General features: G+C 45.4%; 3 protein-coding genes, 3 long non-coding RNA genes and 2 pseudogenes across 7 annotated transcripts in view; 7 read left to right on the top strand and 1 right to left on the bottom strand.

Moving 5' to 3' along the window:
• The first annotated feature begins 22,822 nt into the window (after positions 1 to 22,822).
• Positions 22,823 to 25,656, top strand: LOC123112598 (uncharacterized). Its single transcript, XR_006455597.1, has 2 exons — positions 22,823 to 24,201; positions 25,102 to 25,656. It is a non-coding gene; the product is annotated as an uncharacterized lncRNA (long non-coding RNA).
• A 1,426-nt stretch (positions 25,657 to 27,082) lies between these two features.
• Positions 27,083 to 29,626, top strand: LOC123112597 (olee1-like protein). Its single transcript, XM_044533625.1, has 2 exons — positions 27,083 to 27,346; positions 28,685 to 29,626. Exons 1-2 carry the CDS (start codon positions 27,157 to 27,159, stop codon positions 29,296 to 29,298), a joined length of 804 nt encoding a protein of 267 aa, XP_044389560.1. The 5' UTR covers positions 27,083 to 27,156; the 3' UTR covers positions 29,299 to 29,626.
• A 6,005-nt stretch (positions 29,627 to 35,631) lies between these two features.
• LOC123116510 (auxin-responsive protein SAUR20) lies at positions 35,632 to 38,367 on the top strand. 2 transcript variants are annotated; one of them, XM_044537461.1, is made up of 2 exons: positions 35,632 to 35,867; positions 37,687 to 38,367. In XM_044537461.1, the coding sequence occupies exons 1-2, from the start codon at positions 35,857 to 35,859 to the stop codon at positions 38,042 to 38,044; spliced, it is 369 nt and encodes a 122-aa protein (XP_044393396.1). In that variant the 5' UTR covers positions 35,632 to 35,856; the 3' UTR covers positions 38,045 to 38,367. The 2 variants fall into 2 exon arrangements, with proteins under 2 accessions (XP_044393396.1, XP_044393395.1); XM_044537460.1 differs by lacking the exon at positions 35,632 to 35,867 and having other exon boundaries at positions 36,912 to 38,367.
• An 8,019-nt stretch (positions 38,368 to 46,386) lies between these two features.
• Positions 46,387 to 47,007, top strand: LOC123116509 (auxin-responsive protein SAUR21-like; annotated as a pseudogene).
• Positions 47,008 to 54,119: 7,112 nt separating this feature from the next.
• LOC123112595 (indole-3-acetic acid-induced protein ARG7-like) lies at positions 54,120 to 54,724 on the top strand. Its single transcript, XM_044533624.1, has one exon. The coding sequence runs from the start codon at positions 54,163 to 54,165 to the stop codon at positions 54,553 to 54,555; it is 393 nt and encodes a 130-aa protein (XP_044389559.1). The 5' UTR covers positions 54,120 to 54,162; the 3' UTR covers positions 54,556 to 54,724.
• Positions 54,725 to 56,826: 2,102 nt separating this feature from the next.
• LOC123112594 (uncharacterized) lies at positions 56,827 to 58,043 on the top strand. The gene is made up of 2 exons (XR_006455596.1): positions 56,827 to 57,168; positions 57,382 to 58,043. It is a non-coding gene; the product is annotated as an uncharacterized lncRNA (long non-coding RNA).
• Positions 58,044 to 69,863: 11,820 nt separating this feature from the next.
• On the top strand, positions 69,864 to 70,273 carry LOC123114901 (indole-3-acetic acid-induced protein ARG7-like; annotated as a pseudogene).
• A 690-nt stretch (positions 70,274 to 70,963) lies between these two features.
• The window catches only part of LOC123112593 (uncharacterized), a 6,291-nt gene continuing 5,543 nt past the window's right edge, over positions 70,964 to 71,711 (bottom strand). Inside the window, exon 4 of the long non-coding RNA XR_006455595.1 lies at positions 70,964 to 71,302. This is a non-coding gene — a long non-coding RNA (uncharacterized lncRNA). The remainder of the gene's footprint in view (positions 71,303 to 71,711) is intronic.

Raw genomic sequence — 71,711 nt, 5'->3', positions numbered from 1 at the left:
AGAAGTGTTTCGGGACGTACCGGGAAGGAATCGGGTCACCGGAAGGGGTTCCGAGCACCCCCTCGGCAAGTAATGGGCCTTGTGGGCCAAAGGAGGGGACAGACCAGCCCACAAGGGGGCTGGTGCGCCTCCTCCCTTGTTTGGCCAGCCCTAGGGAAGGAAAAGGGTGAGGGCTAGCCCCTCCTGCCTTTCCCTCTCATGGGAGAAAGGAAAGGGGGGCACCCTCCCCTGCCTTTCCCCTCACTCTAAATAAGGAAAGGGGGCACAGTTTGGGAGGGACCCCAAGTAGGATTCCTCCTACTTAGGCGCCTTCTTTGGCTGCTCCTCCCTTCCTCCCACCTATATATATGCGCCACACAAGAACACAACATTGTCTTAGCCGTGTGCGGCGCCCCCATCCATCGTTTACTCTCTCGGTCATATTTTCGTAGTGCTTAGGCGACGCCCTGCGGAGATCAGATCACCATCACCGTCACCACGCCGTCATGCTGTTGGAACTCATCTACTACCTCTTCGTCTTGCTGGATCAAGAAGGTGGAGGACGTCACCGAGCTAAACGTGTGCAGAACGTGGAGGTGTCGTGCGACGCCCTGCGGAGATCAGATCACCATCACCGTCACCACGCCGTCGTGCTGTTGGAGCGCGAAGAAAGTTCGACTACACCAACCACGTTGTGAAACGCTTCCGCTTACGGTCTACGAGGATACGTAGACATACTCTCCCCCTCATTGCTATGCATCTCCATGGATAAATCATTGTGTGTGCGTAGATTTTTTTTTAATTTCCATGCAACCTTGCCCAACACATACCTAGTTCAATCTCGTTACCAGCAAGTCTCTTTATTCGTTCGTAATACAAGATCCCATGACTAAACTCATTAGTCACATGAAACTTCTTGTGATGTTGTATTACCTTGAGGGCCCAGAGATGTTTCTCCGTCACGCGGAGTGACAAATCGCAGTCTCGATTGTACAACTCAACAGACACCTTCGAAGATTCCTATAGAGAACCTTTATGATCACCCAGTTATAAAGTGACGTTTGATAGCACACAAGCTATTCCTCCGGTGTCTGGGAGTGACACAATCTCATGGTCTAAGGAATATACACTTGACATGAAGAAAGTCGTAGCAAATAACTAAGTGATACGATCTGATGCTAAGCTTGCGGTTGGCTCTGACTAGCACATCATTATTAATGATGTGATCCCGTATGACTAGCACATCATTCTCCTAATGATGTGATACCGTTACCAAATGATAACTCATGTATATGGTTAGGAAACCTTAACCATCTTTGATCAACGAGCAAGTCTAGTAGAGGCCTACTAGGGACACAGTGTTGTTTATGTATTCACACATGTATTTAAGTTTTCGATAAGTACAATTGTAGCATGAATAATAAACATTTATCATGAATAAGGAAATATGAAAATAACCAATTTATTATTACCTCTAGGGTATATTTCCAACAAGTTCAGGATGGACGGTAAGGATATGGGGTGGCTCCACCCGTACCCATACCTTGCGAGTACCATCCTAGATCGATCCCTCATTGTAGCCTCGATGCTAGAGGTGCCTTGATGCGAGATATAGTACTCGCGTGTTACGTGACGGCTTCCCGGTCAGATCCCCAACCCGTTCGGCTTGAAATCGCCTCACTCACGCGTTCAGCACTGACGGGAGCACTACGCCACCTCGAGGCCTTGGATCCTTTCTGTTTTTTTTCCTGTATTTGTTTATCATTTTCCCGTTTCTTCCTTTTATTTATTTTGTGCAGAACATTTCTTCCTTTTACTAAAGTTTAAACATTTTTCTTTAAACGCACGGTTATTTTGAAAATGAGTGAACACTTTATAAATAATATAAGAACAACTTTTCTTCAATTATTTTTTAAAGTATGAAAGAAATTTTGTAATTACAATAACATTGTTAAAATGTGTGATCACTTTTTAGAATTACATACGCATTTTTAAAAACACAGATATTTTTGAAAGCTGCACAATTATTTTGTGGGAATGTATGATTACTTTTAAAGTACATGGTCATTTTTTAGAACATGACTCATTTCTTAAATTAAATGAATACTTTTGGCATGCTTGCGTACTAACATATATAAATTGTCATTTCTATAAAAAAAACAAAATATTTTCTTAAACTGCATAAACTTTCTTACATATGCAAGAATTTTTTGTTTGCAACACGCAAATAAAAATTTCATTTTAGTATATTAAAATGTTTTATTCATAATAAATGAAGTAAACTTATTTTCAAAATTATATATTATTGGAACCATTTACTTTTGGAAAACATTGTGTACAATGGCTGCATCCCTATTGCTATAAGCAATACATAGCACGCTCAACCTAAATAGAGTTACCCACTAAAAAAGGCAATTAGGAGAAGAATAGTTTTGACGGGGTTTCTCCTCAAGTCCTGATGCTCGAGTACCTTTTTTTTTGAGTATCTGATACTCGAGTACCTGGGAGGGGGGATGGTGCACCCCTGTTTTTCGCTCTAAGAGAGCATAGGGGAAGCCTGGCGTCGGGAGAAGCCCTAGATGGGACGGCCCAGCCACGCGGGAGGCCACAACCTGTTTTTTTCTTCTGTTTTGTGTTCTAGTTTTTTGCTTTATTTTTGTATTTTTCTTTATACTTTAAAGTATTCTACATATATAAACAAAAAATGCTCTTCAGAAACACATTTGAAAAATGCTGACCAATTATTTGGAAAATATTGAATAAATATTAAGCAATGGTGAACATGTATTTGAAAATGTTAAATAAGTATTAAAAATGTTGATCAAATATTTGACAAATGTTGAATAAGTATTAAAAATTGTTGAACGAGTATTTTAGAAAGTGTTGAACAAGTATTTTAAATTTTTGAATAAGTATTCTAAAATGTTGAATAAGTATTAAAAAATGTTGAACGAATATTTGAAAAATGTTGAATAAGTATAAAAATGATGAATAATAATGTCAAATAATCGCTGCAGGGGGGGGGGGGGGGGCTGCTTTCTTTGTTCGAGGGATAGATTATGTGGCCCATATAGTAATCGGCAGCCCAATCCAAGAACATCCTCTTCTGCCTACTGCAAGGGCACTTGACAGATTTTTGTGACATTTGTGCATAAAATTGTGGTTTTACTCCCACCTTTTCATTTTACTTCACATATAAGATTTGCCTAAAGTTAGACTTCATAAAGTTGGACCATGTTTATAGGAAAAACTATCAACATTCACAGTGCCAAATGAATATTATTAGATGCATGATGGAATTAATTTTCACATATATAACTTTAATATTGTAGATATTGATTTTTTTTGAAAAATTTGGTCAATATTTATGAAGATTGACTCCAGACAAATCTTATATGTTGAGTAGAAAAACCGGAGGGAGTATTTGCACTCATCAGGCGCATCTAATTAACTACATTTAACCTGGAGGATGGACATCTAAAAAAATACGAGTCGCCTTTTGCTTGTTAGTTTTGCTTTATGAGAACACGATCTGTCAAAAATACACCTTGGAACGTGGTGCACATGTACCCGAACATAGGTTGTACTTGCAATTTTTATCAAGCGATATCAACGCAAAACGTAGGGTTCCATCCAAAGGCGGCGGCTGCTGCGTACATGATGGCGATGCATGCGTGCGTTCCTGGATGGATCCCGCGAGTCGATGCGTGAGGTTCCCCTCGCCTTCACCAGTCCAGATTATCCATCCATCCATCCAGATAATAGGGGCGAGTCCGTGAGTCGTTTTCTCTCGGCGAGTTTTCTCTCCCCGACGGCGATAGCCTAGGGTTTCGACATACTCCGGCGCCGCGGCCGGATCTTACCTTCTTTTCCCCGATCGAACCTGCTGGTGATCCCATGGACTCGGGCTGATCAAGGGAGGCCCCTCGTGACCTTACCCGGCCTTGGTTATAGTGGTTTCTCCGGCAAATCGATCTAGGGTTTTCATTGGCGGCGACTAGACTGCTCGGTTCATGGCGTCGGGATCAAGCTCGAAGGGGCGGCATGGCAAGGAGACGACGGAGGAGCTGCTAGCCAGGTTGAATTTGCAGGAGGAGGAAGATGATGATTTCGTGTGGGAGGAGGAGTTGCCGGATCTGGGGGCGCCGGCGAAGTGGCTAGCCATAGCCAGGGTACACACTACAAGGACTTTCAGCCCTAATGCTCTTTATGGGGACATGCGTGCAGCCTGGAATCCAGCGAAAACGGTGGTCTGGAGGAAGGTGAAGGACAACTTGTTCACAGCGCAGTTTGGTTGTCTAGGGGATTGGAATAAGGCCATGCTAGAGGGGCCATGGCTTTTCAGAGACCAAGCAGTGATTTTGGTGGAGTATGATGGGTTCAAAAACCCTGATAGCATCAAGTTGGATAAGTTGGCAGTTTGGGCGCAAATCCATCGTTTACCTGACAACTTTTTGATCGAGCCTGCAGTCAGGGGGATGGCATCGCGAATTGGCGAGGTGGAAGAAGTGCAGCTCAAGCTACCGGCAGGTTTCTTTGGTGAATTTGTCCGGGTGAGGGTGAAAACGATATCAACGCAAAAATTAAGAGGTTTGTCACTGGAAAGAAGGGGGATGAACGAGTTAGATATCAAGTAAAATACGAGAAATTACCTGTCTTTTGCTTTAACTGTGGTGAATGCGGGCATTGGCACGAGGAGTGTGGTGATGGTGTTCATGATGAGACAAAGTTTGAGTGGGGTGAATTTGTTCTGGCTGACAATATTCGCTTCAGGCAACCTGGCAGAGGTGGTTTTGGTAACCAGAGGGGACGAGGCGGCCCAAGGAATGCAGGAGGAAGAGGTAGGGGGTGAGAGCAGTATAACCCCAATCAAAGTTGGCGCTTCAATGCATATCAGAATGAACCTCGCAGGGAGGCGGGGAGGCAGGATGAAGGAGAGGACAATGCAATGACCACAGAAGTATCGGGGCCAAGCGAGCCCAAGGGTATGATCAAGGAACCGACTGCTGCAACGCTGGGGGTAGTGGTGGCAAGTAACAAGAGGCAATCTTCGGACAAGAACCATCCAGAGACAGTTCAGTCGAGCGACGATGGAGAAGGGGACGTGGTCCCAGTGAGCTCTACAGCTCTTGTAATCTCTGGAAAGCCGGACGGGGTTCCACCGATGCCACCTGTATATGTGTCTCCAAGGAAAGAGGTGAAGCGACGAAAGAAAGATGTTGGCAATAAAGGAGCCCTGTTTAAGGAGCTGTCTGATGCAGGGACACCGAGTATGGTGACAGATGGAGTGGAATGTGGCAAGGACCAGTATGATGGATCGGCGGGCTCCTCCGAGGAGTGCCGCCGAACGCAATGAGTTCATTTTGTTGGAACTGTCGCGGCGCGGGTAAAGCCGCGACAGTTTGTGAGCTTCGCGACTTTGCGAAGAAATTTACCCCTACCGTGTTGTGTATTGTTGAAACTCAAGTAAAGGGTGCACGTGTAGAAGCTTTAGCTAACACTTTGGGCTATGATAATGCCTATGCGATAGATAGTCAAGGAAGAAGTGGAGGAATAGGGATTTTTTGGAATAATACAATAAATGTTGAGATCTTGGGTGATTCTGTTTATCATATTGATGCGAAGGTGGTAGAGGAAGGGAAAGACCCATGGAGGTTGACATGCGTGTATGGCGAGGCCCAGACACAACTGAGACACCAAACATGGGATCTCCTAAAGGGGTTGGCGTCTTTTAGCAACCTCCCTTGGCTGTGTTTGGGCGATTTTAACGAAGTTTTACGTCCGGATGAACATGAGGGAGCTGCTAATCGGAGTAATGCACAAATACAAGGTTTCCGGGATGCGGTTGACATTTGCATGTTGATGGACTTGGGCTATCATGGCAGATTTTGGACCTTTGAGAAAAAAGTGACCGGGGGATCCTACACCCGCGTGAGGCTTGACAGAGCGATGGCCACAGCTGATTGGGCGGCGCTTTTCCCTATGGCCAAGGTTACAAACTTAACTTCGGCGTCCTCGGATCATGGACCAATACTCGTACAGTTTGAAGAGGTTTTACCACGCCCTAAACCGAGCTTCCGGTACGAAGTGATGTGGGAGTCACATGAATCATGGCGTGACACTATCAGCTCAGGATGGAGCAAACTGCAAGCGGATCAAGGAGTTGAGGGGATTCGCAGAAAATTGGAGCTTCTGTCAAAGAACCTCTCGGCATGGGAGGATGCAACTTTTGGAAGTGTTAGGAAGGAGATCAAGAAGGCAAAAGCGGAGCTAGAGAGGCTTCGGAGTGTTCCGTCTAGGACTGCTCCAAATCACCTTGAGCAAAAGTTGAATGAACGACTGGTTGAGCTCTATCATAGGGAGGAGTTAATGTGGAGACAAAGATCGCGCATACAGTGGCTGACTGCGGGTGATCGCAACACAACATTTTTTCACATGAGAGCAAATATGCGGCGTAGGAAGAATATGATTCGAGCTCTACACAATGCGCTGGGTATAAGAGTAGAGGACAAGGCTGAGATGAAACAACTTGTGACAGATTTCTATAAAACCTTGTACACGACGGAAGGTGTACAGGGGGTAGATGATGTATTACAACATGTGCCTCGGAAAGTGACACCAGAGATGAATGCTTCGCTTTGCGCTCCTTACACAAATGAGGAAGTAAAGCAGGCCCTGTTTCAGATGTTTCCTACGAAGGCACCGGGGCCAGATGGTTTTCCTGCACACTTCTATCAGCGCCACTGGGACATTTGTGGGGATGAAGTAACTAAAGTGGTGCTTCGGATCGTCCGTGGAGAGGAGACTGCTGCAAGCATTAATGATACGGTACTCGTGTTGATACCCAAGGTACAAAATCCCACTCTACTTACCCAGTTTAGGCCTATCAGCCTTTGCAATGTGATTTATAAAATAGCTTCTAAAGTGGTGTCGAATAGATTGAAGTTGATATTGCCAGATATTATCTCAAAGGAGCAATCAGCCTTTGTTCCCGGGAGGTTGATCACGGATAATATTATTTGTGCGTATGAATGTTTGCACTTCATGAAGAGAAACAGATCCAAGACAAACAGCTTTTGTGCACTTAAGCTTGATATGATGAAGGCATATGACAGACTAGAGTGGCCTTATCTAAAGGCAATTATGGTTAAGCTTGGCTTTGCACCAGATTGGATCCATACAGTTATGAGTATGATCACTTCTGTTTCATTCTCGGTCTTGTTTAATGGAGAAAGATTAGAGAGCTTCTCACCTTCCAGGGGTATCAGGCAGGGAGATCCTATTTCCCCTTACTTATTCTTGATTGCAGCGGAGGGCCTTTCGTGCCTTTTAAAACACAGTTCTCAGTCATTAGTGCTCGGTGGCATAAAGGTGGCGCCCACGGCTCCGGTAGTGAACCACCTTTTGTTTGCAGATGACAGCCTGCTGCTTTTCAAGTCTAGTGTCCAGGGGGCAAATGAGGTTTCAAACCTACTTGATGCATATTGCTTGGCTTCGGGCCAAAGGGTAAACTATGATAAATCGTCCATATTTTTCAGTAAGGGATGCCCGAAGACCCTTAGGGTGGAGATAAAGAATATACTTAATGTGCAGAATGAGTCTTTGAGTGAAAAGTATTTGGGTCTGCCGACCGATGTTGGACAGTCCAAAAATGGCACCTTCAAATATTTACGAGACAGAGTTTGGGAAAGGATAAAGGGATGGATGGAGAAACTTTTATCAGTGGCAGGAAAGGAGGTTCTCATAAAATCTGTGGCTCAAGCTTTACCAGTTTTTTCGATGTCTTGCTTCAGATTACCTCGAGGCCTTTGTGGAAGCATTACGTCACTCATTCGTCAATTTTGGTGGGGGAGCAAGAGAGGCAAGAGGAAACCATGTTGGGTAGCTTGGGATTTGATGACCCGACCGAAAAGTTTGGGAGGACTTGGCTTTCGAGATATAGAAATCTTCAACTTGGCACTTTTGTCTCGGCAAATTTGGAGATTATTGAATGATCCCTCCTATCTTAGTGCACAAATCCTTAAAGCATCATATTTTCCACAATGTACAGTCCTTGAAGCTCAACTAGGTCCACATCCTTCTCAGGTGTGGCGATCTATACTTGATGGGAGAGATATTATCACCCAAGGAGCTATCCGGCGTATTGGTGATGGAACTACCACGAACATATGGCAACATAGTTGGATCCCAAGGGACGGAATGATGAAGCCGGTGGCCTCCTTAGTTGCTGACCCACCGCAACTGGTTTCTGATCTGATCGACCACACTAGAGCTGCATAGCGAGAGGACTTGCTTAGACAGGTGTTCATACCCATTGATGTGGAGGCGATCTTGCAAATACCGCTCTGTACACGGCGTGTGGACAATTTCTGGGCATGGAATGATGATCCAAGGGGGCGTTTTTCTGTACGGTCAGCTTATAAGATGATTGTCAAGATCAAGATTGGGCGCGAGGCATGGCTGGAGGAAAGGGAGGATCCTTCCAACTCTGAACATGAGATGAGGGGGTGGAACTCGCTATGGAACATGTCAGTGCCACCGAAACTGCGCTTTTTCACTTGGCGATTGGCGCAACACTCACTCCCTACGGGAGATGTCCTAAACCATCGTCATATGGCCACTACGAGTGCTTGCTCCCTATGCGGAGGGCAGGATACCTGGCGGCATTCTTTGCTGGAGTGTAATGTGTCTAGGTGTGTGTGGGCACTTTCAGAAGCCGAGATGGTCGAGCACATGTGGGCAACCTCAGAACCTGACGCACGGCTGTGGCTCTTTGCCATGAATGACTCTCTTCCACCGGAGCAATTTCAGTTGATGATTGTTACTTTATGGGCGATTTGGAGTGCAAGACGGAAAGCTATACATGAGGATATATACCAGACTCCGTTTGCCACTGACAACTTCATCAAAGCTTACTTATCAGACATAGAGTTTTTGAAGAAGAAGAAGGAGGAAGCACATGGGATAGCAGTACCACGACCCCGTACGTGGATTCCACCACCAACAGATTACTACAAACTCAATGTGGACGCGGCCGTGTCACGCCCAGGTACGTTTGGCGCAGTTGGTGTGGTTTGCAGGGATGAGAGATGTTTGTTCATGGGAGCGTCAGCTCTCGTTTTCAGAGGACTGCACAACCCCCAAGTGCTAGAAGCACTAGCTGTTCGGGAGGCATTAGCACTTTCAGAAGATCTCTATATCAACCATTTACTTGTTGCCTCCGATTGCAAGGTGGTGGTAGATGCAATCAGACAGGGAAGCTCAGCAGAATTTGGAGCCATTGTCGAGGAAATCAAGACTAGAGCAACTACCTTTATTTCATGTTCGTTTACTCATGAGTATAGGACCTCCAATACGGAGGCCCATAATCTCGCAAAGCATGCGTTATCTTTAGGGTTTGGCCGACACACTTGGCTAGGACAACCCGGCGATCTTCTTTTTGTACCTATGAACATTATGATTCAGTAATAAAGCTTTGTGAGATTCTCAAAAAAAAACTTGCAATTTTTATCTTTTTTGCCAACAATTTCACATAAGTCATTTTGTCTTAAAACTTGCACGTGAGTAACACAGCTGACAATGCTTGTTCTGTTTTTTTACTGTACTAGGACAATGTCCGTGCGTTGCTACAGGAAAACATAATTTTACGACATCATTTATTGTGTGAATGTGATTTTTTTTGTCAAGAGGTTGGCGACTGTGAAACAAAATTCTCTCTTATGCTCCATTATCATCCATGAGGTTTGTTCTAGTTCAGACGACTCCCTGAAAAAGTCCACGTTGCCTCATGCCGCATATTATCACATCTAGTAGTGCCCAGTTCGGCATTCTAATTCATAATTCGAGTTCAATATGATTCAACAGAAGCTAATTAAAAGAAAATGTCATGTTCAACCCATATGAACTACAAAATACAATTTGGACACAAAATATAGAAACAAATTAATATTGATCTACAAATTGACATATCTTCCCTCCAGGAGGGAATCCCCAGTTGTGATAATAAAGTCATAGAGGCAGCTGATGCGTTCCTATGTGCCAATTTTAGAGCCATAAGCGCCCCTTCTAATAAATGTGAATGAAAGAAAAAATGGTTGATTATTTCTTACCTACGTTGCTACGGATGACAATTCTAGCAGATGAATCAAACAATGATCAAGTGAAATGGATAAAGTTAATGAAACCTTTAAGAGTGAAAACTATGATATAACCCTTGATATTTGTCTTTCCAGGTTGGTGTAGGTCGGACACACATTGTCCAGGAGCACCACGAGGGTGGTTTGCTCGATCAGCAAGTGCGTCAAGAGCTCGCTGTTGTAAAGCTTGAGCATGGCTGTGGAAATCTGCAGTAGGAAATGATTTCAGCAACATGATCTATCTGCAACAGCCGTAACAGTACCTATGATTGTGGTTAGATCTTTAATTTCGTGCCATAGTTACTGATAGTGAGCCATACTTTGTAACCCGTAGAAGTACCACTTGAAGCCGATTGCATAAAATCCAGGACTGGGTGTTGTAAAGTACAACTTTGTCGTTGGCAGAAGCAAAGCCACATGTCAGTATATATGTATTCTTCAGATTCAGATTTCGCAAATACTATCAATCTTTTGAGATTTGATCATGCAAATAGTATCCAGATGCGTACTAAAACTAAAAAAAGATCCTGAAATCATCTGACAAAAATCCCTAAGCATTACATCTTTTCATGATCCGCAATTCAAGATCATCCACTAAACAAACTCTTCTAAAGGATAAGAATTCTATAAAACCAAAACATCATATTTCTCATAGATCTGAAAGAAGAAAAAGAAAAGACCAATAAGTGCAGAATGGAACGAGAGAATAAGCTCACTTGGACATGATGCCATTGAGCGTGTAGTTGCTCATCTCTGGCTCGACCGCCTTTCTTATTATTGTGGTGTGGCGCTCCATCTTCACCGTACCGGTCCTGCTGCGCAAGCCATCCGCGATCCAGCACCACCCCGCCGCCACTGCACGTGCTCCATCAACACCTTGTTCTTCTCATGCAATCTCTTGGTCGCTTGTCATGCAAAAATAGCATCGCGTTCTCCTCGAGCAGCACGCTCAATGGTGGCTTTTCCTGATCATACCCATGATCTATGTCCCTGCTGCCATGTGATCTTCGACGACATTGACACAACTCTAGTGGTCCTCATGGTGCACCGAGCGCGCACGAGGCGACTCGCCAGCACGTCTGTGCGGTAGTCCTGCAAGGTGTCATGTGGATGTCGTGGGCAGAGGTGGCCATGTATGCGTCGAGTCCTGCGGGTCGGCGTTTGGAGAGATGTGGCGGAGGGCGACGTCGGCGGCTCTGGGGCCATGATCCCCGCGCGCCGCGCTTGGCGAGGTTGAGCTGCGCGTGAGGCTGAGTCCTCGAGTGTTGTAAGGGCTGAGGCATTAGACTTTTTGCGAGATTAAAGGGGCGAGGGGATTCCGATCAGATCACGTGAAATGCAAAATCGGCAGGGTTGAGTGGATTGCGAGATTAAAGGGTTGAGAGGACCGCGAGAACAAAGGGGTGAGAGGATTGCGAGATCAATTTTTGGCCTTGGGAGGAAAGTGATCAGTATTTGCTGGGGTTTTTTTTATCGTCATTGATTAGCTTGCCAAATCATGTGAAATAGGAAATCGGGAAGGTGGAACGTATGTAAGGAGGGGTGGAAGAAAAGGTTGGGCGAAAGATTTGACGTAAGAGGGGAGAGGGAACCTTACATTTCTTTTAGATAGTAGAGATTGATTAGCTTGCCAAATCATGTGAAATAGGAAATCGGGAAGGTGGAGCGTACGTAAGGAGGGGTGGAAGAAAAGGTTGGACGAAAGATTTGACATAAGAGGGGAGAGGGAACCTTATGTTTCTTTTAGATAGTAGAGATTTAAATTGTGTTTTTGCCTAACCGGGAGTCCCAGCTTCCCAAAATCCACACCGCATCAGGAGCTTGCTAGTGATGAAGCCTCAAACCATCAGGAGCTTTCTTCAAGCTCTTCTCCGGATGGTACGAGAGCAGTTTGGAATCACATATGGAAAAGCTTGGTGCCCCCAAAAGTTCAGAGCTTCGCATGGAGATTAGCTACTGATTCTTTAGTGAACTGGACCAACAAAGTTGAACGCAAGCTGGAAGTGTCGCCTTTATGCCCAGTGTGCGGCAGGGAAGATGAGGATTCGTTCCATGTCTTCTGCTCCTGCAATCATGCAGTGATCCTATGGAAATTGATGGCAAAGGTGTGGAACCTCCCTTCCAGGACCATGCTAAAACATGTGGGGCCTGAGTGGTTCATCCATATTTTAGCTGAAACAAATGAGGAAGGCAGAGCTTTTGTGATGATGCTGTTTTGGAGGATTTGGTTTGTTCGAAACGAGTTGGTGCACCATAAGGCCTTGTACAATGCAAGGTGCTTAGAAGAGATGCTTGGAGAAATAAACCAAGCTTTCCTTAAGCACCGGTGCTTATTTGTACATGAAAAACGCTTAATTAGGCGTCTCTCCTGTAGAAATAGACACCGGTGCTTCAGAAAAAGCCGGTTTATTTCTCTAAGCACCTCCCTAAGCACCTAGCATTGTACAAGGCCTAAAAGGCCACCACCAATGGAAGTATCTGTTCGTTTCCTGTCCAGTTACCTTTCTTCATTATATGCAATCAATACCAACCCTAGTGACGATCCGATCAAAGGCAAGGCGATACTGGATTCAGTCCTTGAAAAGAGCCATAAAAGACTCCAGATAGATGTGATTGCAGATGCACTATGGGTGAAGCCGGGTTTTGGCCGGGTGAAATTAAATACGGATGCCTCAGTGTTGGGAGAGGAGGCAGGATGTGGAATGATATTGAGGGACCATGAGGGGTCTATAATCTTCAGCTCTTGTAGACATACTAGTTGAATGCCCGTGCGTTGCCACGGGAATACGAAATATGATGTAAAAAGATAACTTGACGTGAATTAACAATATCCATATCTATCAAAGACACATTCTGCAAAAGTGAATTAAATATAGTAGTACCATTTTTTCGGGGAATAGTATCATAATTCATATGCAACATGGAAAATAAAAGGTTAAAAGGACAGACATCTAAGAAATTTGATAGCCCTCACAGACCGTCTAAATACCTTGGTTCTACTCCCTCCGTTTCTAAATACCTCGGTTCAAACATGGACTACATACCGAGCAAAATGAGTGATTCTATAATCTAAATTATGTCTTCATACATCCTTATGTAGTCCTTTATTGAAATCTCTAAAAAAAATATACTTCGTATTGCAGCTGTGACTGTGAGTCTCACCCTCTCCTCACCGCTCTCACTTTCCCCTCACCGCTTAGCCCTTTTCCCTTTCACGCTACGAATACTTTTCACTTTCCAGAAATACCCTCCCACCACCGCTCTCACACACTCGAGCTCACTCATTCGTCCCCCTCTCACCCACCCCTTCTCGCTCTCCTCCAGATCCCCGTCATCGCCGGCCTCTCCTCGCCGCCGTCACCGGCCTCTCCTCGATTCCCTTTCTCTCCACCACCACGCACCCCGTTTCCTCCCACAGCGCACCCCGTACCGTAGGTCAAAAGCTTGATTTTTAGGCGCCGGCGACAAGCTTCTGGGCGGTGGAGGCTGGATCCGCGTGCGTCCACACCGGCTTGGCAGTGGTGCTTGATGTGGAGCGGCGCTGGAGCAGCGGAGCGGGGATTTCTTCCTCACCTCACAGCGCCGTCCTCCTCCACGACCACGCAGCCGCAGCAGCGGAGGAGCCGAATCCCTAGCCAGCGAGCTCAGGGAGCCATGGATCCATGGTACGAATCCCTCCCCCCCCCCCCCCCCCCCCTAACCCACCCCCGTCTCTTCTCCTTCCCTCTCTGACCCCGTCTCCATGACCAGGGCGAGGCCATGGAAGGGCAACCAACTACAGCAGCGAGGAGAGGAGAAAGGGAGTAGCCTGACGGCCGTCTTCCACCTCCGCCTACGCCCTCGCCCTGCACCTCCACCTATGCCCCCGCCGGAAATAGTACAATGGCCAAGGAAATAGGCAGGATGTGCCGCTTCCCGGATGGACATGGACATGCTTCTCCAACTCTGCTTCTTCCTGGGTCGCCATGGAAGGTACTCCATGTTATGCTCTGCTATGCTCCATGGTATGCTTGCTGCAACTTACTGATGCATAATTTAGTCAAGATAAAACTGTAGAAATCTCAAACTTTAGCATGGATTGAATAATGTTTGTGCATAATTCAGTCAAATTCAGTTAAGGATTTTGTTAGGATTGTTACTGGATCATCCATGGACTGAATAATTCAGTCAAATTCAGCTAAGACAATTTAGTCAAATTCAGCTAAGATCATTCATGAAATTGTTCTTGCAATCAATCACGAGCTTCATTCATTCGTTCATTCAGAGGGATAATTGTTTACAACCTGTGCAGGTTGTCCATTTTTTGTTTTGTTAGCATCACTCAGTCATCCACCATTGCTCTTTCCTTGTCCTACCTTTTTGTTGTGAATTCTACAAGTTGTGCTTGCTCTAAATTGCAGTAGGAAGAACTTGCTTTGACAGAATTTGCTTGCAGCAGCAGTAGCTTGCAATTTTGCTTGCTTGCACTGCTTGTAGTGCAGTGCACTTCTTGAGTAGTTCCCCCTACAGACTCTGTAGCAAGTGCAGTAGTGTCCTCTCTCCCTCTCTTCTTTTTCAATACAGTAGGAGCATTCTATTATCTACTTTAACTATAACTTTGACTGAAACATTTTTCTATTAATTAAAATAAATTCAAACATTTTCCTTTAATTAACTTAAACCTTTTAATTTACTCCTCCAGTAGTAATTAACTGAAACCTTTTGTGTTAACTCAAATTAACTAAAACATTTTTTGTTAATAAAAATAAACTGAAGCCTTTTCCTTTAATTAAGTTAAATCTTTTCAGTTAAGGAGTACTCCTCCAGTAGTATTGGTCACTCAGGAGTAGTTATATCTGTCATTCAGGAGTACTGTTAATTAGGGAGGAGTAAAATTAACTTGTGGTTGCAGTATAAGGCTAGCTAGATGAGTAGTATCGGTATACGGTTAGGATTAGGTTGTTTATTTAGTGAGATGAGGATTAAACCTTTCCTGATCCATCTGCCAATCCTGACCAAATTTTGAATTGTACACACCCACAATGCATTTCAACAAAGCAAAACACAATGGCAGAATCATACAGATTTATGCAAGGTAACCTGACATAAAAGTCAGTACTCTACAATGGTGACACTCATACTGATGTACCATTTGTAAAAATCGAATGCAAAGCTTGGCCTGAATCTTTTTGCAAATAGCTTAAGGTTGATGTTTCTAATCCTGTACATGGTACTTTGGAATCACCTTCTGTATTGAATTTTGAGGCCTGAAATTGATGTTTAAGAACGTGTTAGAAATTAAGGACAGCTGCATGCTAAATCTTATCACAGAGGTGCAGAAAAAAGCAGATCAACAGATTATGTTCCTTTTCTTCATATCGAAGTATCTGTCGCCTAGAAAAACTCATCCTTTAATAGTTGAGATAGTAGAGATATTAGAAGATCACTGATGGCTTCACTCAGCTTGGGTTCTTCATTAATTATCAGATACATAGTTCCTTATCCATGTATTTCTAACAAGAGATTCTATGCAATTGAAGTTTAAGTCAGTTTTTATATTGCTATATATGATATTAGATCCCGCAGGTTATTACCATATTAAAAAACATATGCATTAGAAAGAAATACGACACCTTAGTATTTTTGTTCTTTTTTAGCAAGTCACTGTATAAACATCTTCCTCCTGCATCTGTTTGAAATTTCACGCTATCTCTTGTTATTTCGAGCTTAAACAGGTATAGGACGGGCAGATGTCGCGAAAGGAATACTCATGGTTTCTGAAGACTGACTATGCTCCCCTGAGTACTACACAACAACAAACTCAGGTTAGTGTGCATTAAGATCTACAATAGTTATGTGGTTGTAATGCAGAAATGAACATACTTTACCTTGACTTGCTATAATTTGATCCGGCGACTTCATGTGCTAAGGACTTCCTTGTACACTATGTTCTTCATGGTCGTTAATAAGGGCTCAGATCTTGTTCGCTTCTTTGAATTCTTGCTTTCTTCCTTACCCTTGCCCTTACCCTTGCCATTGTCCTTGATGGCGAGAATCTTAATGTTCCTCTTCACTGTGGCTCTAGACAATGCGACGTAGAGCTGACAGTGAGAGAAAACCGGGTCCGGTAGGTACACCCCGACAATTGGGATGGTCTGCCCTTGCGCCTTGTTGATTGTCATGGCAAAGCTGAGCCTAATAGGGAACTGCTTCCTCTTGAACTTGAAAGGGAATATATCGTCATCGGATGGGCAGAGAGGTATCCGAGGAAGGAACACCCTCCTACCAGCATGTTGTCCTAGCACGATTTCTGCATCAATGGCGTTCCTCTGAAAACCCCGGACCACAAGCCTTGTGCCGTTACACAACCCATTAGCTGGATCAATGTTTCTCAATAGTATAACGGGGCAATTTATCTTTAGTTTGAGTGCATGCGGAGGCAGCCCGTTGGGAGTCAGGTTATTAAGGAATTCGGGGGCATAGTAGCCGTGTGGATCATCCTCTACACTATCAAAACTGTGGTAGATCTTATCTTCGCCCTGGAAGCGCTCTATCATGCTCGTATTTATATTATCAACGTTGTCGTTCTTGGTGGAGAGGATCGCTCGAGATGTCATGTAATTTGGATCAACCATGTTGTCGTCCAGTGCAGGAAATACATGGTCGATTAGCTTCTCTAGGTCAGCGCCGTCTCCTGTTGGCGGCACACAAATATCTTCGGGGAGCCTTATGTTGCCTTCCTCGTCAATTTCCTCAGTCCCATTACCTACCCGTAGCAAGTAATCTGCGAACCACGGGTCGTTATGCGCCCTCATGTTGGTGACGAGCCTTAGCTGGCGCATTCCCTTCCAAAGGTACGAACTCCGCAGGGTCGCATCGATTATCTAACCCCGTGACCCCTTCCTGACGACCGGAAGCACCTTCCTGAAGTCCCCACCGAACACGACTGTCTTTCCCCCGAATGGTCGGTCCCGTCGTCCCATGATGTCCCGCATGCTATTGTCTAGTGCCTCAACCGCTTGCCGCTTCGTCATGGTGGCCTCGTCCCATAGGATGAGTGAAGCCATGTGCAGGAGCTTGGCTGTTCCACTTTGCTTGGTGAAGCTGCACGACCCCCCATCTTCAATGCTGAGTGGGATCTTGAACCTCGAGTGGGCTGTCCTTCCTCCAGGCATGATGGAAGCCGCGACGCCTGACGTCGCCGTAGCCACCGCGATCTTGCCCTCGCCTCGAACCTTTGTGAGTAGTGCCTTGTATAGGAAGGTCTTCCCGGTGCCTCCTGGGCCATCGACAAAGAATACACCCCCATCACCAGCATCAACTGCTGCCAGTATCTCGTCGTATGCAAGCCTCTGCTCAGGGTTTAGCGAGGACGCCAAATCAGTGTCGTTTGCATCAACCTCGATGGCGAACTCCTCAGTGACTTCTCTGGCCTCACCTCGAGTAGTTTCATAGGTCTCGTCGATGTCCGGAAGAGGGAACAACGCTATGTCTTTGCCCATGGACTGTAGCATGCCCCTGATGTCAAGCAACACCATCTGCTCCACTTCCTTTGAGCACGCGTGTGTTCTATGGTAGTCATCAGACATCGCGTCTAGGTGCCTATCCCATAGACCGCACATGTCACCTGGCTCGCAGAATACCAAGATAGTTGCAAAGAGCCTCCTGAGTGAGGCTGGCATCACGAACTGTGTTGACTTTGTAAGACACTTGTCAAGCGTGTTGTCAGCCTCAATGAGGCCCAATCTCTCGGCAGCCTCACGGAAGCTATCACATAGCACTCCGTCCACGGTCCGCAGGTCCTCGAAGGATGTCTTGCCTGGTACGTGGTTAAACAGCACTCGCAGAAAGTACCGCTCCCCTCGGCTGGATGGGCTGACACGATTCGACCTACTTGCTGCTGCTTTTCTCTCGGCCTCCAGTGTTTCTGTCTCTGCCATGTGAAACTTCCCGGAAAGTCCTTGTACAAGATATCCCGAGCCCACACATGCTGCTGATTAGCGAGGAAATACTCGGTCAGCATTGATTTAGATGCATTATCACGGGCAACGACATCGATCAGGTCCTCTCCTGCTTTGAACGTGACACTATTCATATTAGGGAGATGAAGCGGCAACTGTAGGACCGACGGGAAACTCTCAGAAAGGTTGAAGCCGAATATCCTCCACATCGCCTCTGGTGGAGTAACCCATCTTGCATCAACGTACCTTTTAATCTCGTCTACAACCCCGTTGCTGTCAGGCTGGTCAATGCTGAATGAAGCTCGATCGTGACCCTTGTATACGTATTTGTAAAGGTACTTGACGGCCTTGATGCTGGAGCACACCTCGACATTTATGTGGCAGTTGAACATCCGCAACAGATAAGGGTTATAAGGCACGACCCATCTGTTATCCAGCATTTGACGGCGTACCTTAGCCTGACGACCATCGTCCCGCCGTCGATAAACCGGGTATGAATCCTTCCCCTGTAAGGTGTTCTGGTTGAACGGTCGTGGGTACTTGCTCTTGCACTTCAAGTCTTGCATGCACACATTTTTGGGATTAAGATTGCCACATGGTCCGTGCATCATATGCTTCACGACCATGGCATAGAGCTCTGGATACTTATGCCTGTCCGGGAGCTCTGCCGATATGAGGCGATCATACTGCTCTGGCACCACGAGTTTATAATTTGAATTCATGATCAGCAGGAAGTGTGCATGGGGGAGGCCTCTCTTCTGGAACTCAACGACATACACATACGCTACCACAACACCAAGGATGTGTTTTTGAACAACATTTGTTTCATGGTCTCTAGCTTGGCCTTGAACACGCGTGCGACAAGATCTGGTCGGTCCTGGGGTGTCTGGCCAGGAAGCAGCTCATTCAGTATCTCCTCCCAGCTAGGATTGCATGTCATAGTCAAAAAGATGTCAGGCTTCCCATATGTCTGCACCAGTGCCATGGCGTCCATATGCCTCCGCTTCATGTCTCGGTTGCTTCCTTGATGCGTCCCTGGTAACACAATCCTCTTCCCAACAGCGCTCGCTCGCATCTCCCCAACCGCGATGCTATCCACAAGGCCTTGGTATAGATCGGCACGTATCTCTGTCTGGTGGTCCCTGATCCACTTCAGCCTACATCCCTCAATCTTGATGAACATGTCGACACCCCACTGCTGAAACAGGCGTGCTCCGTGCAGTATGGGGTTGAATATCGCAGGGCGCGTCTGTAGCCGGTAACAGTAGTAGTCCCTGACAGAGACACACAACCGGCTGTTCCCCTCTGTGGAAAGACGTGAAATAAGAAGGTTAGGTACCATATGGAAGGATAGAGAACTTTTTGTGGCATATAAGCATACCAACCAGGCGCACCTGAATCGTTATCACGGTTTCTTCTTGGTTGTTGTGCAACCTCCCAAGGGACATTGTGCTTAGGGATATTTGGATGCCAACCAAGCTCCCCCCTTGGGAAAAAGAGGGGATACGAAAGCGGGTCATAACAGCCATCTGTGGCATGTATACTATACTTCTCGTTGTTGTCCCCATAGAGTGTAATGCTGCGGTTGAACCTGTTTGCTAGATCGCTTCCCTCGACCCAAATCGCAGCCACCTCGGATGACACGGGTCTGTTATATCTTCGTTGGTCTAGCTTCTGGTCAATGTTGAGGTCTATCCGGTACTCCTCGAGATTTTCCTTATGGGCACCCAAACTCCTAAACTGCTGGGAGTAGGGGTTTTCCCTGAGGACGTCCACTAACTTGCTGACAACGTGCTGGTCCAATTGCTTGGTGGCCTCCTTGCGATGGTTTAAGCTGGGATCGTCGTCGTAGAAGTACAACTGCAAATGTTCAGGGCGAGATCTTGGACCGAACGAGTGCACCTTGTGGTACATAGTGCCATGTGCTCGAAACGTGTACACCCCGGACTTCATGTTTGTGTAGTTGTTGTCTAGGCTGACGCCAAGGGTAGTGAAGGCGAAGTGCCCGTTGAAGAACCGAATGCTCTCTCGGAAATGCCGAGAGTCTGCATCCGCGCTTGACCATAACCTCATCAGCTCTGGGATAGGCTCGCGTTCAGCTAGCTCAATCTCCCCGTTCCGACAGCAGAAGCCGTTAGTCTCGTACTGGAACTTCTTGGCCTTGCAATGGTCGCAGTTTGCCGCGTGCTTCAGGATGTGCGTGCTGTCTGGGATGTTCGAGTAGACATAGTCGAAAGGATCTAGGTCGATAGATCCCGTGTTGGAGGATTCTACGGGCTCATCGAGGTCCGTGCTATCAGTGTCGGATGCTGCAAGCATTGTGGAGATATAACAAGTCACGATGGGATGCACATCATAAACCAATAATATAGAGGGACGGGCAGCGAAGGACGCCTGGGAGTACCTTGACCGCCAAATAGGTAGTACTCATCATCCATGAGGTCACCGGAAAGTCCATTCTCGTCCATGATGCCGCTAAGGAAGGCTTCCATGTCAGCTGCAACATTGTTGAGCCGGTAAGTAATGGTTTAGTGTGAGTGGTCACCGGGAGGGGAGTAAAGGTGAGAGGGTTACCATCGGTCCCGATGGTGTAAGACGGCGTGCTCGACGAAGGGGAGGAAGCCGGTGAAGCAGCTCCTGTGGGCGGTGTTTCTGAGCTTGTTGCTGCTCTGTTCACATGCAAGGTACTTGGGTGTGGAGACCTCCGCTTAGCTGCAAAGCTTGCATTACGACGATCTAGCAACGCTGACCTCTCACCTTCTACTATGCTTTTCCTGTGCACTCTTCGTTTTCCGGCACTCCCTTGAATGTTCTTTACCGCCATAGCTCGTTTGTGAGCTCGCTCGTGAGCCCTACGTTGTGCTCTGGTCTCCTGGCTCTGCTCATGGGCTTGATTCTGGTTTTCATGTATTCGCTGATCATTGGTTTGCTGCGAGGCATTTATGAGTTCGTCGGCGGCCTCATTATTGTCCAGGGTACGACTAATGTACTCGCCTGCACGGTTGAGGAGCTGGTAAATACTGGTCCAACTCACATGGACATAACAAGTAGAGTAGAGATGGGAGGATTACCGTCTGATTCGAAGCTGTAACCAGCCTTACTCGCTAACTGGGGGGAAGGAGCTGAAGCGGCGGGGTCTCTGGCATGAGTAGTCGACATCAGGTTGGGCGTAGCTAAGGTAGCTGCATCTGGGCGCGGCATTGCGATGGATTCAGCGCAAGGGATGTTGCGCCTAGCCGTGAGTATTGCATTGCGCTGAGCTAGCATCTTTTGTTTCTCCTTGGGTGGTATGTTCTGCACACGTGCTCTTCGGCGGGCGTTTGTCTCCTGCTTCTCCTCGTCTGTCATATTTTGGTATGCCACCCTTCTGCAGTAATTCCTCTCTTGATTCTCCTCGACCGGCATATTTTGGTAGGACGCCCTTCTGCAGCTGTTTCTCTCTTGCTTGTCCTCGACCATCATATTTTGGTAGGCCGCCCTTCTAAGGGTGTTACTTTGTTGCTTCTCCTCTGCTGTCATCCGTTGCCTGGCTTCTCTCTGACGGGCATTCCTCTCCTCGTCTGTTTTCTTCTTCCTAGCTGCTCTGCGGTGTGCATTGATTTTCTCCTTCTCTTCAGGTGTTAGTCTATCCCGCCGTGCTCTGTATTGTTCTCGCCTTTTCTGTTTTTTGTCAGATGTAATGATTGCATTTGAAGCAATGTGTTCAAGACCAGTGTGTGAGGTGTTGAGTCCAACCGCTATATCTGAGCCAATATTATGCTCGATGCTGCTTTGTGTTCCTTGAAGTGATACACGGTGATCATAGTAAGTGGCTTCACGAGAGTGATTTCCTGAAAAACCATTGTGTGGACCACTTAGGTTAACAAATGTATAAATGCAAGCTGAAATTTTTTATGCGTAAGGTCGATACCGATTGGCGTTTGAACATGTTGTACTGGCTGAAAGGCTGTGAGATTGCCGGCTATGGGAACCATCATAGCCACATGTGTGTGCACATTGTCATCATCATCGGAAGACGAAACACTGTAGTCAGTGGTGTCCGTTTGTTCTCGTATGAAGAAACCAGATGGTGGCCGGGGTGTATTGGTGGGTTGTGATCTTGGTGTCCTCTCATAATCAAAAACTGATAAAATTAAGCTAGGCTAAGTTCTGAAAGCTTATTGAAGACCTTATGTTGAGACATGTGAGTGGCATACACATACCTCTTTTCCCTTTATCATACAGATGCCCTCTGTCCTGTGACATCTCTATGTCTTATAGCTTTATGTTCTTATTACCTGCATTCTTTTGCATTACAAAAATGATTAGATGGTTACTGTAATTATGACGATATTAGCAATACAGATTGGGGGAATAAGTGCCATTCTGAAACGTTCTGCAGTTGCTGTGATTTCTTTGCATTGGGTGTACTTGCTGGAAAGCAGTGTTGGTTTTGTAAAGGATCTATATGTTTTCATGCATGAATTTCACTTCAGTTCATAAGAAGACGGTGTTGTTCTAACTTTTACTTTTAACATATCAGGATAACTCAGTCGAGAACTTTAAAAGAGCAAACAAGATTCTGGCTTCGGAGTCTGAGCCGGTAATTTCTGATTATTTTCGCTTGAATGTGTAAAGTTTTGTGTTTCTTTTCTTCGATCACATGTCTATTTATATTTAGGTTCAAATATGGGATTTCTCTGCGCGAACAACCTTCATATGGATGAATGAATGGAACCGTATGCCCCAAGATCCTCGTAGATCCTCGCTTCTGACCAGGAGGTCATATCTTCTCGATCTAATTTGCCATTCTATTGCCTATGCTTAATTTCTTGCATAAGATTGTTATAAATTAATTGTACAGTTGTGTTGGTCATAGTCTTTTATCTCCTAGCTACTTCTTAAGGCTTTTGTACTGCATTACTACTAATTAGCCAAATTAATCCCCATTACTGTTATTTCCTCCTGCAACATCGTAATTCAATTTGAATGCGGAGCACTGGAATGCGGAGTACAATTCTATTACTCAAGTCCAGAGGATCTCGTCAGCTTACACTGAACCTGTATATTTCTTTGGTAAAAAAAAGAGGATGTCCTGCTTTTCTTTGGACAGTACAATTCTATTACTCAAGTCCAGAGGATGATGTATCTGGACAGTGGGTGCGTAATACAGTGCCAAATCTGTTTGCTTTGCCTGATATAATAAACCTTATTTTCAGTCTTCAGATTATCCACCTGGTATTCTATTTAGCTATATGGTTGTTGCAAGAGTCTTTCAAGAGTCTGGCCTTGCCGGCTTTACGCACCACACAATTTTACCACGGTCCTGTTAAGTCCCGTGACTTCAGATTATCCACACAATTCTGTTTGTTTCCCCTTGTGTGATGAAAACACAAGAGGCGGCTTATGCTATCATAAGTTCAGAACAGGCAACTCTAATCTATTACTAATACTGCTACTAATGCACTCATAATATTCAGTGGAAGGACAGGCAAAGAGTTTGTTTGCATTCTTTTTGCTTGATCTCTTGGATTACATATTACGCATATAATAACATGCTTGTGTAAGTTCTTCTGTTTTTGCAATTTATTTCAGCTTTCTATTTGTGAAAGTGCTCATTTGCATATGCCAAAAGAACCAGAATGTGCTTGCTCACGTAGTCACATCAGTCATCTGATCGATGGCATGCTTGCAATCAGCAGAAAATGCTTACTTTACCCGCAAAAAAATGCTTACTTACTTAGGACCTTGTTGACTGCGAGCTCAACAACCATGGTGGATATGCTGTATGTATGTAGCAGAGATGCAGAACTATAGGTACAAGCAGACACCACATACTGAAATTCAAAACTGTGTAATGCTCAGTGTAAACAATCCGGTTATGTAGAGTTTTGATTTAAGTTTTTCTTTGTCCGTTGAGAAGACTTATCTACCGACTGATGTAGCTGGCACTATAATCTCTCGCTCAAAAGATGTTGAGAAAATGCAAAAACAGTTATGATGGCTGAAATACATCTAATGGGATCATTCAACATCCAATTTACCGAATATTTGACATAGAAAGGACATCGTATGTCACTATGCATGTGCCAATTTTCGTGTCGTTTGTGCAGTTGAAGACAAGGGCTACCAATGGAGAAAGAGTGCACATGGTGGCCGAGAGGGAGGTAATGAAAGAAAATGTTTATGTTTATAGCTAATTGGTGAAAAACTAAACATATGTTATGTTTGGAATAAGTGATGCACACATACTGAGGTTATTGGGCATCAAGGGAGAAGATATTGTAAGCTTGGTGGTTGTTAAGTTGCAGTTGGAAATTTAATGTGGGCAGTAGCATTGCTAATCTATCTATATATCACAATGGGGTCATTGTTAAACACTAATAGCAAGTGTGACACGATGGCACAACAACAAAAAAAATGCACTTGGGAGGCTAGGAGGATCCGGACCTGGGAGAGAAAGTAAATGGGAGCGAGACCGCAATGTTCTGGGATGGTGTGAGTGCTCCAGGTGACCGAGCAATATGACATCCGCGGTAGGTGTTGCTATAGAAGATCGGGTAGGAAGGCGCGACAGAGAAGGCTAAATATGGAAAAATAGGCGAGAGCTCACCATTATTTTCTTTTCTTTGTACTTTTTACCACATGATGCAACTTCTATAGGGCTCAGATGCTTTCCTTCTCAGAGAAATCCACTTGCATTTTACAAATCTGTATACTGTCCTGCCCAGAACTTGCATGACATTACAGTTTTGCTATTTGATCGTTTTTTTTGCGTGGTTTGATCGTTGTTTGTTAGCATCCACATAGAGCCATATAGAGGTCTTCATACATAGCTTTTGGATATATCACTTTATTGCTACCTATCTGCATTTTTCCCGATAGTTTCAGTAATTTTAGATGAACACCAAGTTCTAAGTTATAACTTATATATGCAACTATAGTCAGACTCCAGATCCTTTATGGTTTTGCTTGTCTCCTCTGCTATATGGATTACCTTCTTAGAGAAGGGAGAACACACTGGTTTGGAATTCTTTCTGTCATAAACTTCTATTTGAAAATTGCAGTTACTGTCAGACCATGGTGAGGATGGTGGCAGGAGGATGGTGGCAGGAGGATGTACCTGCGGCGTGAGGAGATGGGTGCAGGAACAGCCGGCGCGCGGAGGTGGCTGGTTCCGATGGCCCTGGTGAGCAACACCATGAGACGGGAGCAGAGGCTGCACCATGAGAAGGGAGCAGAGGTTGCTGGTTCCGGCGGCAGCAGAGGCCGCAGCTGGCCGCAGCTCACCCACCTGGCGTGAGAACGACGTGGCCGGACTGGTTCCGTTCCGGCGGATGTGGCCGGAGGGAGAGTATGGGTCCAGCGAGAGGAAATTCTGGCTTCCTGGCAACGTGGCCGGACTGGTTCCGTTCCGGCGGATGTGGCCGGAGGGCGAGTATGGGTCCAGCGAGAGAAAAACTGGCGTTCCTGGCGACGAACTGGCGTTCCTAGCGACGTGCGATGGAGCTGTCGCACTTGTTTCTTTGTTTGGTTTGGCTCGGGCGTGTCTTTTTTTTTGGTTTGGCATGGACGTGGTTTTTTTTGGTCAATGCATGGAGTGGACGTCGTTCGTGGATTGAGTCGTAACTGTTTTTCTTCGGCCGGTTCGTGATCGTGGGCTGAGTTGGTGGCGATGTATCTCGTTCATGGGCTGTGTTAGCAACAGGATGCGATCGAGGGTGGGGCTGCGGTCGAACCATCACGACGACGACTGCAGATCCTCCTTTAATAGTAGAGATATATGGGTGTAATGATGTTCTTGAAGCTGAACTGCTGGCTCTGAGAGAGGGGATATCTCTGGCAATTCAATGGAGCATGCTGCCTCTAGATATAGAATCATATTGTCTACAAGCAGTCCAGATGATAGTTGGAGGCTCTAGCAACAAGTCCAAGTATGTGTTCATCGTGAAGGAGATCATCAGTACTATGGAAGAAAGAAGCTCTTGCATTACTCATTCTCGTTGATGCTGTAATTTGGCTAGTCATTCCTTGGCTAATTTTGGAAGAACACAACACCGAACGGTGGTTTGGCTTGGCTCTGGTCCGGAAGTAGTGTGAGATATTGTAGAACGAGAATGTAATCCTGTAAACTGTGCTGAGTAATGCAAGTTCTTTTGTTCCGCAAAAAAAAAATCCACACCGCATGATCCGTTACCTATATGTTTTCTCCAATCATCAAGGTTGGGGAAAATTTGGTGCACCGGTGCTTGTGGTGCTACCAGTGCACCGGACCTCCGTAACACATTTTAAGATGTTTTAAAAAGTGTGAAAAAATGAGCTCATTCATGTGTCATCAATGTTTGTTGTCAAGGACATAGTGGTGTTTCCTTGCAGACCGGGGTTCAACTCCCGCCGGGAGCGAGTTTCCGTGGTCTCACCCGGGTGGGCTTTTTCTATAAAAATATATCCTGGGCGCTAGTGCCCACGGATCTCATTTTGTTGTTGAAAAATTTTAAACATTGCACGAGGTACAAAGATAACAAATTTAACACCGTATAGTATGCATCATAAGTTGGGCTTTAGATTTGACCCATTATCACACTAATGTCAGATTTATCATTTTTGTATCTCAAATAATATTTGATTTAAAATTTTGCGACAACAAACATTAATATTTTGTGAATGTGCTCAATTTTTTATGTATATTTTTTGGAACATTTCGAAATGTGCCCACAAGCACTGGTGCACTGGATACGATCCGAGGTCGATCTACCGGGTCAGCAGGCACAGACGAGATGTACTCAACTCCAGCGATTATCTTGCACCGGAACATATGACGACTCTAATCGCATACACCTGGTCCCATAGACCCAATCACGTGCATGCATGCAGAGCGTGCATGGCTGCATCCGTCCCAATCTCCGGTGAGCAAAAAAGAGAAAAAGGCAAACAAAAAAAGTAGGAAGAGATCACAGCACCACAAGCGCAGTAGCAGCAGTAGCAGCTAGTGCTTGACGGGCTTCTCCATGTCTCCGCGCCAGTCCAAGCCGGTTCACATGCATTTGTTCTCTTCCATTGTAGCCCCCCAACCTCATCCCCATTGCTTGCTAGCCAGCAAGCTACCTGATCTCGTGGCGGCAATGGCGAGGAACTGCAGAGCTCCCGCCGCAGCGTTCATGGCGCCGCTGCTGGTGGCGGCGGCGGTGGTGGTGTCGTTCTTGGGCGGCGGGGCGGAGGCCAGGAAGTCGAGCAACATCACGGTGGTCGGCTCCGTCTACTGCGACGCCTGCTCCAACAACACCTTCTCCAAGCACAGCTTCTTCCTCAAAGGTGAGAGTGAAACACACGGCATGCTCTTTCCGGTTACCATTCCTTTTCAACGCCGTCTTGATCTGCATTGCACATTTGCACTCCGTGGTGTAGTTTGCTCTGGAACGCAGTGTGCTTGTTGCTTAATCAGGCGTGCACTTCTACATTGACTGGCTCCTGCTTTGCTGCATTTCTTCTGCAGCAGATTTGTCAATCACAAGGGGTGCGAATCTCTTGCTCAATGCAGAGAGCTACGTTGCCTATTTGTTGTACCCTTTTATTGGTTTTTATTAATTTGCTGGGAATTGATAAGTAGGCGCAACAAGTTGCTTTGGCGTAAAAGTGCATTTTTCACTCAAGTCTGAACTCACTGAGGAGACTCGGCTAAAGAGCAAAAGAAAGATATGAACTGAGTAGATATTGAGCACACTTTTAACCTGCATTGTACTTACACGTTTACTGGAGGAAGTAGTTCTTGGCTGCATGTTGTTAACAGATTTGTTAATTACAAGGGTTGCGAATCAAGTGGCACATGCATGTCACCAAAAATGTTCATAGGTCCCCATTGTATTTCGGGATAAATTTTGACCATAGATTGAACTAACAAAATATTCATACATGTCACCAAAAATTATATTATTGAAAAGTATGTTCAAATACGAATCCAACGACATGCATTAACATTTTGTTAGTTAAATTTTTGGTCAAATTTTGACACAAACTATAAGGGGACCTATAAACCAGGACGGAGGTAGTACTATCTTAAAAGAAGTACTAGCTCTGTAAGCTTTTATAAGACGGTTTAGATTTGTGATCTAAAATCGGAAACGTATTATAAAAGTTTACAGAGGGAGCAGTAACTATTTTGTACTCTCACCTCTTTCTTAGAGTTTTACTGAGCAGTTCTTAAGAAAAATAATACTACTGAACATGCCCGGTTGCTTCAGAGTTTTAGTAGTCCTCTGCCTGCGGTGTCGTTCTACTCTCAACTCTGACCATGTATTGGCACTAGAATGTTACGAGTGATATGAATCCAAGAGGCATTAGGCATACTGTTTTGACTGGACAGAATAACAATCCAGAGCTCAAAAACGATGATCAGCACAGGCATTTGCATGCCTGTGGTCTGAACAATGTTGCCCCTGCTCATGCTCTTGCTCTGCCACTCTGAGTTGCTACCTAAACTTTTACTGTAGGTGGGTTCAATCGTTTGCAATGAGCTCTGAACCAGATTAACCGTGTGAATTGCAGTGTTTTCTGTTTTCTGTTTTTCTCGTCAACAGAAGAGCTCAGGCTCTGAATTTATCCAGCACTAACAGTAGCAGGTGCTGTACGTGGTCTGATGTCAATGTGATGCAGGGGCTCGGGTGCTGATCCAGTGCAACTTCAAGGTGAACTCCAGCGCGGCGCCGGAGGAGATCTCGCTGGAGGCGGAGCGCACCACGGACCAGCACGGCGTGTACAAGTTGGACGTGCCCCCCGTGGACGGCTTCGAGTGCCGGGAGGGCCACGAGCTCCGGTCGGCGTGCCGCGCCACGCTCGTCCGGAGCTCATCGGCCGCCTGCAACGTCCCGGGCCTCCGCGGCTCCACGCAGCACATCGCGCTCCGGGGCCCCCGCGGCGCCGCCGCCTGCTTCCTCAACCTCAACGCGCTCAACTTCCGCCCCGCCAAGCGGGACCGTAAGCTCTGCCACGGCGGCGGCAGCAATGCGTTCGGGTCGTCGCTCTTCTTCTGGCCGTTCCTGCCGCTCTTCTGGCCGCCGCCGCTCGGGCTCCCGTCGCCCGCCGCGCCGGGAGCCGCCGGAGGGACGGTGTCGTTCCCGTGGCCGTTCCACGTGCCGGAGTGGCTGGTGCCGTTCCTGCGCCCGCCCTTCCTGCCTTTCCCGCTCTACCAGCCGGCGCCGGTGTCATCAACGGCGCCGCCCCCGTTCGAACGTTTCCCGCCACCACAACGAACGGCTGCTCGGCCGTAAACCCGCCGGCCGGTTCCAGAACCTCAGGACAAGCGTGACAAGACACGGGATTTCAGCCTTCTTGGGAAGATCAATGTTAGATTTTTCATTTCTTGCTTGACTGCTTGTCATGCATGCTAGGTGTTCGTTGCCATTGTCCATTGGCATGCTGTTCGTTGACCTGATGAATGAATTCATGTGGTACTAATTCGTAGTCATGGTCACTATTAGCCTTCTCGATTTTCTTTTCAGTTGCCCAATTTGCATGTGGCACGATGGGATACGTGCACACATGTCTGTAACCGATTGCTGGAGATAGAGCTGATCAGAATCGCTGCTTTGTCGCTTCTGTCGGCTCCTAGCAACACAGCCGCTAGTAGGATTTTGTCAAGCACGCTGCAAGCTCAAACTTTTTCTTCTGCAAACAAAGGCCAGCTTTGCGTGTATCTTTTAGCATGATCCAAGTAGATATTTTTCAGATGAAAACTGAATCTGTGGATACTCCTACTCCCTCCGTCCGAAAATACTTGTCATCAAAATGGATAAAAAGGGATGTATCTAGAACTAAAATACGTCTAGATACATCTTCTTTTATTCATTTTGATGACAAGTATATCTGGACGGAGGGAGTACAAAGGAAGACAGCACGAAGAGACGACTTGGGGTCAGTCAGTTTCATGTCGACATTAGCTCCCTGAATATCTCCTCGTTGGCCAAGAAAATTCATTCTCTAAGATCACTCCCATGTAATCTTTTGTGATGTGTTTGTTGGTATCCGATGAATTGTGGGTTTATGATCAGATTATCTATTGAATTTATATGAGTTTCTTGAGCCTTCTTTGCTGCGTAATTTTATAGTTTTGTATTTTTTTCGATCTATCCGTCTACTTTGGCCAAGTTAGATTGATTTTTCTTCATGGGAGTAGTGCTTTGTGGTAGATTCAATTTTGCGGTGATCCTGTCCAGCGCAGAAAGGATAAGGGCACGTATTGTATTGTTGCTATTAAAATTAAAACGATGGGGTTCTGTCATATTGATTGATCTTATTCTGTGTACATTGTGTCATCTTGCGTAATGTGTTACTCTTTTTGTATGAACTTGATACTTTGAGATGCATGCTGGATAGCGGTCTTGGGTGGAGTAATAGTAGTAGGTGCAGTTGAATAAACAGTTTATTTGTCACAGACGTAATGCATGTGTATTGATTATGCCATGGATGATCATCATAAATATGCGCAACTCTGTCAATTGGCCAATAGTAATTTGTTTACCCATCGCTACATTGCTTTCGAGAGAGATGCCACTAGTGAACCTATGGCCTTCGTGTCCATTCTCAATTAATTTGCAAGCTTTTACCTTTGACACTTATTTGCTATCATTATCGCTATTTTCTTTTAACCTTGTAACTAACAAGAACAAGGGTAGTGACGACCCCCTTGCCTTTGTTGGGTGCAAGCAATTATTTTGTTTGTTTGCAGGTGCTGCTAAAGTTGTTTGTGTGTTGTCTTCTACTGGTTCGCTAAATCTTGATTCTTAACTAAGAGAAATACTATATGCTATTATATTGCATCACCCTTCTTCTTCTTCGGGGAAATCCAACAACTCCAGCACGAATAGCAATTACCCTTAAAGAAGAAATAGAATAAAATTAAAGATAAAAATTTTAAAATAAGGAAGTTTTATAAGGAAGAATGATTCAGTGGCATACCCTAAAAAGAAAGAAAATGAAAAAAAAGGTTATAAGAAAGATTGAATTAGTAACATTGGCACTACACTTGAAAAAGAAAAAGAAAAAGAAAAATAAACTAAACAAAATAAAAGCAGGACAATGTATGCCCACGGTGCAATGCACGGACAATTAGATAGTAAGTATATAATAGTGCAATTTTCACAAAAAGATGTTCCCTAAAAGGGACTTAATTAGTGACATTTGTATTATGAATAAAGAAGAAAGACAATGAAATAAAATAACAATTCAATATACTAAAGTTTTCTAAGAAAAATGAATTAGTGACTTTGGTATTAACCTTTAAGCATAAAGAAAATGAAATAAAAACAATATTTTAAAAAAATATGAGGTTTTATAAGGAAAAATGAATTAGTGGAATTGATATTAACCTTTGTTAAAAAAATAATATGAAATAATTACTAAAATAAAATAAAATATGAGATTTTCTATGAAAAGATGAATTAGTGGCATTGGTATTACCTTTTAAAGAAGAAAGAAAATGAATTAAAACTAAAATATCCAAATAATAAAGTTTTTCTAAGAAAGAATGAACTTGAGCTTTGGTATTACCCTTGAAGAAGAAACAAAAAAACAAAAAGTTTAGAATAATGAAGTTTTCAAAGAAAGAAAGAATTAGTGAAATTTGGTACTACTCTCTGAAAATAAAGAAAATAAAAAAATAAAATAAATAATGACAAAATTTGCACACAATTTTACTAATAATTGCGCTTTTTATAATATGAAAGAATAACAAATATAATAGTGAAATTTCAGAACAAAGAAATTTACTAAAAAAGAGTGACCAAGTGGCATTGGTATTAAAGAAAATACAAAATGAAATATAAAATTAATCAAGATCAATAGAATGAAGTTTTCTAAGAAAGAAACACTGAATTAGTGGCTTTGGTATTAATCTTTAAGAAGAAAATAAAATAAAATAAATACTAAAACAAAACAAAATAATGAAGTTTTCTAACGAAGAATGAATTAATGGCACTAGTATTACCCTTTAAGAAGAAAGAAAATAAAAAAACTAAATCAAATAATGGAACAATTTGCACCGAGTATACAAAAAAATTGTGCTTTTCTCAAATATGCAGAAGTAAACATATAATAGTGAAATTTACGCAAAACTAATTTCCTAATAATGAATGAATTTGAGGCATCAGTATTACCCTTAAAATAGAATAAAATAATAACTAAAATAAAATCAAAATAATGAAGTTTTATAGAAAAGAGGTAATATCATTGGGAGTCATAGAACTTGTGTTGCATGTTGAGTTTGGTGCTAGAACTTTAAAAATACGGTTTTGTGGTCACTTAACTTGACTCAAGCGTGCACATACGGTCACATCACGCCTATGCGAGCGTATTCATGTGCATGGCCCCACTTGTCAGTGAGTGGTTGCAACGGCGCAACGTTTTTTTTACACAAAACACAAAACCCCGAGCACATTTATGCAAACTGTTTTTACAGTTGGTAGTCTAGTCTTAGCCAATACGACCTTCAGGACCTGATGCCTAATACGGGTAAGAAACATGTACGTACAAAATGAGTTCTCACGTGGAGTTTGAATGGCTGTGGGTATTGCGGTCCATTTTGCGTGCCTACTTCTTTTAAGATATTTGTAAAACATATGGAATAAATTTAGGTTCAAATATTTCTGTGTTAAAAAATTATGCATTCAAATGATGATCAGTAAATAAAAACAAGTAAATATAAACCTGTGTATTATATATATAATATATAGTAAAACATAATTAATAAAATATTTAAGATATTTGTGAAGCTTAAGTAATAAAATTATATTCAAATATTTATGTGTTAAAAATACTCTCTCTGTCCCAGAATAAGTGTCTCAACTTTATACTAACTTTAGTGCAAAGTTGTACTAAAGTTGAGACACTTATTTTGAGATGGAGGGAGTACTATACATAAAAACAATCATTAGTAAACAAAACCATTTAAATATAAACCTGTGTATTATATAAAATATATTCAGTTAACAGACACTGAAAATGTTTATTAAAAAATATATTTAATGAATCTAAAAACTATATAGACTTGCGGCTTATATTTAAATTATATGAAATGATGAGTACAGACATGAACTAAATATTTATGAACTTCACATGTGTATAATTTTTACTCATGACTTACATTCAAAAAGATTATATAATTTAAATATTAGCCATGATTAAATATTCATATTTTAAATTAGATAAACATCGAACTATAAAAATGTGCATATAAAAAATAATAATTTTAAATTATATATTTAAAGCCAAATATGTAATATGCACATCTACGAAACACACATGTTTATATTATACTTAGGTGTATAAAATATTTACTAAATATTTAATATATAATACACAGGTTTGTATTTAAGAGTTTTTATTATTAATCATTGTGTATATGTATGATATTTTTAACACACAAAAATTTGAACATAATTATTACCTAACAAAATTTGAACATATTTAAATATTTTTTTATAATACATTGGTTTATATTTAAATATTTTTATTTACTAATCATTGTATGTACAAATATTTGAACATAACTTTATTACTTAGTTTTACGAATATATAAAAAAAATAGTTCATGCGAAATGGGCCGCATTATCCGCAGCTCCACATGCATCCTAGTTTAGTACATATTGATTTTTGATGTTAATTTTTGCACATATGTGCAGTAGTGTGGTCGGGTTTTCTGTAAACAAAATAATAGTAGGCGGTTTTGTGCAAAAATGTCGTGGTTGTTAACTTTTTCTACGAACAAAAAAGTAGGAGAGTGTTTTGTATAAAAACAAATATGACACACCCAGCGCCACTTACTGGCTAATGGGCCATACACATGGATGCACCCGCATACGCGTATTGTGACCGTATCTGCACGCTTTAGTCAAGTTAGGTTACCCCAAATCCATATTTTTGATGTTCTAGCACCAAACCTAGCATGTGATGCAAGTTCTGTGACTCCCGGTGGTATTACCTCTATAAGAAACAATGAATCAGTGGCATTATTCTTACCCTTTAAGAAAAAAGATAAGAAAATAAATTATAAAAAAGCTTGCACAAAACTTTACACCAAAATTGCACCTTTTCACGATATGCAAAGAGTACTCACATAATAGTGCAAATTTTGCAAATATTTTATAGTATATGTGTGTATACATTTATAATCATCCAACATCTCAAAAAATACCTACAAAATAAAAAAACTGACTAGTAAAGAAAAACAAAAGCAAAAACAAATAAAAATAGTAAAATAGAAAGAACAAAGGGAGAGAGGTGAGGTCTAGATCGCACAAATAATGGCTTCAACCCATTAAGGAATTGACTGAGCCAAATATGTGGTGAGTCGAAAACCCTTAGCCCAAAACAACTCACAGAACAGAACATGAAAAAAAAACACGAAACTCAAAGTAAAAATCAAGGGCCAAAAAAAATTGATTGACCAACAATCAATTGTTAGGCGACTTACATACAGTTAAAGTGATGCCAAAAATACCTATACCGTGAACTGAGCGCAACTCAGATGGTTAGGTTCCTTGTGGTGGAACCAGCCCACCAATGTCCTAGGCTTGGCACTTACCAACGATGTTCATTCGGTGGAAGGAGAGATTCCAGTGTGCGTGTGTGCCTTCATAGGGTGATTGTATGTGCGTGTATGCGGACATCTGCGATTTTACCACGTTTGAAGAAAATAGTTGTACCAAAAATACCCATAAAAGAAAACCGACTAAAATATATAAAAAAGGAAAAAAAAGCAAAAACACTAGAAAAAAAGCAATATGCAATGGGTTTCAAATCCAATAGAAAAATCGACTTACTCCAAACCGGGGCAAGTAAAATTTCAGCCTAAGAAAAAAAAAACAAATACCCCAGACAGGGCAAGTAAAAGATCCAGCCTAAGAAAAAATCGACTAGAAGTCAAAAATCAACCTAAGAAGCCATATAACAGCACAAGAAAAATAAACGATTTAACCAAATTTAAAAATCCGTTGAGGAACTTGTGAGGTTTGTGGCCTCCTTCTCAGTCTCGACAAAGTTGGGATTATCTTGTGTGGCCCTTTTCGGTGACGGCTTCTCTGAGATGGTGATATATCCAGTTTGCAGTTGTCGATGTCTTCCTAACTGTTGCTTCTATAAGCTTCTGTGTTTCAAAAGATTGCTCTGGTAAGACAAGGTCCGGTTTTATTTATTACTCCCTCTGGCTTAAAATGTAGTGTCAAAAAATGTCTTACATTTTGGTTCATCTGCCTTTCACCGTTCCGCAAAAGGAAATAAAAAAGTAGGGAGAGCCAGCTGGGCATATAATGCTCAAGTAGAGGTTTGCTTCATCTGCTCGTACATGAACAACGGAAGGTCTGAAGGACCAGTTGCCCAATTTGCATATGGCACCCAGGGCCGTCCAGGGGGCTGTGCGGACTGTGCGACCGCACAGGGCCCCCACATATCAAGGGCCCCCAGTTCTGGGCCAAACTTATATTTTTCTATAAAGCTATTTCTTCTGATTCGACGGTTTTGGGCCTGCCGGCCTGCTCTGACCGCTCGAGCTTCGTCCCGATCGATAGCACGACCCGAGCCTCTCCTAAAATCACTCTCGATCAGTTATATCGCTGATTCGTTTCCAGTCTTGCAAAATCCCATGCCCCCCTAGATCAAATCTGCTTGGATGTGCGGCAGAATTCCCACCACGAATTCGAGCAGAAACCAGCCAAGCAGATTCGTGGACAATAGGGGACAACACCGCCAATCAAAGCAGAACGCAACCGCTGGCCAAGCGGAAGGCTAAGGCCAGATCGATCGGGAGCTTTAATTTAGGCATCAGTGAGCAGTCCATGTACATCAGGTGCGCCAAGCCAAAGCAGATTTATGTTAGGTTATTTTCTTTCCAATATGACTAATGGGCACACGATACATGTGCACTGGTTCTCCGGTTATTTAACAGACCGGCACACGATAATTGTTCAGCGGTTGAATTGTGTGTGGGGAGATAGTTGGTATATTTGCTATTTTGTGAACATCGTGCTAGCTCTATAACTTAATATAAGACGTCTTTTGACACTACGACAATGTCAAAAAGATCTTAGATTAGGTTGTGGAGGGAGTATAAAATGATATATAATGTATGCTAAAGTATGATTTAGTTATAAGAAAATTTCAGATTTTAAAGCCCCATTTGCATTTCGCACCAGGCCCCGAATTTCTAGAGACGGCCCTGATGGCACCAAGAAATAGGCACTCACATGTCTGTAACCGATTGCTGGAGATAGAGCTGATGAGAATCGCCGCCTTGTCGCTTCTGTCGGATCCTAGCAAGGCAACAGCTAGTAGGATTTTTGTCACGCACGCTGCAAGCTCAATGTTTTTCTTTTGCAAACAAAGGACAGCTTAGCGTGTAGTATGCTTAGCATGATCCAAACTAGATATTTTTCAGATGGAGACTGAATCTGTGGATACTAAATTACTAATACTCCCTCCGTCCGAAAAAGCTTGTCTCTCAAATAGGCGCATCTAGCAGAAAGTTAGTGCTAGATACATTCATTTAAGGAACAAGCTTGAGACAAATTTTTTCGGACGGAGGAAGTACAAAGGAAGACAGTACGAAGATACGACATGGCATGGGGTCAGTCAGGTTCATGCCTGTCGACATTCGCTCCCTGAATATCCCTTCGTCGGCACTTGGCAAAGACAATTCAAGTCCAGCAGGGCTCAAGCAAATCAGCTCGAGACACCACGCACACGTCTTGCACCCTTAATCAAATCTACACAAACCCTATCCACTAATACACAAACACTATCTACTAGCACAAGTGTGTGTATACAAGTGGTGCATTATTAGACCCAGGTGTCAAATCCCAAAACCGCCGATGACAGAGGCGCCCGCCCAATTGCAAGCACAGACACCCCATCAAACAAAGCCTCCACGGTTTGGAGCGTTGCATGCGCCGTTGCCAATGCTGACCTAAACAACGCCGCTTGTGGTTGGGGAGTTTGACACCTCAAAAACTAGCCCCAATCATGCAGCAAGCGGGAGGTCAGTCAGGGATGGATTAACTAATCCGCGGCTAAATCTAATGCATTATTAGCCATGACGCCACGCCATTGGCCCCCTCCTTCCTCCAGCTCCTACCCCTTCCAAGTCGACCATGATGGAATGATGTCACACACGCTTCCACAATCCACAGTCGCAGCTAGCTAGCTCCTCCCCTAGATTAACCTTCCGAGGCAGCCTAATCCTACTCTGAATCTCTGACTGTAAGCGTATTATAATGGAGATGCTGATAAAGCAACAAGGTGCATCCTTCCAAAGATTCAACGAGAAAGACGCAAGGATTGGTTCTATATGCACAATAATTGTCCAACTAGTCTCCATCTGTTTTCATTGCTCTTCTTTTTTTGATGGAATGGTGATCAAAGTCTTCTGCGTATTCGCTAAAACAAAGCCTTCACGTTGCTCTCACCGGCTTCGGATTTCAAATACAGCCTTTCGATGGACAGACGACCACGTCTTGGTCGACCCCTCCCTCCTATATAAACCATTCCACCCCTTTCTTCCCAACCTCCCAATTCCAAGCTTGCTACACCTTCTTTGCAAATTTGCAACTAGCTATAGCCTGCGAGGTTCTGTGCACCATGGGCATGGCTGAGAAGATTTCTGTGGCCAGGAAGGCCGGGCTGATCACGAAGACGTTGGACCGGTGCCGGAGCACGACAACGAGGAACAAGCCAGCAGAGGGCTGCTTCTCGGTGTACGTCGGCGCGGATAGACAACGGTACGTGGTGCGGATGGAGTGCCTGAACCACCCGTTGTTCCAGGCGCTGCTGGAGGAGGCCGAGGAGGCGTTTGGGTACGCAGATGCAGGGCCCCTCGAGTTGCCCTGCAACACCGAGGCATTTGCCAAGGTGCTAGAGAAGATCGGGGAGGAGAAGCAGATGGCGGCCCGGAGGAGGCATGTCCTCCCTAGGGTGAGCTCCTATCGGTCGCTTGGCACTGGCTGGCCTATGATTGTTGGCCGGTCGTAACATTTGCATTTGGATTGGATGATACCGACTACCGAGTTGATGAGCTCTGAGTTTCTGTTGAGCTTGCACCACTCATACTATCATGTACACAGTTGGAAGCAAACTTAGCTCCCAAGTATGGTATTGTCAACAACATCACCATATACTTGGCAATGTTAGATATTTTTCGTTCTTATTCTATTTTCTGTTTTTGTGAGAAGGCACTGTTAGATGTTAATGTGTGTTCTCCCCCTAAGTTGTAGTAACTGTCTGCGTAAGTGTTATACAGATAGAATTTGTAACTTTTCTGCCGACTATATATGGCGTAATACCATAATTCCGAAGTAGAATAGCGCACTTCTATTCTTCTCACATTGATTGCAAGTTGGAGCGTCTGTGTTTCTACTGTGTTTTTTCAGAGAAATGTGATTTAGATGAAACTATGCTAACATTGATCAGCCATATTGTTTCTCTGAAGTTCATCTGCTACACAAAATATCTACTGATTTGATATCCAATCAAATCCATTTACACACAGGATTACATAGCCTCAACTCACATGGCTAATTTTCAAATCTCCAAGGATGAATAGAAAGTTTGTCGAGTAGACACATGTAACACCAAAGGCAAAACTCGCTTATAGTTGTATTTTTCGACAAAGGAGCTTTTTATCGACACATAATATTACATCAAAAGAATACGAGCACAACGAGTACATGTCCGACTTCTGAATGACTAGAATGCACACACTCAATAAAGAAAAGAAGATCGGACCAACCTATGGTTGGATGGTTAGGAGGACAGTGATATCCTCACCCCACCAGAGTTCAAGTCATAGACTTGACATTGGTGCTCGCATTATTCCTAGATTTATTAGGCTTCTGGCGATGTTCGTTCAGTGGGAGGTGCTCATAGGTGTTAGAATAAATCCAAGGCATACCGTCGATTATCCGAGGACCAAGCAATCACACGAACACGACATCGAGATTTGTTAACGAGGTTCACCGATATGGCTACATCTCCGGGGCCTGACTACGGGCGCTCCTCCCCGTGACACCATCACAATACCGCATCCGGTCGCCCTGGAAACCAGCACATGCCGCCGGCTTCCCCTGCGTTCCGATGCTATTATGTTGGCATATGTTACATCGTGTGTCTACCCCCACTATATATGGGAGGCCTAGGATACAAGTGTCCTATTAGGACATGACTCCATATCCTATGTAAACGCAATACAACTACAAGTCCAACTGTAACCTATCTTGTACACAATATTCGACACAACTCTAATAAACTTCACCTTGGCGAATATTCTCCACCACCTTGAATTTGTCCATGCATCAAACTTCCATGTACATTGAACTTGAGTTTATCCCATGAGCACCGCTGCTACTCCAAAGACTCCATATGACTCCACCTACAACTTGTAGTCCCTCCTTTTCTTGATCATAGTTAACACTCGAGCAAAATTAAGTTCTTATTACTCTAGTTTGTGCTCCCACCGACCACTGACCTGCGTAAAAGTGAACAACTCACATATTGGATGTCACACATAAGAGTTACCTGAACTCAACATCACCACTCCTTTCTTAACCGCATGTCTGAAACTTGAAGAATTTTCACTGTTGCTTGTAGTCATCCCGAGTCAAATTCGCAGTTGTCTCACTACATGTATGACCACCAGAGCCCTGGCCCGTCTCCATGTCCTGTGCATACCGCACGCCTCGCCGCTATTACCGCGTCGAGCCTCCGCTGTCTTGGTCGAGTCTCAAGGGTCGCGAACCCACACCTACTCAACCCCCACTGCAGAGTACCGCCGATCATCACCGACCGATGACGAGTTTCACGCTTCCATCAGACCACTGGACTCCAGTCCGAATTGCGCGTCACTCGCTTTTTTCCCCTTTGCTGAATAGGCTTCGACTTCCTATCGACTTACGCCGTAGCCCCTCAATCAGCACTGAGTGAAGTCTTCCAGACTCCAGCTCCACCTTCAACATGACTACATGGTAGATGATCAATCCACCCATGCGCCTCATCGACTTTAAGTTCCGTGTATACACCACCTTGAATCAATCCCGCACCATAGTCTTGTCGAAGCCACACAAGCCCTCGGGCCTGCGCCACGTATTTCCACGCCCAGAAGTCGGTCACCATCAGCATCATGCTCCTATGTCGTCGCCGCCGATCCCAGCACCGTCTTCTGTACCAACCGACTCGCGTCGATCCATCAGACTATCTAGTCCGACCCAGCCGAACTCGTTCGACTGTATGACACGCTCGAGGTTCTCAAATCGTCTGCCACGAATTTCCATCCATCAAATAATAATTCCATCTTAGCTGGCATGACTTCCCGCAACACCTTCAAGCATTCATGTTGTGCCAACAAATCTTTCATCTGTGTCTGCCATAACCCAAGGTTTTCAGTTCCGTGAACTTCTCCACCTCAAACCCGATGCCCAATGGCGTCATGATTCTTCGTACAGCTGACCTTGTGAAAAAAAATCAAGCTTCCAAACACATGCTCAAGTACACAAGATGCACCAGTAGAAGTTCGTACCAAAAATCATCCTTGTACTCACGTGTATTAGGTCCTAGGCACAACTTCCAATGCTAGTAATTGCTTTGCCAAAACCTCCTGCTACCCGATGGATATTTTCTGCTGCCTTGTGCTGTCATAACGAGTCCAAAACAAATCTCAGTCCGACTGCACGCACCTGCAACAACGCTAGCCCTGCCTGGGTCTCGTTGCCTTTTTTTTTGAGACAACCTCGCGAGACTTTTTATTTCAAACCGTCACAACGTTTACATGGACGAACGGAATCCCCACGGGATGGCCAAACCAAACATGGCGGCCAGGTCCCAAAGATAAAGCATGTCTCGCTAGGTTGTGAGCCTCAACATTTGAGCTCCTAAATTCATGAATAAAGAAACAAGAACTAAAAGTAGATTGTTGTTGCTTGATCTCCTTAATGATCGCCCCATAAGTAGCGGCACTTCCACTCTGAATTTCTTCTATCACTCCCTTGCAGTCTGATGCGAGTTGTATCTGCTGAATCTGTAGGTCTGCCGCCAAGTCCAGACCCTCCCGAATGGCCATCGCCTCCAAAGTAGCTGGATCACCATTGTTGTACACTATAGCAGACGCTCCAAGGAATAGGCCAGCTTGGTCACGGCAGATAGCTCCCACCGCTCCAACATGACCCTGACGATGTACTGAAGCATCTACATTAAGCTTCGAGTAGTTTTTCAGTGGTGCAATCCAGCCTGATGGCCGCACCCGCGTGCTTCTTGTGCTTCTGCTCTCTGGCCGCAACAATCTTGTTTCATCCAAATATGAATTGATGAAACTATGGATGGCATACGGACTTTTATGAATATCTTCGTAGATAGCTTTTGGTCGGGCTCCCCAGATGGCCCAAAGGGTGACTCCCAATCTGATAAATGCCTCATCAGATAGAGCCTCTTGCGCTTCAAATAGCCACTTCTTTGCACACTCCGTCTTGTTTGAACTAAGGTAATCCAAGATCACTTCCGATGATAAAGCCCAGGTGCTCTGTGACGAGGGGCAATTGAAAAGTGCATGTCTCCACGAATCACAAACTCCACATAGATTACACGAGGGACGAGGTAGCCATGTTTCGTCGGTGCAGAAGATCCATTGATGGCATGGAATGCCGAGCCAGGCACCATAGGAACACTTTCACTTTGGACGGGATCTGAAGCTTCCACAAAGCTTTCCATTCTTTTCCTTCGGCATGTGTACTTGAGGACCCCCTCACTCCTCGAGCCATCCTTCTCTGTTAAACTTGGTCCGAACTAGCATATGGTATGCCGAACCAACTGTGAAGTTTCCCCTCGGCTCCTCACCCCATGCCCAAAAATCATCAACTCTTCGTGTGCACACCGGGATTTTCAGTATAGCTTCTGCATCGAAAGGAGTAAATACCGAACGTATGAACTGAGCTCTCCATGAAGCAGTTGATGGTTGAATAAGTTCGGAGACTGTCTGGGGCAGGGAGGGTACAAGTGAGGTGATCGGCCGTTTGTAGTTTTCTCTAGGGATCCAATTATGTCTCCAAATATTGGTGGTCTCACTGTGGCCAATCCCCTGAGCCAAAATATCTCTGCCATCGACCAGTGCTCTCCAAATCTGTGACAGATGTGACCCTAGTTCAGCTTCTAACAAAGAGCAGTTTGGATAATATATAGCCTTCAAGATTCGTGCACTCAATGACTCTGGTTCGGTCATTACTCTCCAAGCCTGCCTGGCTAGAAGCGCCAAATTAAAAAGCTCTAGATCACGGAAGCCCATACCTCCCATATACTTTGGTTGTATCATTACATCCCATGATACCCAAGCGGGCTTTCGTTTTCCTCTCTTAGAGCCCCACCAGAACTGTCTGATAATTGATGACACACTTTCACATAGGCCCCTTGATAGAGGGAAGCAAGACATGGAGTACACCTGGGTCTCGTTGCCTGGCTTCGTACGCTCCATCCAGCTGGCCCATCTGCTCCATGACGCCCACACGTGGGCCTTGGCCTGCACAAGGCCAGCCTCCTAGCTGCCAGACGATCCCACGAGCACGTACCTGTGCCCCCTGATGCTTGCCCGATCGACCACGATCCATCCGATCGATCGCCGCACATCCCGCGTGCGCACGCGTTCCGCTGCCACGCCCCGCAGCCACGGCCACATGTATACTCGCCTGTTGTTGATCGCCGCAACTCGCCAAGATCAGTCACGTAACTCTTCTGATTGCCTTTTTCCGATCACACTGAGAACCACGTCGATGGCCGGCTGCATCTTAGATTCGATCCTTCCTCTAAATCAACAATCTGTAATCTTCGAACAACCTAGCTCATGATACCACTTGTTAGAATAAATTCAAGGCATACCGTCGATCATCCGAGGACCAAGCAATCACACGAGCACGACACCGAGATTTGTTAACGAGGTTCACCGATATGGCTACATCCCCGGGGCCTGACTACGGGCGCTCCTCCCCGTGACACCGTCACAATACCGCACCCGGTCGCCCTGGACACCGGCACATGCCGCCGGCTTCCCCTGTGTTCCGGTGCTATTATGTTGGCATAGGTTACATCGTGTGTCTACCCCCACTGTATATGGGAGGCCTAGGATACAAGTCTCCTATTAGGACACGGCTCCATATCCTATGTAAACGCAATACAACTACAAGTCCAACTGTAACCTACCTTGTATACAATATTCGACACAACTCTAATAATAGGGGTAGGGTGTAGGTATGTGTATTTATGGGGTTGAGTGTATGCTCGTGTATGTGAGCGACTTTGATTGTACCGTGTTAAAAAAACTAAAGAAAAGACGAGAAAACGAAAGGATCAACGCAAGACGAACGACCCCCTACAGTAACCGATCAACAACTACCACCACCGCCATTGACAAGCTTCCGTACTACGAGATGGTTCCTTAACAGCATCATCTTCGGAAAGGAAATAATGCATGAACATGATTGTTGCCGGATCCAACCACATAGGCTGAATCATGAGTTTTCACCCCGGGGGAGGAAGTCAAAACAAACTCGAGATTTCAACAAGAGAGCATAAACGACTACTGCTAGGTACAACTAGCTAGTGAAGGTTAGACCTAGGGTTTTCACCCAGAATTCAAGGAGCACCACCAAAGATGAAGTCTCTTGTGTTGCCGCCATGAACTTGCCAGAGAAGAAATCTTGCTCCAATACCTCGATCAACATGAAATCATGTATCAAGATGAACTGCACACATTGGGCATTTGTTGAGATGCTAGCTTTGCCATCGAAGACATCGAGCGCGCTAACATCTGCACCGATGTGGGGCGCATTCTGACCATCACTAGAGCACGATGGATACATGTTAAAGAGTATCTTTGGCCAAAATCAATTGCTAGAATTTTTTCTTCATTGTCTGACTCCTTGTCATGCATGCTAGGTGTTGCCGCGATTGGTCTGGTGGTCATTGACCTGATGAATGTATACACGTGGTACGGTCGAATTCGTAGTCATGATCATTGTTAGCCTTCTAGATTTCTTTTCTCTTCTGAGGGATTATCGATTCTTTTAACATAATAGCACTAGAACGCAATGTCTGAAGGATCAGTTCAGTTGCATGCCCAATTTGCACGTGGCGCAAAGAGATAGGTGCACACATTTCTGTAACCAATTGCTAGAAATAGAGCTGATCAAAATCGCTGCCTTGTCACTTCTATCGGATCCCTAGCAACACAGCAGCTAGTAGGATTTTGTCAAGCACGCTGCAAGCTCAATGTTTTTCTTCTGCAAGCAACGGCCAGCTTTTCCTTGCATACAATATTTTATTATTTCAGCATGATCTAACTACTCCCTGGAGAACAGGGAGTAGATTTTCTCAGATAGACACTAGGAAGAGAGCACAGAGATACAACATGGGGTCAGTCAGTTTCATGTCGACATTCGCTCGCTGAATATCTCTTCATTGACAAAGACAATTCAGAATCCAACAGGCCTCAAGCAAATCAGTTCGAGACACCACACACACGTCTTGCACCCTTGACCAAATCTACACAAAACACTATCCACTAATACACAAAACACTATCCACCAACAAGTATATACTTGGTGCATTATTAGACCCAGGTGTGAAATCCCCAAACTGGTAATGACAGACACAGGCGAGGTGCCCAATTGCAAGCACGGAGACCCCATCAAACAAAGCCTCCACGGTTTGGAGCGTTGCATGCGCCGTTGCTAATGCTGACCTAAACAACGCCGAGTAAATTGCAGAAAACCACCACTTTGAGGGTAAGGTTTTCAGAAAACACTAGGTTACAGTTTCTTGACAAATTGCACCATGTCTTGTGTAATCTTTTTGCAAAAACCACTGATTGGCGAATCTGGCTCGGTTAAGTGCGTTTATGACAGATGAGGCCCCTATTTTGCTGATGTGGCATAGCGTTTTACCAAAGACAGCATTAGGTGGGTAAAAAAGCGAAAACACCCCCAACAATTTTGCCAAAAAGCGAAAACACCCTCCCGATTCAGATCGGGATCTGCCTCTCCTGCTCCATCGCCGACCTGCCTCGCCTCGTTTTCTTGCGACCCTGCCTCCCGCCGACGAGCAGCACGCCGGAGCCGTTGCCCCGTCGCCGCTCCATTCCCCGCCGTCCCTGCGCATTCCGTCGCTTCGAGCCGCCGCTGGCGACTTCCTCTGCTTCGCCCCCTCTGCTTCGAGGGCAAGTCGTGCCACCGCCGCCAGGCCGTCCTCACCTTCCTCCGCCGGATGCTAGCCGCGCCACCGCCGCCTGCTCCGCCTGCGCCCGCCGCTCTACCAGGTGGACGTTGTTGCCGCCGTTCTTCTGGATGCAGGCGACATGAAGAACTCGGCCTTGGCCCGGAACTGCTTGAGCGTGTGAGCATAGTCACCATCGCCGCCGCCGGCGAGGAGCACCTTGGAGAGCAGCACCTGGACGCCAGCATACTTGTTGTCCCAGGAGAACTCGCGCACGGCCCAGCCGGTCCTGCCGAAGCCCACGGCGTCCCGGGATACGTAGTCGAGGTAGTCCTCGTCGCCGGTGGCCTCGTAGAGCCAGGCGGCGCCCCAGAGCAGCTCGTCCTGGTAGCCGAGGCGGAGGGGTAGAACTTCTTGGCGCACTGCAGGGAGTCGTCGTAGCGGCCCCGGAAGGATGTTGCCGCCGCCGTCGCGCCCCTGCTCCGGTGCGGGAATATGAGGAAGGAGATGGGAAGAAGGGGAGGCGTCGTGGAGCTGATTCCTTTTTTTCTTTTTGATTTAGGGGTGTCTGTGTAAAATCTATGGAGTAGTTTGTAAATTTAGACTATAATTGATCTAGCACGAAATGTTACGCCACGTGAGCGAAAAAGGGGCCCATATGTCATAAACGCACTTAAACGAGCCAGATCCGCCGATCAGTGATTTTTGCAAGACCATTACGCGAGATGTGTTGTTTTCTGCAGCAAAAATGTATCCTAATGTTTTTCGCAAACCTAGCCCTCAAAGTGGTGGTTTTATGCAATTTACTCAAACAACGCCCCTCTTGTGGATGGGGAGTTTGACACCTCAAAACTAGCCCCAATCATGCAGCGGAGGTCAGTCAGAGTGGGATTAACTACTCCGTGGCTAAATCTAATGCATTATTTGCCATGACGCCACGCCATTGGCCCCTCCCCCAGCTCCTACCCCCTCCAAGTCGACCATGAGGGAATGAGGTCACAGACGCTTCCACAATCCACAGTCGCAGCTAGCTAGCTCCTCCCCTAGATTAACCTTCCGGGGCTGCCAAATCCAACTAATCTCCATCTGTTTCCATTTCTTCTTGTTAATGGAATGGTGAGCAATGTCTTTTGCGTATTCGCGAAAACAAAGCCTCCAGGTCGCTCTCACCGGCTTCGGATTTCAAATACGGCCTTTCGATCAACAGACCACGTCTTGCCGATCTTGGTCGACCCCTCACCCCCTATATAAACCATTCCACCCCTTTCCTCCCAACCTCCCAATTTCAAGCTTGCTACACATTCTCTGCAAATTTGCAACTAGCCATAGGTGAGAAGGGGTTTTGTGCACCATGGGCATGGCTGAGAAGAGTTCGGTGGCCAGGAAGGCCGGGCTGATCACCAAGACGTTGGACCGGTGCCGGAGCACGACAACGAGGAACAAGCCAGCAGAGGGCTGCTTCTCGGTGTACATCGGCGCGAATAGACAACGGTACATGGTGCGGATGGAGTGCTTGAGCCACCCGTTATTCCAGGCACTGCTGGAGGAGGCCGAGGAAGCGTTTGGGTAGACGCAGGGCCCCTCGAGTTGCCCTGCAACACCGAGGCGTTCGCCAAGGTGCTAGAGAAGATCGGGGAGGAGAAGCAGATGGCGGCCCGGAGGAGGCATGTCCTCCCTAGGGTGAACTCCTATCGGTCGCTTGGCATTGGCTGGCCTATGATTGTTGGCCGGTCGTAACATTTGCATTTGGATTGGATGATGCCGACCGCCGAGTTGATGAGCTCTGAGTTTCTGTTGAGCTTGCACCACTCATACTATCATGTACACAGTTGGAAGCAAACTTAGCTCCCAAGTATGGTATTGTAAACAACATCACCATATACTTGGCAATGTTAGATATTTTTCGTTCTTATTCTATTTTCTGTTTTTGTGAGAAGGCACTGTCAGATATTAATGTGTGTTCTCCTCCTAAGTTATAGTAACTGTCTGCGAAAGTGTTATACAGATGCACGATAGAATTTGCAAGTTTTCTGCCGACTACATATGGCGTAATACCCATAATTCCAAAGTAGAATAACGCACTTCTATTCATCTCACACTAATTGCAAGTTGGAGCGCCTGTGTTTCTACTGTGTTTTTTCAGAGAAAAGTGATTTAGATGAAACTATGCTAACGTTGATCAGCCATATTGTTTTTCTTTAGTTCATCTGCTACACAAGTATGTTTAAAAAAAAAGGAGGATTGTCCCCGGCATCTGCATCCGAAAGATGCATGCAACCATATTATTAAAGCAGTTGCAACAAATAACAAGGTCTGGTATCCGAGTACAACTCGCAAAAGGAGCAAAGATAAATAAAAGCTAGCAAAGTAAATCATAGCCACAAACGGCTGGACAATAGGACATAGTGGCTAAACACCTATTCTATTATGCGACCGCCACCCAAACCGGTTGAAGATAGCCCGTGCTATCATCTCCCATCGGTTGCACCCAGTAACCAAATGCTCCCTAGAGTCCATAGAAGTGAGTAACAAGTAATAACCACGTATGTATCCATGTTGTAGCTCTGAAAATAACCTGCAAGAAGTTTAAAATATTTTGTCTGTTAAAAATCATATCGTTCTTGCAGTTCCATATAGCCCAAAGTAGTGCGCATATTTCAATCCGAATACATGACGCAATAGCAGGTTGCACTCCAGTTAGCCACGTCCCAAATAACGCATCTATGCTAGCTGGAAGAGTAATGTTAAAGGCTATATGAATGGTTCGCCAAACTAACTCCGCGAGAGGGCAATCTATGAAGAGGTGTTGTATTGTTTCGTCTTGATCACAAAAACAACATTGTGCACTACCTACACATCTTCGCTTTAGTAAATTATCTTTGGTAAGGATCACTTGCTTGTGGATAAACTACATGAAAATTTTGATTTACAAGGAAACCTTAATTTCCAAATATGTATCGTTTTTGGGGTTGGACCATAATTAATGAGATCCAAGTACATAAATTTAACCAAAAACACTCCATTGCCCGTTAATTTCCAGTGAAAGGAGTCTGGTTGGTCTGAGAGTTGAACATCCATCAACCTCCACACCAAGTGTAGCCAGGAATTCCATCGTTTCCCTACTAAAGACCTCCTGAACTGGATATTCAAAGGCACCGTTTATAATATTATTGCCATGTAATCCTTCTTACGTTGCACAATATTATACAAAGAGGGATACTGAAGGGCTAGAGGCATTTTTCCTAACCATGTATCCTCCCAAAACCTTGTTGTCGTTCCGTCCCCAACAACGAATTTTGCCATATGAAAAAAGATATTTTTTATTCTCATGAGCCCGTTCCAAAACGGCGATAATTAGGTTTTACGGTAACCTAAGCCAGAGTTTTAGAGTGTAAGTATTTGTTCCTTAAAATTTGTGCCCACGTGCCATCCAATTCTATGGATAACCTATATAGCCATTTGCTTAGCAGGCATTTATCTTTAATCTCGAGATTCTCAATCCAAAGACCCCCTTGGTTTTTGGATCGACAAGTAATTCCCATCTTGCCAAGTGATATTTTGTCTTAACCTCATCTGACTGCCAGAAAAAACGAGATCGATAGAAGTCTAGTGTCTTATGTATCCCTTTAGGTACCTCAAAGAAAGATAGAAGGAACATCGGCATACTATTTAGTACTGAATTGATCAGCACCTACCAACCTCCATAAGACATAAGCTTACCCTTCCAACAACCTATTTTTTTTCAAATCGATCTTCGATGCATTTCCATTCTTTATTAGTTAATTTTCGATCATGAATTAGAATACCCGGATAGCTGGACGGTAGGGGTTGCAGTTCACAGCCGAATAATTATCGATAAGTGTCTTGTTCCTCTTTGGCCCTACCAAAGCAAAACAATTCACTCTTGTGAAAGTTAATCTTAAGTTCCGACAATTGTTCAAAGAGGCACAACACTAGTTTCATATTCCTAGCTTTTGCAAGGTCATGTTCCATAAAAATAATAGTGTCATCGGCATATTGTAGGATAGTAACTCCCCCATCCACCAAATGGGGAACAAGACCCAAAAAATCCATTTACATACAGGATTACATAGCCTCAACTCACATGGCTAATTTCTAGATCTCGAAGGATGAATAGAAACATGTTTGTCGAGTAGACACATGTCACACCAAAGGCAAAACTCGCTTATAGTTGTATTTTTCGACAAAGGAGCTTTTTATCGACACATAATATCACACCAAGAGAATACAAGCATAACGAGTACATGCCCGGCCTCTGCATGACTAGAAGAAAAGAAGAGCAAACCAACCTGTAGTTGGATGGTTAGGAGGACAATGGTATCCCCAAGCTCATCAGAGTTCTAGTCCTAAACTTGACATTGGTGCTCACATTATTCCTGGATTTATTTCAGGCTTCCGGCGATGTTCATTTAGTGGAGGAGACGTTCACATCGACACTAGGGGCTTGTGGTGACTTTGTAAAATCTTAAGATTCTATGTGACCCAGTATCTCAGAGGTGCTCGGGTGGGGTGTGGGTGTGTGTGTTCTTAGGGGTGAGTGTATTCTTGTATATGTGAGTGACTTGGATTGTACTAAGAAAAATAAAGAAAAGAGGAGAAAAAGAAAGGATCAATGCAAGACGAACGAAACGCTACAGTAATCGATCAACAACTACCACTGCCGTTGACAAGCTTCCGTACGAGATGGTTCCCAATAGCATCACCTTCAGAAAGGAAATAATGCATGAACACCATTGTTGCCGGATCCAACCATATAGGCTGAATCATGGGTTTTCACCCCGGGAGAGGAAGTCTAAGCAAACTTGAGACAATATCTTCAACAAGAGAGCATAGACGACTACTGCCAGGTACAACTAGTGAAGGTTGGACCTAGGGTTTTCACCAAGAACTCAAGGAGCATCACCAAAGATGAAGTCTCTTGTGTTGCCGCCATGAACTTGCCAGAGAAGAAATCTTGCTCCAATACCTCGATCAACATGAAATCATGGATCAAGATAAACTGCACACATTGGGCATTTGTTGAGATGCTAGCTTTGCCATCGAAGACATCGAGCGTGCTAACACCTGCACCGATATGGGGCACATTCCGACCATCAGTAGAGCACGATGGATACCCGTTGGAGAGTATCTTTGGCCAAGATCAATTGCTAGAATTTTTTCTTCATTGCTTGATTGCTTGTCATGCATGCTAGGTGTTGCCGCGATTGGTCTGGGTTGATCACCAAGACGCTGGACCGGTGCCGGAGCACGGCGATGAGGGGCAAGCCAGCAGAGGGCCGCTTCTCGGTGTACGTCGGTGTAGATAGACAACGGTACGTGGTGCGGACAGAGTGCCTGAACCACCCATTGTTCCAGGCACTGCTGGAGGAGGCCGAGGAGGCGTTTGGGTACGCAGATGCAGGGCCCCTTGAGTTGCCCTGCAACACCGAGGCGTTCGCCAAGGTGCTAGAGAAGATCGGGGAGGATAAGCAGATGGTGGCCCGGAGGAGGCATGTTCTCCCTAGGGCAAACTCCTATCAGTCGCTTGGCACTGGCTGGCCTATGATTGTTGGCTGGTCGTAACATTTGTGTTTGGATTGGATGATGCCGAGTTGATGAGCTCTGAGTTTCTGTTGAGCTCACATTCTCATATTATCATGTACGCAGTTGAAAGCAACCTTAGCTCCCAAGTATGGTAAAGAACATCACCATAGACCCGGCAATGTTAGATATTTTTCCTCTTTATTCCTTTTTCAACTTCTGTGAGAAGGCAATGTTAGATGTTAATGTGTGTTCTCCTCCTATGTTGTAGTAATTGTATGTGAAAGTGGTATACAGATACACAAATAGAATTTGTAAGTTTTCTGATGATTATATATGGCGTAATATTATAATTCCAAAGTATGTACATGCAGTCCTTCTGCATGGTTCAAAAGAATAAATTCCAAAGTATGTACATGCAGTACTCCTGCATGGTTCAAAAGAATAAATTCCAAAGTAAAATCGCACACTTCAATTCATCTCGCACAGAATGCAAGTTGGAGTGTCAGTGTTTTTACCGTGTTTTGGGAAAAAGTGATTTAGGTGAAACTATGCTAACATTAATCAACCATAGTGTTTTTCTGTACTTGATCCGTTCACGAGTATGTACTAATTTTCTATCCAAATTTGTTTCAAATCCATTTACTCGCAGGCTCAACTCATATGGTCAATTTTTATCGAGAAAACGCTAAAAGACTTGTGTCTCAGCGCATTGCTAAAAAAGAGTTTGTACAAGCCAGAAAAGATGGGTGACACCCAAAATTACAACACGACCCCACTAAACGGTAGGCATTGTCCCCGTTCGTAGCCGTTGGCCATTGCCTAGAGCTTCTTGCTTGATAGTGTCAAGGAGACGGTCTAAGCAGAGTAGAGTGTTGTCCAAAATGACCGCTTTTGCTTCCAGATGCACCATGCCACCAACATGATGATCGAGGGCATGCCCTTCGTAGCAGCGTTCTGGATGGAGTGACTTGCTTGTTGCCACTAGTCCACATGTCAATCGAATCCAAGAGAGCACCTCTTTCCACACTATGCGCGAGAAGGAACAACCGGCGAAGGTCGTCTCCCCCGACTAGTCCAAGCATGCACATAACTAGCTGCATTTTGTAGGTTGTGTCTCATCGATCTCTAGGTGGTCCAACATCGTCCTTGACAGGCAAGCAACATGAAGAACTTGATCCTGTGGCAAGAGCGACAAAACTTCCTATTCAACTTCAAGGAGCTCGAGTTGACCACTCCTTGAAAGTGGGCATCGTAGAAGCTCTTTGATGTGTATTGATCGTTCGGTTTCCAACGCCAATGGAGGCACCATCGGCCTAACTTGGATGTACTGCCATAGGGCCACAGGGCTTAGGCCCCCCTGATGTCCGAGGTCCAATGATGGGCAGTCAAGGCCTCTCTGATGGTCTGCCATTTCAGTGCACAGTGAGACCATAAGAAGAAGCTCACGTAAAAATTTAGAAATGTCATGACTGTCCAACCAATGATCCTCCCAGGATAAGGCATATGCTCTATCACCAATCACCATCTTGGTGGATGCAGGGAATACCTCATGCTCACTATGGGAGAATTGAAGGTCTAGACCCCTCCATGGACCGAGGGGTCCGTGCGCATCCTCCACAACCAACAGACCATGAGGCTAGTCGTCGCTCTACTAAGGTCCGGGATACCCAATCCGCCAAGCCTCCCAAGCAGAGTGACCTCCACACCTTAAACCATTTGATGTGGGAGCGGCTGCCTTGCATGGCCACTCTGCGAGCTAGAGAAAAACCCCTCAGGATTTTTAGATCTCAAAGCAACGCCGCAGAGCCTCCAAATATGGAGGCTTGCGGGCTTGATTTGGAGCAACTTCCATAAATTATGACTATCCAGGGTGGGATGACGAGTACACTATAGCAGCATTTTCATCCAAAATCGTCAAACGGCTGGTTATTATGGCGAGCAAGCACATATGAAGACTCTGCTAGAGTTGCTCTTAAGCCAGTTGACATGACTGCCTTTTGTGACCGCTCTGCTAACCAGAGGAAACCCCTCAGGACAGGATTTTTAATCTCAAAGCAGGAATAGAAACATGTTTGCTGATTACATCCATGGCAGTATATGGCACATCAATGAAGGTTTGGCATATTAAGTGATCTAATATCAACACAAATTGACAACAGACGATGACCAAAAAATGGAAACTCGATTATATCTGTATGGCTTAAAGAGATGCAAAGAACAAACGAACAGTTGTTTAGTAGATGTTGTGTCCGAGAGGATATACTGCAACCGGCCATGGTTGTTCCATGGATTGATTGAATAAAAGGAATAATGACTGATATATCACAAGCAACCAAAGGGGCTCACATCAAGCTTCAAATCTAATTTATGCTCACTGTTACAAGGGAAGAGAACACAAAGATACGACATGGGGGTCAGTTTTCATGTAACCTGATGTGTCCACAAGACATTCGCTCCCTGAATGTCTCTAGGAAATGGCAACTCAAAGATCAGCAGACTCAAGCAACAAGCTCAAGACACAGCACACACTCACCTATAGTACTCCTAATTAAATCTATCCAAACAAGTAGGTGTCAAATTTCAGAGTGCTGATGACGTAAAGTCTCAAGTCTGAACCCATCAAACAAAGCCTCCCTGGGCACTGTCGGTTTGGAGCGTTGCATGCGCCGTTGCTACTGCTAACCTAAACAACTCCGCTTATGGTTGGGGAGTTTGACACCTCAAAACTAACCCCAAGCATGTAGCAAGCGCTGGGCAGAGAGGATTAACTAATCCGCGGCTAAATCAAATGCATTATTTGCCATGACGCCACGCCATTGGCCCCCTCCCTCCTCCAGCTCCTAGCTACCTCCAAGTCGACCATGATGGAATGATGTCACACACGCTTCCACAATCCACAGTCGCAGCTGGCTAGCTCCTCCCCTAGCTTAACCTTCCGAGGCAGCCAAATCGTACTCTGAATCTCTGATTAACATATCATTAAGCATGATTACCCCTGTACGCGTGTATCATGAAAGCGTATTATAACGCAAATGCTGCTAAAGCAACAGGCTGTATCCTTCCAAAGATTCAACGACTAAGGTGCAAGGATTGATTCTATATGTGCAATAATTGTCCAACTAATTCCATTTCTTTTTTGAACGGAATGGTGAGCAAAGTCTTATGTATTCGCGAAAAAAGAAAGCCTTTGGGTCGATCTCACCAGCTTCAGATTTCAAATACGGCCTTTCGATCGAGTGACCACATCCTGCTTGACCCGCCTATATATATATATACCTTGCATCCCCGCCTCCCAATTCCAAGCTTGCTACACCTTCTTTGCAAATTTGCAACTAGCAATAGCCTGCGAGGTTTTGTGCACCATGGGCATGGCTGAGAAGGGGTCGGCAGCAAGGAAGGCCGGGCTGATCACCAAGACGCTGGACCGGTGCCTGAGCACGACGGCGAGGAACAACAAGCCGGCGGAGGGCTGCTTCTCGGTGTACGTCGGTGCGGGCAAGCAGCGGTTCGTAGTGCGGACGGAGTGCTTGAACCACCCGCTGTTCCGGGCACTGCTTGAGGAGGCCGAGGAGGCGTTTGGGTACGCTGACGCGGGGCCCCTCGAGCTGCCCTGCAACACCGAGGCCTTTACCAAGGTGCTGGAGAAGATCGAGGAGGAGAAGCGGATGACGGCCGGGAGGAGGCATGGCCTCGCCAGGGGGAACTCCTACCGGCTGCTCAGCACCGGCCAGCCTGCCATCATTGGCCGGTCGTAGCATGTCCATTTGTATTGGATAGGATGATGGCGAGTTGATGAGCTCTGAGTTTCTGTTGAGCTCATGTTTTCAGACTATCATGTACATATTTGGAAGCAACTTTAGCAATTCCAAGTATGGTAAACAACATCACGGTATACTAGGCAATATTAGATATTTTTCTTTCTTATACTCTTTTTTCTACTTTTGTGGGAAGGCACTGTTAGATGTTAGTGTGTGTTCTCATCCTAAGTTGTAGTAACTGCCGGTGAAAGTGTTATACAGATAGTCAGATACACAATGGAATTTGTAAGTTTTGTTATGACTATGTATGACATACTGCCATAATTCCACAATAGAATCACACACTTCAATTCATCTCACACTGATTGCAAGCTGGAGCGTCTCCGTACTATGTTTCTCAGAAAAAAAGTGATTTAGACGGAACTATGCTAACATTAATAAACCATACTATCTTTCAGAAGTTCATCTGTTATGCAAGTATCACAGAGCCTCCACTCGACAACTCGTTATGTCCAATTTTTAAATCTCAAAGCATGAATAGAAACTTGTTTGCCGACTAGACACATGGCACATCAATGAGTTTGGCGTCAATTAATTAACTGATCTAATATCAACAAAAACTAACAGCGGACTAGGACCAAAAAGGGGAAACTCGGTTATAGTCGTGTGGCTTAAAGAAATGCAAAGAACAAATGAACACTTTTTTTTTGAACGAAAGGGGGTCACACCCCCCCTGCCCCATTTTATTGAAGCAGAGCACGGAACCAGTTCAGAGATTACACGACCAGGACGACGATCATCCAGAGCATCAAGCTCAAAGTAAAAAGCAAAAACAGCTAGAAAAGACTAAGAACCAAGTTCAGGAGCAAACAACGGAAGTTTTTGGCTAAGTTGAACGGAGGGGAACCAACACAAACACAGGACAACAAAAGTAGAACCTCCCCCTCCGATGTCCCTGATTTCAGTTGGTCTCCCCAAGCCTCATCTCCAGGCGATCCGGAGGAGTTCCCCACGTTGCTTGTCCAGCAGCAAGATGCATCGTTGTAGTAGGCCTGCCTACCCATCGTCGCAGAGAACTTTCCACTGGTGCAAAAAGCAGCTTAGTTTTGCAAGAATGCAATTCACATTCCTCCACTTGCGCCCCTGAAAACAAAATTCATTCCTTAGTCTCCACAAGCTCCATAAGGTAGCAGATGTTACCATGTTCAGAACAGCTTTAATTTTATGCATATGCTAGAAGGTCACAACTTCATCAAAACAAGATATGTTTTCAATTTTGAAGAAATCTGCAACAGAACCCCAAACATGTTGGGCCACCACACAATCAAACATCAGATGTTGAACCGTTTCAGGTTCAGAACAGAACAGACAGGAAGGATCATCCACTTCCCTTCTTTTAGCCAGATTATCAGAACCTTGTTGTGAATACAAAGCCACAAGAAAATATGAATGTTCTGTGGACAAGGGATTTTCCACATATTAGTACTAACACTAGGAATCACACCCCCAAAGTTGATCTGTTTGTAAAAAGATTTAACTGAAAAGGCCCCACTAGTTTCTAGCCCCCAAATGGGGGTGTCCAGATCATCTAGTAGAGGGTATTGTTTAACCAAACAGACAAGCTGGTTCCACAGAATTATCCCAGATCCGTCAACACATCTCCTAAATGTTAGCTTCAACTCATCACCAACCCACACTTGAGCTACAGTACAATCCACTTGATTACAGATTTTGAACAAGTCCCAAAATTGCACTTTAAGGGAACACTCCCCCACCCACACATTATGCCAAAAACTAATGAGTTTACCATCACCCAACTTCCATCTATAGAAAGTTTTAGCAGCAGCCAGAGCCCAAGTAATGCTCTTTTAAAAGGTAGAGCCCCCTTCACTTTTAGCCCAGAGGAGATTTGGAGAATAACTAGAATACTAGGCCTGTAAGGCTTCCTTTTTTCTGGGGTTTTTGGATTTTTTTTACCGGCCTTGTCAATTTGACGCGTGTGACTGAGGGGCTATTCCCGCGTGGGCTTTTTTTACTCGTGAATAGTTTTGCATGTTCTGGTCGTCTCGCCGCTTTGACTGAGCTTTCTGGTCTCATCTGTTCGCTTCTTGTTCCTTCTACGCTAGCCACGATGCTTCTTGTTAGGCGGTTGCCGCTTTTGCCGTATCTTCTAGATCGATCAGGTTGTCTCTCTAGGGAAAAAGATCTGACTGCCTCTTCCTATATATAGTTGATGCTACCCTTTTTTGTGAACAAACAAAGCTGCACCCCGCCGTCTCCTTCCGCCGCAATCCCGTCCCCGGCCACCTCCTCTCTCACAAACAACGCTGCACCCCGCCGTCTCCTTCCGCCGCAATCCCATCCCCGGCCACCTCCCCTCTCCTTCACCTGTGCTAGGTCACAGGGGGTGATGGGGCATGCAGGAGTGCGGAGGCTATTTCTGTCGGATGTGGAACTTGGGCTGCAGCGGCATGCCCGCCCCGTCCTTGCCTCGAGGTCGCAGCCGCCGCGTTGTCCACGTCCCATCATCTGGGGTCGGTCAGCACGCAAGCCCTCGCAAGGAGTCGCTGAATCTTCCTGTCGATCCGCCTCGACATGAACTGCATGACGGTGAGCGGACAACGGCTGTGTCTTCTCACTCTTTTGGTCGTGAGTCCTCCTACCCCTTGCTTCCTGCTTGCTCGGGTTGTTGATTCGTCACGTGCTTGCACGGCTTATGTGATGTTGCCTGTGGTGTGTGGGCTAGATGTGTGTGTACTAGCTAGGTGATAGTCTTACACTGGATGGTGTTATCCAATTGATAAATCTTCCTGATTTCTTTAGTGCCCCTCTGATGTGCGTATACTAGCTAGCGGCAACGTGACACCTAACGAGGATGCGCGCTCGGCCATGAAGACAAGACCAGGACGGCGCGATTGGAGGGACGACAACGCCTCAGAGTGCTGCGGCCAGCTGCTACCCTGTAGTCGCCGCCGGCCATGGGATCGACACGCCCCGTGGCTCCACTATGAGGTTGTGTTAACCTGGAGCTGTTGCGCGTGCGCGCACATCATGCAGTTTGAGCGGGCAAAGCTCCGGCAGTCCACCTTCTTCTCGCCAGCCCGTGAGACGCAAGTCTGCCTCTTCTCTCTGATTTCCCTCTTTTCCTGATGTGCTTCTTTGGTTCGTGATTGTACTTCCTTCTTTTTTCATGCTCGGTAGTTGTTTGTGTTAATGCCTATAAGGGGAAATCAAATTCCTGGTCATTTTCTTAGCTACAGTGAGTTTTCCAATTTGTCACTCATGGTTTTAGTTTTCTAGAAACAAAATTTGGTTCTGCACAACGTATATGTATATCTTTTGATGTGCTCTCAAATCACGTTTTCTTGGGAGAAGTTTACATTTATCATGGAGAGATCAGGCTTTCTGTGAAGTGTGAACCAATAATTCATGGTTTCTGAATATTTTACCATCATGGGAGACCAATCAACCAAATTATTGCGAGATGGTATTGTCTTTTACCCTATCCCCACATTACTGAACCATTATATGTACTTATGTACCAACCAATGTATTCATAATTTGTATCAACCAAACCCTGACTACATAAGTAATGCATTCAGGTGCACTTGAGTCTGTTCTCTTCATCAGGAAATTACATTTCTCAGGTTTGGTTTTCCCAGCAGCTATGGGCAGTAGTGGATGTGTGTGACCATTGGTGGATTGGTGAGAGATAAAAAAAACCACAGGACATCAATACCATAAATTGAAAGGGCAAGAGGCTACTTTCTTGCTGCGTAGCAGAAGACAATTGCAATGGCAACGACAATGTAAACAATACCCAATTTATTTTTCAGATTCAGATTCACAAACGTCTGCCTTTTCGAAGATAAAGAATAAAAAGCGTTGTAAAATAGTGTTGTGTCTGCTTCAGTGCAAAAATGTTGGAAATATAAAAATTAATGAAACATGATCATAGTTTGAGGTTCTAACTATTTATATCAATCAACTGTTTAATGTTTCCTCTGCGGCAAACCAACCTACATAGTTTCTTTCGCTTTTTGGGACAGGCTAATTGACTATTCATCTATGTAGTATTGCAGATCAGTGTTAACATGAAAAGCACTAAAAAAATCCACCAAGCAAGCCATGCAGAATGCTTGCCATTCAACATGGTCATTTTTCTTGAGGGATAGGCGAGGCTACCCTTTCCTTGTATGGACTACTTTGCAACAAATCAAATCTTGCGATGACTTATCAAAAATTACAAAAATAACAAATAGCTTACCAATTCATGTGGCGTGGCGTGCCGCCGCGCACTACCTGCTAGTTAACTCTATATTTGTAGAGAAGAAGTTTAGCCCAATCAGATTCAGGGTTGGTAAAAAATCTTTTACCCTAAGAAGCCAATAGAGCCATATTATATTCTCTGATATTGGGAATCCCTAAACCTCCAAATTCCTTTTTCCTGGTAATCAAACCCCATTTAGCCAAGTGGTACTTATGTTGCTCACCCATATCCCCCCAGAAGAAATGAGCCATTTGAGAATTAATGGCATTAATAGCCCATTTAGGGAATTTGATCACAGACATTAGGTAGGCAGGAATGCTGATAATGCAAGCACAAAGCAGTATAATTTTTCCTTTGTAAGTAAGATATCTCCCCAGCCAGTCAGAAATCCCTTTAATGATCCTGTCAATAACAGGTTGGAGGTTTTCTTTTTTCAATTTGTCCTAGTGCAAAGGCACTCCCAAATACTTAATAGGGAAAGAACCTTTTTTACAGCAAAAGATTTGAGAAAATTCATTAGCAATTGTGTCATCTATATTTATAGTCATAAGATCACTCTTATGAAAGTTAATTTTCATACCAGATAGGTTTTCAAAGCATGACAGAAGCCACTTAAAATTTCTAGTTTTTTACAGCAAAAGATTTGAGAAAATTCATTAGCAATTGTGTCATCTATATTTATAGTCATAAGATCACTCTTATGAAAGTTAATTTTCATACCAGATAGGTTTTCAAAGCATGACAGAAGCCACTTAAAATTTCTAGCTTTCTGAGTGGATCTTTCCAGGAAGAGTATGGCGTCATCTGCATATTGCAGACTAATCACACCTCCTGGGATTACATAGGGCAAAAGCCCAGAAATCAAATTTTGAGAAGCAGCTTTCTTGAGCATCTTTGTAAAAACATCAGCAACAAGATTAAAAAGCAGAGGTGAGTGTGGATCCCCCTGTTTGAGACCTTTACCCCCTACAAGGTATGGGCCAGTAGTGTCATTAATCCTCACACTGAAAGTGCTATTGATAAGCGTGCTCTTAATCCAAGAAATCCACTTGGGGCCGAAACCTCTCGATTGGAGCATATCAAACAAGAAATCCCAGCTGACCCTATCATACGCCTTCTCATAATCCAATTTTAGAACCAGACCGTGCGAGCCTAATTTTTTGATCTCACGGATTACTTCATGGGACATAACCACGCTCTCTAAAATATATCTCCCTTTAATAAAAGCAGTTTGGTTAGAGGAAATCAACCTACGTCCCACAGGGGAGACCCGATTCGTCATAGCTTTAGAGAAGATTTTTATACCGCAGTTACTCAGACTAATAGGGCGAAACTTCTTCATCTCCCTGGCATCTGATTCTTTAGGAATTAGGACAATTAGGACAAAGTTCAAACGCTATAAATCTAATTTCCCTTCCTCAAAATCTCTGACCAGGGCCATAAAATCTTTTTTGATAACATCCCAAAACGACTGGTAGAATAAGAAGGATAGCCCATCAGGGCCAGGAGCCCCATGGGCGTACGAGCCAAAAATTGCCTCTTTAATTTCCTCCTCAGAAAAACTTTTTTGTAATTGATCATTTTCTTCCTGTGTAACTAATTCATCCTCCTCCCAAAAGGAAGGACCAAGACAGATATTGTGTTTGTTCTCAAAGCAGAACAGGTTTTTGTAATAGGAGGTAGCAACCTCCAACATATCCTGGGTGGTATACACAGGACCATTATCGCCAATCAGTTCAGACAAATGTTTTTTTTCTGTGTCTATGGTTAGCCATAGCATGAAAATATGCATTGTTTTTGTCCCCATCCAAAATCCTACGATCTCTGGACCGCTGCCATAAGGCAGTTTCCTCCTTGCTCCAGATCAGGGCAAGTTCCTTCTTAATCTCTTCCATTCTAGTTTTATCACCGTCATCAATCTGATTCCTCTCGGCGAAAACGTCCAAGATGTTGAATTCGAGCAAAAGCTCCCCTTTCCTCTTCCTAATATCTGCTTCAACGTTAATGCTTCAGCCCTTGGCTTTCTTCCTAAAAAGCTTACTCTTATTCATCCAGATGTCTATGGCTGTTTTACCAGGGATAGGGGTATTCCACGTATCAGCCACCATTTTCTTAAAATCAGGGTGGTCAAACCACCATTTTTCAAATCGAAAAATCTTCGGGGAGGTTACCCTCCGAGCCCCGGTGTCCAGGATCAACGGGGTGTGATCGCTATCCACACGGGGCAAAGCAATAACAACTGACAAAGGAAAATGTGTATCCCAGTTTAGAGAAACAAAAACTCTATCTATGGTTGCAAAAATGGGATTGTCTTGATTATTACTCCAGGTAAATTTCCTATTGGCTACGTTGATTTCCAAAAGACCCCATTTGTTAATCCAGTCATTGAAGAGGTAAGTAAATTGGTTGTTAACAACACCATTATTCTTGTCAGCAGTGGATCTGACAAGGTTAAAGTCCCCTCCCAGTAAAACTGGGTATTCGAGCCCATCCATGACATCATGCAATTCGGCAAAGAATTCAAGTTTAAGCTCATTGTAAGAAGTACCATAAACAGCAACAAGTTGCCAAATAAAACCGTTCGATTTATTTTTCAAGGTGGTAATGATGCAGAACTTCTTATTAATAAAACCAATCACTTCGAATAGATCACTTTTAAGACCCACAAGGATCCCACCAGCTGTGTTTACTGCAGGTAAATAATGCCAATCAAATGCATTCCTACCAGAAATATTGTTGAGGACGTGATCATTAATGACCTCTTTCTTAGTCTCTGAAAAACAGAGAAAATCTACTTGGTTATTGCAGATAAAGTCTGCAAGGCACTGAATTTTACCAGGTTCTCCAAGACCACGAATATTCCAGAAGGCACCTATCATTTAAATTTAAAAGGATGGGATAAGCCACAAGGCTTTTTCTTGGTGTTCAAAGTAGGACAGACCACAGCTGAAACATCAGTGCCAACTGAATCAGCATTTGGTGAGTCTTTTTGTTCAGAGTCAGAAAAATAGTCATTCGTTTCTATCAGGTCTAAATTGTCAGGGAGAACAATCTCCGGATTGTCATCAGCAAATTGCAAACATCTAAGTTTCTCATTGTTAATAATATCAAGAATGATATCATTCCTCTCTTCCTCATTGTTACCAATGCACAAGTCCACCCTAGAAGAATATGAAGCAAGTTCATTAGGGTCTAAGTTAGCAAATGATTTACCTTTGAAAGTAGTTGGAACCTCCAAATTCTTCTTCTTCATGTAAGCAGCTGCTTTATCCATAATCTTTACATCTCCATGGTTTCTGGTTTTTGGTTTGACAGCAAGCACTAGGCCCCATGTAGGTGAGTTCTTGTTGTTGATTTTTTTCTTGACCACAATGTCTGCCTTTTCCAGGGAATCAAGTAGGGATCTCTTAACAAAGGTCAATGCCAGAGTTAGATCTTCTGGTAAACATTCCATATCCATATTGACATTATCTTCTTCCCCCTCAGATTCTTCCATCTCAAATTTACTCAGTTGTTCAGAACAATAGTCTAGATGGACTGACAGCACATTAGATTTTCCAGATCCCAAACTTGGATCACTCCCTTCTTCACATATCTTCACTGGTGTTAAGTTCTCATAGCTCTCTGACATCAGAACTTGCATGTCATTGCCTGTGCTAATTGGAAGTTTTTCAACTGCAGAAGCAGCCCCCTGAGATATTTTTTTGTTCAAACTGGTTTGGTTGTTGGTCTTGGAAGGGAAATTGGCCTTATCTAATTCATCAATTGCCTCCTCCTCATCCTCTTCCATACCCTCTTTTTCTTCAGGATCTTTATTTTTATTTTCTTCATTTCCTTCTAGATTATCCAGCTCTGGGTCATCATCATCTCCATCATTGTTCTCATCAATCTGCTCAAAACCTTCCACTGTAAAAAACAGTAAGTAAAGTTTCTTTTTCATCTCCACCAGTCTCTCAAAGGGAATTTTTCTGGGGTCTCTACAGGCAATTTTAACTCGAACTTTTTCATAGAAGCTTTTGAAAATGCCATTCCAATCCACATCCACAAGGATGCCAAAGCAAGCAGCAATCTGGGCAAACACCTTCCATGCACACCATTTGGGTGGAATACCTTCAATCTGTACCCAAGCTTCAGTCAGGGCCCCAAATTCATCCAACATACCTTCCCATTCACAGATCTTAACTGACACTCCAGCAACAGGCAATTCAAAAGAAGGGAACTCAATCAGGTCATCCACATTTTTCCAAGGTGGAAACCTCAGCAAAAATTTCTTACTTTCCAACTCTCTGATTTGCCATGGCCATTCCTTATTCTTGCAGAAGATTCCATTTAACTGGGTCAGTAGTTCAGAGGCAGAGACCTCTCCCTTAACCACCTTAAGAACAACATAGTTTTTGTAATTAAGCCAACTAGATTCAGCAGCAACAGGAACCTCAATGTGATAGAACCCTAACCCAGAAGCAGCACTACCAAAATAAGTGGCATCGGGCTGAGGTTTATCCCAAGCAGCACAGTTGTTGACATTATGGTTCCCAGCACAGATAAAACACTTTTTTGACTCCACACAGTTCCCCACATAATGGCCAGGCCAGCTACAATTAAAGCATATCATCTCCTTGTACTTAGGATCTAGAGGCTGAATTACTGGCGGTGGAGGAACAGGGGGTGGGGCATCGGCAACCGGGGGAACGACCTGGGCTTGGATCACCTGATTGGATTTGGTCGCCCCCTGTTGACCCAGCTTCCCCGCAGCGATCGAAGCCGCGGGAGCAGATTTCCCCTCCTGGGGGTTGGGCTTCTTCCCTGGAGGTGGCCGACGATTCCTTTGTGGCATCTGGCCACGGTTTTCCATCCCTTTCTTAACAACTTCAGCGAATGATCTAGGAAACCTAGGATTTTCAGTGGAGATCTTGAAGATGGTAGGGACAGGGTCAAATGGACCAATAGACGAGATCGGGAAGAAATCCTGGACCGAGAAGTTTCTTGATTGAAATAGATCTTTCCTCACCCAAAACAATTTGGGGATAACATACCTAGGGTTTGGAGGGAGAGGCCTAGGCTTATGTAGGCGGCGGCTATGGGACGGGGAGGGGATGACCCAGAGTTGGCCAAAAAAATTCGCCACCTCCTCTCCAAAGCCGTCAGCCTGTCCCAAAAACGTCTCACAAAACCCCGCCTTCCCCGCAACCACACATCCCATGATCAACGGCGACGGGGCGGGTGTTGGTTCGGCCGTAGCAGTCAACTGATTTGAACTTCGTCCCGCTCTCCTCGCACAAGCGAGTTCGTCAGAGATAGAACTAATCAACGGAAATGGAGTCTCAACCACAGAACGCGACGAACATGTCGAAGATGAGATTTCACAATGAGTAATCAACGGGGTAACCCCTCTAACCGTATCAGATTCATGACTACCACGAATCCCTTTCTCCAGAAAAATCTAGGAACCCTCAATTGACTGACTAGCAGATCGAATAATAACAGATTCAGAGGAAGGATTGGGTCAATTTCTATGTACCTTAGGTTGGGGTTTCTCCCCGCGGTCACCTAGCCATGGCGGAGGTTCAAGGTTAGAACCCTTGATCCTCCTACGCCCTAGCACGGCGGGGGCACCCTGCAGAGCCCATGCGCCAGGCTGTTGAATCTTCACGGAATCCGGGGGAGCACGGTCCCCAGCGGCAGCTCCTCCGGCGGCAAGCGCGACAGCTGCAGCACCGGCGGGGGGCGGATGTTGAGCCTTGAAGGGGAGCTCGATTTGAAACGCGCCCATCGCGCCGCCTGCCTCGGATCCGCCGACTCCGCCTCCTGAATCGCCCAGAAGATGAACTCGTAGTCCATCCCGCCGTCGTCGCCCGCAAAGCGAGCTCTCTCTTCGAATGTTGCACGATGCAGGATCTGCATGAAAATCTCGGGCCACCTGGAGCGGAGTGGGAATCTCGCTTCCACCACCCGACGCATCTCCGCAATCGCTTCCGGAGCCGACGCATCGACCTCCGGGAGCATCACCACCGCCGGCGGGGGCTGAGACGGTGCTGCCACCCGCGCGGGTCGCAGCCGCCGTGCCCGCGCCCCGCGTCGCACTCCTCCGACCATCAGGATCGATAGATCTGGCCGTGGGGGTGTGGGATGTAGGACTCTCTCGGGGATGTGGGGGTGGGGGTTGAGGATCGGGGGGAGATAGGAACGAGGTGACAGTAATGGCGGCCGCGGCGCCATTACTGCTGGTAGGTGGGGGATCGCCTTTCTCGTCGCCCCTGCTCATGGCTACCCCTACTCCAAACAAATGAACACTTGTTCAGTGAGATATATAGCAACCTGCCATAGTTGTTTCATCGACTGACTGATCAGATAAAAGGATGATTTTCATAAATAATGACTGATACTATATTGCAAGCAATCGAAGGGACTAACATTAGGGATGATATGACCGCGAGTAATTTAAATACCATGATATATATTATTCCGCTCGCCGCTGATGATATGTCCATGCATGAAACATATATGCCAAGCAGCCAACATGATGAATCTATTGATGTGTGTGTGCCACCACATATAAGTTCTGATGAGAAATACGAAAAAGGAATAGAAGCATTGGTTCCTGTGACGCACGTTGCATGGTGTACGGAGACAAATAAGATGGAGTCCAACAGCACCACGTTTCAACATCCATGCATCAAGAGGTTTGAGAGAGATCAAACGAGGCAGCCGAACCACACCGTAATAGCCGGGGATGCATGTACCCCAAGATGCATGCACGATTATGTTTTTAGCCAGGTGAAACAAATTAGAAGGAAACATATGATTTGCTTGTACTTCTTTGAACGATCACGGCCACCAGAAGAGATGGTCATCAGGAAGTTTCTCACACGGGTATTTAAATGTTTGAAGGAGATTGGATGGGGCCCGCCAGGCTTGCCGGTCCTTAGATTAATTAGTAGTCTAAATCTAAATCTAGATAGAGTCCAGATTAAAAGAAGTATGTGTGCGTGTATCTTTTGGAAAGGTTTTAATTATGTGTGTGTTCTAAGTTGGCTATTCTATAAAGCCTAGGCGTGCGTCATTGTAAAGGGGGTCAGGTTATATTTTGATAATAAACACGATGTGTTTTTAGGGTAATACCCGTATCGAGTTTTGGGGGAAGCTGTCTAAAAATCCCTAAGTTTTGGAGGTAGCTTTAGAAAACCTCTGTGTTGCGATTTCTCTTCGTGGAAATTGTTTTGCGCGTGAGTACCGTCGTCGAGATTGGTTTTCTCGTGCTGGGCCGCAAGGTTCAAACCCTCTACTTCGTGTACATCGCGTGCGCGGGCGAGAGGTTACTGCTGGTGGTGGTGGAGTGTCGTGAAAGGTCGGGCCGCAACAACGGATCGGATCTCGCCGTCGAGGTTCGGTTTTTATCAGTTTCGAACCCTAATTTATGGACACTCGCACAAGGGAAGATAACACAAAGGTACGATATGCATGGGGCTAATTTTCATGTCAACTGATGTGTCAACAAGACATTCGCCCCCTGAATGTCTCAGTTAGAAGGGAAAGAGGGATTGGTGGAATAGTTGTTCGTTGTATTGCTTGAGCCTCATGGGCATATATATAGGAGTACATGATCTACTTGGAGTACAAGGCAAGCCGAAATATTTCCTAGTCTAACCTATGTTTCCTAATACAATCACATTACTCAACATCCCCCCGCAGTCACAACGGTAGCGACGCAAACGGTGAGACTGGAGAAGAATCCGAAGGCAAGCCGACGGACACCCCCCCACAGTCGTAACGGTCGACGCATCGCGGAGTCGTGGTTGGAGTGGCAACCGACGAGGTTGCTCAAGCAAGGCGATAGCCCTTTGTGCCGTTTGTCGAGGTAGCCGAGAGCGTGGGTGGTGGAGCCGTGGTTGAGGTAGCCGTGCGAAGAATGCCGTGGTCGATGTCGAGTCGGGGTAGCCGGTGTCGAGGAAGTCGCCGTGGAACCGCGGACGCAAGGAGGCGCCGAGTTAGTCGTGGGCGCAGTGGTGTCGAAGTAGTGGTGCGCCAGGAAGATGATGTTGTTGACGACGCGTTGCAGCGGGTTTGCCAAGCCCGGGGACACATCATGGACGAAGGCACACACCGGTGTTGCCAGCACCGGGCATGCGTAGACGGACGAAGACGAAGTTGACGAAGCGCCGCGCCAGGCTTGCCAGGCCTGGGGACACGTCGTAGACGAAGGCACGCGGCGGTGTTGCCAGCACCGGGCATGCATAGACTGGGACCTGCACAAGCTGTACGCCATGTCGAAGAAGTCGGAGAGGCCAGCAGAGAAGGACTATACGACGGTTGCGGCGCCAATTGGCGCGGGGCCAATGTCGCCCGCGGTTGTCGGAGTAGGTCGGGGTAGATGACGGCGACGCTGGCGACGAGCTGGTGCTGGATGAAGACGAACGGGGTGGACGGGCGGCGGCGGCGGCTACGGGGGTAGCGGCGGCGGCGGCCGAAGAAGAGCGGCAGCGGCGGCCTGACGGCGGCGGCGGCGGCTAGGTTAGGAGTGCGGCGGCGGTGCTCGAAGTAGGCGAGAACCCTAACAGTGCGACGAAGACCGGCGCGGACGGTGGCGTTCCCGCGCCAAAGGAGGTGGTGCGGCGCATGTCACAGGAGGTCGACGCGCGGGAACGGCGGTGGACCGCGGGTCGCGGCGCTACGGCCCGAAGGGGCGACGCAGTGGCAGCGGGCAGGTCGGGGTGACGACGAAAGACCTCGGGACGGTTGCAGGGACCGCGGGCCGCGGTCCTACAGCCCGAAGGGGCGGCACAGCGGCGAAGCGCGGGGTGGTGCAACCGCGTGGACGGCCTCGAGACGGCGGCGTGGACCGCGTGCCACGCTTGCTACGGCCCGACGGGGCGACGCAGCGGCGGCGCGAGGGTCGGTGCATCCACGAGGACCGCCTGGAGCGGACGGCCTCGGGGCGGCGGTAGATCGCGGGCCGCGGCACTACGGCCCGAAGGGGCGACGCAGCGGTGACGCGGGTCGGTGCAGCCGGGAGGAGAACCACGGGGCGGCGGCGCTGCGGCCCGACGGGGTGACGCAGCGGCAGCCCATTGCTCGATCGGTGGAGGGGCGCGCTGAACTCGGGACAATCTTCACGGGACCTGCGGAGGTGCGCGTAACCGACGGGCCAGGTCGGTCGCGCGGCGTAGATGAGGCGGATTGTGACGGCGAGCGGGTCATCAAGCCGATCACGCGCGAGGTCGGGGACACCGCTCGATGGAGGCGTGGTGGCGGCGGAGTCCGAGATGAAGCCGGCGGCGGAGTCCGAGATGAAGCCGGCGGCGGCAGGCGGCGGGGCGGCTATGATTGGCCGCCGCATGGCGTGAGGCCGCCGGGTCGGGGTGATGCAGGAGTCCCGGTCGGAGCAGGGCGGTGACGGCCGGCGCAGGGCGACGGGCGGACCGACGCGCGGACGACGATTGGCCCTGATGGGCCGCCTCGGCGCGCGTGGCCGACGGGTCGTGCCGGGGTCGGAGTAGAGGCGCTCGGGGTCGACGGCGGCGGTGGGCGATCAAAACCGATCCAGTGAATCGGAAAACCAAAAAGTAGACGCCGATCAAAGCGACTGGCGAGAGAGAGAAAACCCGGATCAAAGGATCGGAAAAAAAACTCTCTAGGGCAACCGACCAACACGGCCGGCGGACGAACCCTAGGTACGGGCGGCGCGGCCCCCGGCGGCGGTCATGGAGGCCGACCGTCCCGGGGGCGGCGCGTAGGTGCGGAAGCGGCGGCGGCTAGGGTTTAGGATCGACTTGCGATAGATACCAAGTTAGAAGGGAAAGAGGGATTGGTGGAATAGTTGTTCGTTGTATTGCTTGAGCCTCGTGGGCATATATATAGGAATACATGATCTACTTGGAGTACAAGGCAAGCCGGAATATTTCCTAGTCTAACATATGTTTCCTAATACAATCACGTTACTCAACAGTCTCTAGGCAACGGCAATTCAGAGTTCAGCAGGGCTCAAGCAATAAGCTCAAGACACACCCCACACACACATCGAATACTATTAAACGTTATCCATTAATACACAACAATATCCAAACAAGTGTAGTTCGTGCATTATTAAGATCCAGATGTCAAATTTCAGGGTGTTAAGTCTGAAGTCTGAACCCATCAAACAAACCTCCACAGGCCCCATCGGTTACGTCGTTTGGACACCGTTGCTACTTCTAAGCTAAACAGCCCTTGTGGTTGGGGAGTTAGACACCTCAAAACTAATCCCAATCATGCAGCAAGTGTAGGTCAGAGAGGACTAATTAGATTAGACCTGCAGCTAAATCTTATGCATTATTGCCATGACGCCACGCCTTGGCCCCTCCTCCAGCTCCAAGTCGACCATGATTGCATGATGTCACACACGCCAGCTTCCTTCCACAGTCGCCGCTAGCACCTCCTTAGGTTAACCTTTCGAGGCTTCCAAATTGCGCCCTAATTTATCTTTTTTTAGAAAAGGAGGATTACCTCTAGCCTCTGCAAAATTGCACCCTAATTAACATACTAAGCATTACTACTGTAAGCATCTATCATGAAACGTATCATAGTGCCAATGCTACTAAAACAACAAGGTGCAGATCAATGAATAAGGTGCAAATCTTGATTCTATATGTGCAATAACTGTCTGATTAGTTTCCATCTATTTCCCTTTGTTCTTGAGTGAGTGATGAGCAAAGTCCTTTTGTGTATTCGCGAAAAAGAGAGCCCTTTTGGGCCACTCTCACGATCTTACCGGCTTCACATTTCAAGGGGTTAATTGGATAAATGCCACTCGAATTGTGGCGATTCCGAGAAACGCACTTTCCAGTGGCATTTTTTAAAGTTTGAAAATTGCAGTGGTGTTTCTTGCAATCGCCAAGATTCGAGTGGCATTTACCAAATTAACCCCATTTCAAAACACGGCCTTTCAACCAAGAGACCACGTCTTGGTTGATCTGTCTATATATGTCATCCCACCTCTCTCCTCCAATCCCCCAATTCCAAGCTTGCTCTATATTAATTGCAAACTTTTGCAACTAGCTACATGGCCTGCGAGGTTTTGTGCACCAAGGGGGTGGCTGAGGAGAGGTCGGCGACGGGGAAGGCCGGGCTGATCACCAAGGCACTGGACCGGTGCTGGAGTACGACGGCAAGGAACTGCAAGCCAGCAGAGGGCTGCTTCTCGGTGTACGTCGGCGTGGGCAGGCAACGGTTCGTCGTGAGGACGGAGTGCGTGAACCACCCATTGTTCCGGGTGCTTCTGGAGGAGGCCGAGGAGATGTTTGGTTACGCAGCCACAGGGCCCCTTGAGCTGCCCTGCAACTCTGAGGCGTTCGCCGGGGTGCTGGAGCAGAGGAGATGCAGATGGCGGAAGGGAGGAGGTACGGCCTCCCCAGGGGGAATTCCTACCGGCTGCTCGGCACCGGTCAGACTGTCATCATCAGCCGGTTGTAGCAGTATAGTGGATTGGCATTGAATGATGCCGAGTTGACGAGCTCCGAGTTTCTGCTGAGCTCGCATTTTCTCATGTACACATTTTGAAGCAACCTTAGCATTCCCAAGTATGATAAACAACATCATCATATACTGGACAATGTTAGATATTTTTATTTCTTCTTCCTTTTTCTATTTTTGTGAGAAAGCCAATGTTAGCTGTTCATGTGTGTTCACCTTATAAGTTGTAATAACTGTCAGTGAAAGTGTTATACAGATACATGATATGATTTTTCAATTTGCGATGTCTATATATGCGATAATGCAATAATTCCAAAGTAGAACCGTGCACTTCAATTCATCTCACACAGATTGCACGTTGGAGCGGCTATGTTTGTAGTACATAATTAGATGGAACTACTCTAACATTAATCAACCATAGTGTTTTTGGTAGTTCATCGGTTATGATTTGCTATCAAAATTTACAGAGCCTTAACTCATATAAACCAATTTTTTAAATCTCAAAGCATCAATAGAAACATATTTGCTGACTAGACACATGGCACACCAATGGAGATTTGGGCACCAATTAATTAAGTGATCTAATATCAACAAAAACTAACAACAAATGAGCAGCAAAAAGGGGAAACTCGGTTATAGTCGTATGGCTTAAAGAAACACAAAGAACAGATGAACGGTTGTTTAGTAAGATAATAGCAACCGGCCACGGTTGTTCCATCCATTTCGATCGAATAAAATGATGATTTTCATCTACATACTACAACATCACAAGCAATCAAAGGGACTAACATTAGGTTTTGAACCCTAGTTTATGGACACTCATACGAGGGAAGAGAACACAAAGATATGACATGGGGTTAGTTTTCATGTCAACCAACATGCCTTTTTTTTTAGAAACTCTCAACACGCGCGCACACACACACATTCACCCATATGAACACGCACACCCCTCCAAGAGAGTGAACCGGTAGATCTTGAGATTGACAAAGTCGCCACAGACACCTCGTAGTCGACAAACACGTTGTACCACTGCAAAAATAGTGCCAGAAAACATGAAATAAATTCAGGAGATGTGCGAGCACTATTGCCAAATTTAGAACTTGAACCTGGGTGGGCTGGTTTCACCCCAAGGAACCTAACTATCTAAGCTATACTTAGTTCGTTTAAGCAATACACACCACACACACGCATCAAATACTATTAAACACTATCTCCTAATACACAACACTATCCAAACAAGTGTAGTTCGTGCATAATTAAGATCCAAGTGTCAAATTTCAGAATGATGACATAAAGTCTCAATTCTTTCTGAACCCATCAAACAAAGCCTTCACGGGTGCCGCCAGTTTGGAGCGTTCCATGCACTGTTGCTAATGTTAAGCTAAACAACCTTTGTGGTTGAGGAGTTAGACACCTCAAATCTAATCCCAATCATGCA

The sequence above is a fragment of the Triticum aestivum genome, chromosome 5B (genome assembly GCF_018294505.1).
Source record: "Triticum aestivum cultivar Chinese Spring chromosome 5B, IWGSC CS RefSeq v2.1, whole genome shotgun sequence".
Lineage (NCBI taxonomy): Eukaryota > Viridiplantae > Streptophyta > Magnoliopsida > Poales > Poaceae > Triticum > Triticum aestivum.
The sequence above is the reverse complement of the archived record's forward strand: the minus strand, read 5'-3'. Positions and strand labels throughout refer to the sequence as shown.

Bases quoted from the DNA above. Each gene is read 5' to 3' on its own strand.
- LOC123116510 (XM_044537460.1), top strand. From the start codon at position 37,655: ATGGGCATGGCTGAGAAGATTTCTGTGGCCAGGAAGGCCGGGCTGATC.
- LOC123112595 (XM_044533624.1), top strand. From the start codon at position 54,163: ATGGGCATGGCTGAGAAGGGGTCGGCAGCAAGGAAGGCCGGGCTGATC.
- LOC123112597 (XM_044533625.1), top strand. From the start codon at position 27,157: ATGGCGAGGAACTGCAGAGCTCCCGCCGCAGCGTTCATGGCGCCGCTG. The intron at 27,347-28,684 runs GTGAGAGTGAAA...AATGTGATGCAG, and splicing joins GCACAGCTTCTTCCTCAAAG to GGGCTCGGGTGCTGATCCAG.